At 38.7% G+C, this 63074-nt stretch overlaps 3 protein-coding genes across 3 annotated transcripts; all 3 read left to right on the top strand.

Moving 5' to 3' along the window:
- Window positions 1-8920: 8920 nt before the first annotated feature.
- Window positions 8921-9900, top strand: LOC112311091 (olfactory receptor 4F6-like). Its single transcript, XM_024567323.3, has one exon. The coding sequence runs from the start codon at window positions 8930-8932 to the stop codon at window positions 9878-9880; it is 951 nt and encodes a 316-aa protein (XP_024423091.2). The 5' UTR covers window positions 8921-8929; the 3' UTR covers window positions 9881-9900.
- Window positions 9901-15748: 5848 nt separating this feature from the next.
- On the top strand, window positions 15749-26585 carry LOC112311729 (olfactory receptor 4F3/4F16/4F29). Its single transcript, XM_024568157.3, has 3 exons — window positions 15749-15777; window positions 23545-23684; window positions 25604-26585. Exon 3 carries the CDS (start codon window positions 25641-25643, stop codon window positions 26577-26579), a length of 939 nt encoding a protein of 312 aa, XP_024423925.3. The 5' UTR covers window positions 15749-15777; window positions 23545-23684; window positions 25604-25640; the 3' UTR covers window positions 26580-26585.
- Window positions 26586-41710: 15125 nt separating this feature from the next.
- Window positions 41711-51608, top strand: LOC128779127 (olfactory receptor 4F3/4F16/4F29). The gene is made up of 2 exons (XM_024568023.3): window positions 41711-41844; window positions 50285-51608. Exon 2 carries the CDS (start codon window positions 50323-50325, stop codon window positions 51259-51261), a length of 939 nt encoding a protein of 312 aa, XP_024423791.2. The 5' UTR covers window positions 41711-41844; window positions 50285-50322; the 3' UTR covers window positions 51262-51608.
- Window positions 51609-63074: the final 11466 nt, after the last annotated feature.

The raw sequence follows: 63074 nt of genomic DNA, 5'->3' as shown, positions 1-63074 counted from the left end.
CAGCACCTGGTCACTATTCTCCAGTGCTATTAATTAATTGCTTTTTAAAATTCTTTAAACTTTTTATATAATAGTATTGGCACAAGCAGAAGCTCACTTATCAATGTATTTTAGTTCCCTGAAGATGCTGTCATCAGAGGACAGGTAGGTGGAATGATGGACAAAATAATAACAGGAAAAATATTGGACTTGATATATTCAATTTAGTTGCAGGAAAATAGTGGCAGAATCTTTGTAGATATCAATTACATTTGGGTTGTGGTTAGGTAGGTCATAATGTAGGGAAAAAAAACAAGATCACTTTAGGGAGTGTATAAGAATCTATAGATTGTGGAGAAAGGCAAATAACTGACTTTGACTTTTACTTGGTGTCAGAAATGTGTCTTAGATTTCCAGGGCAAAACTGAAAAGTCAGGGTCAGCAAAATGCGATGTCTTTAGCATAGGCAAGGGATTTGGCAATATAAATGATGATTTTAAAAAAGATTTATTTACTTTTTAATCTCAACATTTTTGATGGAGAGGATGTTTTTTACAAACAATTATAAATATATTTTCCCCTTTTACTGAATTTAGTGGGGTGACACAGTTAACAAAATTATACAGTGAAGAGAAATTGATAACCCACAGAAGTTAGAAGTCAAGACTACTTACTCTGTTTTATTTCTGTATTTACAGAATAGTTAAAAAAAGGAAAAAATCCATGTGAGACTAGTTCTCCATATTATTTCTCTGAACTAAAACCAAATGATGCACACATAATTTGGAGGAGGATTGACTAGTAAACTGTCTTCCTGAGAATGTACTTGACCTTACTGTGTGTCTAATAACACACCTACCATCATTTTTGACTGTTATATAGAAAAATAATCTTTATTTGTTGGGAATTTAGTTGTTTTTTTCCTCCATCCCTAATCTTGGGCACCACAATGTCAAATAAATGTAGATAAGGTTCAGAAAAATAACAAATTTAGGAATCAGGGATATGGAACCTGATCATGAGAGGAAAGGTGAAAGGAAGGGATAACTGAATTTGGTTACTTAATTCAATCAGGTATAGTAAGGATTCATTTAAAAGAGTTCTTTTTTAAATAGTTGGACAATTGTATTTTATTTAAAAAATTTTTATTGTATTTTTCCATCACCATTTAACCTCTTTATACCTGCCTCCCTAAAAGAGTTCTTCATAACATCTTTTTATAAAATAAAATTTTATTTTATTTTTGTTGACTTTTTTATTAATATATTTTTCCATTACCATTTATGTCCCTTATACCCCCCTACCCCCAATTACCACACTGTTGTCCATATACATGAGTCCTTTTTCCTTTTTGCTGGATCCTTCCACCCCCTAACCCCACCACCTCAGAGCTGTCATCCTGCTATTTGTGAGACTGTCTCTATTTTGCTTGTTAGTTAAATTTGTTCATTAATTTACACATATGTGTGAAATCATATGGTATTTGTCATTCTCTGATAACATCTTTATTTTACTTTCACAGAGCAACAGACAAGAGATATAGACAAAGAACTAGGAAGTTCAGTGGAAGAAAGAAAAAGTTTTGGACTGTCAAATTGATAAAGCATAGGAATGGCTAAACATAGATACTGAATTTTCAAGTAGTATGCCTTAGTTATGATTTAGATATGCCACTGATGTCTTCTGTGTGCCAAGCCAGAAATTCATTTACATACTTGCTGGCTTATTTCCATGGGTTTGTTAGTAGGACACTAATTCTCTCTATTTTCTTCAATTATAAAATAGATGAGAATCTCTTTTCAGAGACTGACCTAATCCGTGTAAATCCACAAAAGAAATGACAATGTTTAGAGCAAATGTTAGAGTCACTATAACTTGAATGGGCTTTAATTAGGAAAGTATGGTGGTAGATGAATGTCCTGGAGAACAAAACATTCAGTGTACTCTTGGAACATATTCAGTCTACTCAGAGCAAAAAATGGCTCTATTACTCCTTCAGGAGCAATTGGATGCCTTCATCTAGTTTTGTGTATTCAATTAGGAGCCACTTGGTTTTTGGAACCTTGAAGACACAAACCATATACATGTTAATGTGTTTTGGTATTCAGTTCCTTGCTTTTCCTTCTTTCATTTTTTAGGTTATTGGACCCATTTTCAGACTCCCTATTCTTCCTGTTTCTTTAGTCAATATTTTGATGTATCTCATTTAGGCTTATTATACTGTTCCAAATTTATTTGGCTTTTTATACTATCAAAAATTCCAGTGGCTTAAATACCTATATTTGTGTTAGCTGCTGCTCCCAAAAAGTGATCAGGAAAAAATATTACACAATGACATGAAAGACTTGTCATTTCTTATTGCTTAAACACTGGGGACATTAGTATATTACTCCCAAGATGTATCACTTGGGTGCCTAGAAAAAGTCTAATTCTATCTACCAAATAGGGAATATATTAGGAATATGGCCATTTTGTGTGGATGTGTGTGTGTAGATACTGAATTCTTCAACAAAGTTTACATTTTTAAGGAGTGTGGTTATTATTTGCTCCAAGTGTTTGTAAAAAGGACTAGTTATCAATTATTTAGAAGCCTTTCTTCCTTTGCTGTTTTTCATCCATCTCTTGTCTGTCCATTTATTTATCATCCTTACCTCTTTCATCCTAATTATCCATCCATCCATCCACTTACTCTTTACCCCTCCAACAAAGACTAATTAGAGGCACACTGTATGATGGTAATGGTGCGGGGGAACCTGGGAGAATAGAATAATATAAAAGACTTGACTTTTCCCCAGAGAAACTTAGAGTTTAATGCAGGGCTTCTCAGCCTAGGCACTATTGACCTTTGGAGTTTGGTTATTCTTTGTTCTTGGGGGCTATACTGTTATGCTGGGTTTGGAGAATGTTTGGTATCATCCCTGACCTCTACCCACTTGATGCCAGTAACAAGTCTGCTGCACCCCTCACCTCAGTTGTGACAACCAGAATGTTTCCAGACATTGCCAAATGTTCCCTGTGGAGAAGTGAAGCATCCTTGGTAAGAACACTGGTGTAATGAGAGAGACAGAAAAGGGCATATTTCCCTGCATTTGATAAGTTCTATAAGAAAAGTACATATATTAGGGATATATTTTGGATATAGTCTGTCTTTTCTTCCACTGTAATTATTGAAAAAGGAGATAATTCATTTCAGGAAATTATTAATCATAGCTCATGATTTTCTTCTATTGCACTGCAGTGAGTTGTGGTATTTTATGTGATAGATCCTCATCCTAGTATATTCAGCCAAATAGTTAATTAGAATTTATCATTGATTTTTCTACCATGTGGTTTCTGTTGAAATAACTGGTAGAGATGTATAATATAAATGCTCTTTTAAAGAAAGTAGTTATTAAATATTAAACTATTAAAAATGAGTGAATGTGTAGATCAGGATGTGAAGAACTGGAATTTGTAATCAACTCAATAAAAAAAATTTGGGGGGGGGCCTATGTGTGTTTTGTAAATAAAGAATAAGAAACATAATTGGTAGGCATAAAATAGATGGGGAGAGGTCAAAAATGTATAGGAAACAAAGAATTCAAAGAACTTATATGTACAATCCATGGACATGAACGAATGGAGGGGAATTCTGGAGGGCTGGGTGGTGCAGGGTAGAGGGGCGATAAAGGGTGGAAATTGGGAAAACTGTAATAGCATAATCAATAAAATATACTTTAAAAAACAAAAAAAAGAATTTTGATCACTTACTTGAGGTTATTATTGCTTCTATAGTAGTGTTTCAAGCAGAGACTTTGTTTGTGACTTATATATGTCACAAACAAAGTTTGGTAATAGTTATGTTAAATCTTACTGAGTATGAGACACTTGTGCTGATTTGCTCATATAGCAAATAATGTAGGTCCCCTATTTTTACACTTTCTTTGCTTATATTAATTCATGTATTGATGCTCCAGTGCTATTTTCTCTTAAATTCTAGATTGAAGCATCTTGCTTCAAGTTTGGGGGAGTGTTGATGGAATGTCATGGTTCACTATGCATTTTTAATTCTAGCATTCAAGGAATCCTTTGAATATTGCTTCAAATGCTTTCCTGCTCCTCACTTCGTCCTGTAAAACTTTGATTATAGGAATTCTTTACCTATTGACCTTTTATGGAAGTGGGAGGAATTTGCAATTTCCTTTTTGCTGAAGTTTTAATAATTAGTACATGTCAATTACAGCAGACTTTTACTGTGATGTTGACAATTATTAGCTCTCTATTTCTGGAGATAACTATTTCTCACTTTTAATTTACCTTGGTTACCCATATTTTGTTGTGTATAATGTGCACCCATGTTTTTGGCCCAAACTTTTAGGAAAAAAAATGTTCATTTTAATTTTTAATTCAATTATTTATTTATTTATATTTAGAAACAAAACTGGTCATTGTATTCCAGGGTATTATTTTGCATATGGTTATCATTATTGTTTTCTAGAGTTACAATTTTAATGCACAAGCATAAATAAAAGAATTGAAAACATTTATATAGGTATGGAAGTAGTACTACTCATGTATAATGTGCATACGTATTTTTACCTCAAAAATTTGGACAAAAAAGCGTGCAGTATACATGGCAAAATACAGTATATACCTATAAAGAGAAGTTAAGGAGGACTAACTTTTTCTCTGCCTTTTTATATTTTAAAGATTTCATTAATTTATTTTTAGAAAGAAGGGGAGGGAGGGAGAAAGAGAGGGAGAGAAACAGCAGTGTGTGGTTGCCTCTCACGCACCCCCTGTTGGGGACCTGGCCTGCAACCTAGGGCTGTGTCCTGACTGGGAATCGACCTGTGACCCTTTGATTTGCAGGCCAGTACTCAATCCACTGAGCCACACCAGCCAGGGCACTGACTAACTTTTTAGATATGCAGAGGAAACTTCTTAAATAGTGGTAAAACTGACACTTGGTTGTAATATTTTATGTTCAATTTTGGGGGTGTTCAGTTGAATACACACAGATTTCTGTCACAGTTCTAGATGTCTTGGTAGAATAAATGCACATCACACAGAAAGAGAATGGGTTTCTTGTACCATCTGCCATTCATTGTTGTAGAAGTGGCTAATATATTCATTAGAAGCTATATCTGCATCTTTGCTCAAAGGCAATCTGGTCTGACCTTGGTAAATAAGCCAGTGTTGCTAACCATAGCAGAGAGACATTTTGTCCTTTGTTACATGCAGGCCTGACAGTAACTGAGTTGAGATTTTTCTGGCTAAATGTAGAAACCAATATTTCTGTAGCTCTAGTAGTTTGCTTTTAATTTGCATTTTTGGATGTGTTTGGGGTTGATAATTTGGTCACATTGTATAGAGAGGTCAATGACTTAGCTTTAAAAAATTAAATAGAGAATATTTTGTTCTCTTCACTCAAAAATTTGTACTGGGTTATAATAACATTTCAGCTTGTACTACTGTCTGTGCTATTGAGTTCCATAGCTTTCTACTTGCTGTGTTAGAGATTACTTCTCTTTATTTTCCAGACTCTCTTAAAGCTTCAAATGCTCCCTTATTCTAGAGTCCTGTTTAAATTTGGTGACAAAATGTACACTTACTCTATTAGTACCTTTCATAATTTTTGTTTATTTTTTATGAAAATTCTTCAGTGATGTGAACTATTTTACAGTCTCCAAAAGGTGAGGGTTATTTATAGCCCTGGAAATTTCACCCTGTATTATCTCAATATATCCAGAATGTAACCACCTTTCACTATCTCTGCCTTCATTACCCTGCTCCAAATCATCATCATTTCTTGCTTGGATTATTGCCATAGCTTCTTTTTTTAAATATTGTATTTTATTGATTATGCTATTAGTTGTCCCATTTCCCCCCCTCTATTCCCCTCCACCCTGCACACCCCCTCCCACCCACATTTCCCCCCTTTAGTTCATGGCCATGGGTCATATAGATAAGTTCTTTGGCTTCTACATTTCCTACACTATTCTTAACCTCCCCCTGTCTATTTTCTACCTACCATTTATGCTACTTATTCTCTGTGCCTTTCCCCCCTCTCTCCCCCTCCCACTCCCTTATTGATAACCCTCCATGTGATCTCCATTTCTGTGATTCTTTCCTGTTCTAGTTGTTTGCTTAGTTTGCTTTTGTTTTTGTTTTAGGTGTGGTTGTTAATAACTGTGAGTTTGCTGTCATTTTTACTGTTCCTATTTTTTATCTCCTTTCTCTTAGATAAATCCCTTCAACATTTCATATAATAAGGGCTTGGTGATGATGAACTCCTTGAACTTCACCTTATCTGAGAAGCACTTTATCTGCCCTTTCATTCTAAATGATAGCTTTGCTGGATACAGTAATCTTGGATGTAGGTCCTTGCCTTTCATGGCTTGGAATACTTCTTGCCAGTCCCTTCTTGCCTATAAGGTCTCTTTTGAGAAATCAGCTGACAGTCTTATGGGAACCCCTTTGTAGGTAACTGTGTCCTTTTCTCTTGCTGCTTCTAAGATTCTCTCTTTCTCTTTCATCTTGGGTAATGTAATGATGATGTGCCTTGGTGTGTTCCTCCTTGGGTCTGACTTCTTTGGTAGTCTCTGAGCTTCCTGGGTTTCCTGGAAGTCTCTTTCCTTTGCCAGATTGGGGAAGCTCTCCTTTGTTATTTGTTCAAATATGTTTTCAATTTGTTGCTCTTCCTGTTCTCCTTATGGTACCTCTATGATGAGGATGTTGGAATGTTTAAAGATGTCCTGGAGGTTCCTAAGCCTCTTCTCATTTTTTTGAATTCTTGTTTCTTCATTCTTTTTTGGTTGAATGTTTCTTTCTTCCTTCTGGTCCACACCATTGATTTGAGTCCCAGTTTCCTTCCCATCATTGTTGGTTCCCTGTACATTTTCCTTCATTTCACTCAGCATAGCCTTCATTTTTTCATCTAATTTGTGACCAAATTCAACCAATTCTGTGAGCATCCTGATTACCAGTGTTTTGAACTGTGCATCTGATAGGTTGACTATCTCTTTGTTGCTTAGTTGTATTATTTCTGGAGCTTTGATCTGTTCTTTCATTTGGGCCATTATTTTTTTGACTTGGCATGCCTGAGCCACGAAAGGTTAAGTGCCTAAGGCAGGTTCTGCTGAAAGGACCAATGCACCCAACTGTCTCAGAATGTGCAGGTAAAAATGCTGGAAGAACTTGTCCCCATGTAAAGTCTACCCGCATCCACACAACTGCAGTTCCTCGGAAAAAAGCACATTCTTGGTGGAAGGGATCACTGCTCTTTTCTTTCCAAGTTTTCCGCCTACAGCATTCCTTCCCTCCAGCCACAATTGCTTCTAATACTCTCCCCGGTTCCATATTTGAGACTCTAAAGAGTATTCACAATGCAACAGTCAGAATAATCCTTTGACAACATACACCAGATATTGTTGTTTCCCCTGTTTAAACTCCAGTTGCTATGTCATTCAGTATAATAGCCAAAGTCCTGTGGCTTGTAAGGCCCTACTACATACACCATTCCCCTTGCCCTGTGCCCCCAAAATTCAGGTTCAGAGCAAGTGAACTCACACTTCAGAAATTTTATTCTCGCTACCTGGAATATCCCACTCCCAAATTTTCATGATTTGCTCCTTCACCTTTAGCTTTCTGTTCAGGCAACACATCAGCAAAAAGTTTCTTTTAAGTTCTATTTTATAAAATCACTCCCAGTACTGTCCTATTCCCCTTCCTTGCCTAGTTTTTCTCCATTGTGAAATCATCAGCTGACACCTATATATATTTTTGTATATTTATTTTTTAATTGTCTTTTTTTCCTGTCAAAATGTAAATCCTTGAGGATAGATAATGTTGTCTATTTTGTTCTTGGCTGTATTCCTAGTGCTTGGACTACTTCCTGGCACATAGTAGGTGCATAATAAATGTTTGTTAAAAGAAATTAATTAAGAGGTAGGAACTACTTCAGCCCAATCATTCATTTATTTAAAATATTTTTCACTACCTAATATTTGCAAGATACTGTACTGATGATTTATAACCTTGAGCAGTTTATAATCATATGGAGGAAATAAACATGTGACCACCCCTAAATATAATAAATAAATGTGGATTTATAGGTGGGTCATGAGGAAGGTTAGACAGTTGAGGTACCATTTGATTTGTATATTAATGAATTAATCATATTTGGAGAAGTATAAAATAGGATAATTTCTTACTTGAGGGGCAGAATCAGAGTCACAGAATCTTACGAGTCTCTGTTGTGGAATAATCTTCTGCTGTCTATCTAGTATATGGGATTTCTTATCACTCCTCCAGAGAGAGGATTGTTAACATTGATTAAACTGATAAAGTAATTCAATACTGAATGCTCTTTGTTTATGGCTGCATCAGGTGCACCCATGGGTACCAGTCCACCAGATCACTCATCATTCCTTGTGCTAGCAAAACCACCTGACAACTCAGTTCCTTCTTACATAATGAGAGCAGTAGTGACCAACAGGATGCTATTGATTTTTGTGAAATGCTTAGGTAATTATTTTATTATTATTATTTGGGTACAATTGTTTCTATTTTCACCCCATCAAGCCTCTCCTGCCCCACCCATCCTTCACTGTTGGTGGGAATGCAGACTTGTGAAGCCATTGTGGAAAACAGTATGGAATTTTCTCAGAAAACTAAAAATGGAGCTGCCTTTTGACCCAGCAATACCACTGTTGGGATTATATCTTAAGGAGCCTAAAACACTAATTCAAAAGGACCTATGCACCCCAATGTTCATAGCAGTGCATTTCACAATAGCCAAGTACTGGAAGCAACCTAAGTGCCCATCAGTAAATGAGTGGCCCAGGTAATATTTGACTTCCAAAATTTATATGCTTTTCCACAAAAGGTATTAATATAATAGTATTAATTTGAGTTGTGTTATTTTCTTCCTTTAGGTAACAAGAGAGTGCACCTACCAAACTAATCAATGAATAAAGCCAATCATTCTGTGGTGTCTGAGTTTGTGTTCCTGGGACTCTCCAACTCCTGGGAGATCCAGCTTCTTCTTTTTTGCTTTTCTTGTCTTTTCTATATGTCTAGTATGATGGGAAACCTCCTCATCATGGTCACTGTGATTTCTGATTCTTATTTACACTCCCCCATGTATTTTCTGTTAGCAAACCTCTCCATAATTGACATGATATTTTCCTCCATTGGAGCACCCAAGATGATTTGTGATCTTTTCAGGAAGCATAAAGTCATCTCCTTTGGGGGTTGTTTAGCTCAGATCTTCTTTAGCCATGCTGTTGGAGGTACTGAGATTGTGCTGCTCATTGCCATGGCCTTTGACAGATATGTGGCCATATGTAAGCCTCTCCACTACCTGACCATAATGAGCCCACAACTGTGCATTTTGGTTTTAGTGGTTGCCTGGACCATTGGTGTCATTCACTCTTTGGCCCAATTGGCATTTGTGGTAAATTTGCCCTTCTGTGGCCCTAATGTAATAGACAGCTTTTACTGTGACATACCTCGGCTCATCAAACTTGCTTGCACAGACACCTACAAACTGGAGTTCATAGTCACTGCTAATAGTGGGTTCATTTCCTTGGGTGCTTTCTTCTTGCTCATTCTCTCTTACATCTTCATCCTGGTCACTGTTCAGAAGCGCTCAAGTGGTTCATCCAAGGCTCTTTCCACCCTTTCGGCTCATGTTATTGTGGTGGTTTTATTCTTTGGTCCACTGATTTTTTTCTATATGTGGCCCTCTCCTTCAACACATCTGGATAAGTTTCTAGCTATATTTGATGCAGTTTTAACTCCACTCCTAAATCCAGTCATTTACACATTCAGGAACAGAGAGATGAAAATGGCAATAAGGAGAGTATTAAGTCAGGTTATAGGCTTTAGAAAAAAATCACTAAATGCATTTATTTAAACACAAAATTTCCAAGTGAGTATTCATAAATTTTCTGTTCCTAATAGCCAGTCTTTATGAAGAATGAACCATCTTCCTGAGGTCCTGTTCTTTTGTTTGAAACACATTCCTCTGATTCTTCATTTTGCTGACTACCTGTGGTGGTTTCTACACATTAGATAAAATAGCCGTCTCTCCTAGTCTTGAAGAAGTGGCTGCATACAGGAGATAAAACATATTGTTCAACCCTGTCCTAGCTCATGGTTGCCTCTCTCACTTTTGCAATTGTCCTAACAGCCAAATTTATTTTTAATGTCTCCTTGTAGTTGACGAGTGCCAAGAACTGTCAGTGTCCCAAGGGGAGGATCTCAGTCAGCACTAGCATTTAGGCTGATTAAAAGCCAGATCTTCTGGTAGCAGCTTTTAAAGTATGCAAATATATATAGTCTTGTGGGACCACAAGGATAAGCCCCTCTGACCATCAGCGTCAGACAATCCCCTGGGCACCAGTTGTAAAAATTGAGGCTTCAGATGACTATATAAGTTCCTGCTTGGGAGATAATGATCTGTTGCTTGAAGCAGAGGGAGACCACAAAGATGTTGTGGACCTGCCTCCATTCCCTGAGAGTAGGTCTATCCCTGTGCCCCTTCTGTCCCTGAAGCCTGGCCCTTAGGTTGAAGCTCTAGGACAGACAAATAAGCTATTTCACAGAAAGGCTGGGGGTTTGTTTCAGTCTGCTGTTTGTGCTGTGCTCTAGGGTGGTAGTCTACCAAGAATTGGCTCTGATTGTTACAGTCTGGTAGGACCAAGGAACCACAGCCACCTGGCCACCAGCACCAGGTGCTCAAGGGGCATCTCCTGGGTGGCAGCTGCAAAGAGCAGAGCATCACACACACATGTAAAAGCTCCCCTTGGAAAGATACTAATGCTCTAGAGCAGAGACTTTCAATGTTTTTCATCTCATGGCACATAAATGAATTACTAAAATACTGTGGAACACCAAAAAATGTATTTTTTTTTCTGATTTGACAAAAAATAGGTATAATTTTGGTTCATTCACAGTGATGTCTATTGTGTTGGCTGTTGTTATTTATTTTTTATCCTCACTCCAGGACATGCTTACTGATTTTAGAGAATGGAAGGGGATGAGGAGAGAGGGGCAGAGAAACATTGATGTGAGAGAGAAACATCAATAGGTTGCCTCTCCTATGTGCCCCACCTGGATGGAACCTGCAACCCAATCATGTGCCCTCACTAGTAATTGAACCTGTGACCTTTCAGTTTGTGAGATGATGCTCCAAACAACTTAACTGAGCCACACCAACCAAGGATGTTGTCATTTTTTTAACTTGATAGTCTAAGGAAAAAGAGGTCAATGTCCCAGATTAAATAAATAGTGAGGTATTGCATGTTTTAAAAATTCTTGCATAGCCAGATAGTGCCTGCCATAGGCCAAGGTTGTGACTTTGATTTCCAGTCAGGGCAAATGCAAGGAGCAACCAATGAATGCATAAGTGGAACAACAAATCTGTGTTTCTCTCTCTCTCTTTCTCTGCCTCTCCTCCTCTCCCCCTCTCTCTAAAGTCAGTTTAAAAATGTTAAAATTCTTGTGGTACACCAGGGTGCCCTTTGGGGCACAGGTTGAAAATCATTGTTCACAGTATAGGGAGAGCAAGAAGATGGCGTCTGCCAGTCTCTGTCTGGCTAGCTCTCTAGTGGGCCCTCACATATGTGTCAAGTCAGAGGCCTGCCCCTCAGGCTAATGCTCCAAGACAAGCAAAAATCCAAGGAGCATCTCACACACAAAGTCCAGATAGCCCTTGATCACTGTCACCACACTGGGCCCTGGAGTGAGTGAGTCCAAGCCCTTGAACCCTTGAAAAGCAGTTTCTCAGATCATTACAGCCTTGATGTCTTGTGGATGAAAGCCCTGTAGGTTTTCAAGCTTGATGTCTTGGGGGCTTATCTCTGAGATGCAAGCGTTAAGAATTGGGGTGCCAGTTGTGGGGTTCAAACCCTTTGTTCCTCAGGGAGAAGCTCCAGGTTTTGAGTTCCCTCTAAACTGTGGGTCACTGTGCTGTGTGTGCGATTTATGGGGAGGTTGTGTTCCAGCCCCTCCTGCCTGCTCAGCTGTGGGCCTTCTCACCTTGACTCAATGTGTAGGAGTCACTTAACCAGCTTTTAGGGTTTTTTTTTTAGAGGTATTTGTTCCATATGTAACTGTAAATTCGGTATGTTTATGGGAAAAATGAATTTAGGGCCCCCTTGGGTTGCTATCTTGAACAGGACCATCTTTCTGCTATATGTCACTGGGGGTTCAAGGATCTTCACTGAGAGGACATTCTTTCCCGATAAGAAAATGGAACTTTTATATTAAAGGTATGGAAATCAAAGTTTATATTAACCTTATGTTTCAGTTCCCAAATACCTGTTGCTAAAATACCTTCCACACATATTAAATAATGATGTAAATAAGTATTTTTCTGGAGAACCTATAATCAATACATTTGTTAAAACCATGCTTCATTATCCGTTTTCATTCCATATCCCCCTTTTCACTTGTTCTGCTTTGTTATATCAGCCTTTGGTTATGGATAAAAAGTAGCAATCATCTTTAGGATTTGTGGTTACTTACACATACCAATTCACATATCTTGTTTTCATACTTTGTTCCATATATTGAAGAATGTTCTTGACTTTATTTTTAGTTAAGTAAATCAGATGTTTGCAAGTCTTTTCTGTAAAGAGCCAGATTGTTTTGGGTTTGTTAGCTATGTGATCTCTGTGGCAACCACTCAATTCTGCTGTTGTAGCATTGAAATAGCCGTAGACAACACATAAATGAATAGACATTGCTGACTCCCAATAAAAATTTATTTACAAAAATAATAGGCAGGCCATATTTGGGGTACCCAACATATAGATTTCCTTATTCTCCCAAATATCATAGTCTTTGTCTTAAAAACAGAAATCTAAAATAAAAGGCAATAAAGCATTACACAAAACTTGCAGTTAAAATTCAGAGATTCTGGTCCCAACAGCACAAACTTACTTGCTATGTTATCTTACCTAAGTTACTTAACCTCTCTGAATTTCAATTTCTTCAAAAGCTGTACTACAACTCGCAGATTATAGTTATGACTAACTCATATGATATTTGAACAGGTTTTCCCCATTTAAAAATTAGCCTCGTTTCCTTCCTGGACTATTACCATTTGCTTGGAGTTTGTCAGTTTAAAAATAAAATTTGATTTTTATTCTAACACATATTAAACTTATCTTCTACTTTGTACTCCACCCACCCCACAAAAACATCTATGATATATTCCTATTATCTTGTCTTTTCATAGTATTGTGGTATGCACTTTCATTGCTTTGTGTCATCTGCCAAACTGAAGATCTAATACCTTACTTCCTTCTTCATTTCATTGGTAAAAATAATAATGGCAAATATTTACAGAGTACATACTATGTGTCAGGCCCTCCTATTAGCTCTACCTGTATTAACTTACTTAATATCAATAGCAATCTGGGAGATATACATGATTATCATCCCATTTTATGGATTGGGAGATGGAGCACACAAGTGTTAAATAACTTGTCTAATGTAAGTAAGTGGTATGAGGGGAGACTCCCCAAACCCCGGAATTATCTTCTGGAGGGTGGGCCCCTTGTAGAACAGACTTCTCCCACTGGGTGAGTGTTCTAGGAACCCATCTGTCTCAGTGTGACAGCTGGCATTGTTGTGAGAGGCTGCATTTGGGTTCAGTGAATTTTTTTGAAGACTCTTTCAATGCATTTTCCCATTTCATGCTGGGTGATTTACCAGTGCACCTGCCCACACCATGCTGAGTGTTCAGTAGTTTTTTTTTTTTTAATAGAAATGTTGACACTTTCAATTTTTACTTCCCAAAGTCTCTGTTCAGCAGTTTTTGACCAAAAACGGCATAACCCCTGTGCCCTGCCCTCCCTATTCACCTGGTCTCTCCCCAAGAGACTGTTTTTGTTGTTTCCCTGGATGAAATTGTCCTCAAAGGAAAACATTTTGCTGACGTGGAAGAGGTGAAACAAAAAATGTCAGAAGCACTAAAAAGCATCAAAACTGAGGAGTTCAAAAACTGTTTTTTCTTTTTTTATTGTTGTGCAATTACAGTTGTCCCATTTTCTGTCCATTATTTCCCCCCACACCCACTGTTGTCTTTGTCCATGGGCCCTTTAAACATGTTCCTTGATGACCCTTCCCCTTTGTTGTTCCATTATCCCCTTTCCCCCCTCCCTTCTGGTTACAAAAACTGTTCTGAGCAGTGGAAAAAAGTCTCGATAGGTATATTGCATCATATGGAGAGTACTTGGAAGGTGACTGAAGTTTAAACATGTAAGAATAAATACACAATTAAAAAAAATAAATTCTGTGTTTTTTTGGGTCCCCCCTCATATACTTGAGTTTAAACCTAGGCAGTCTAGTACCAGAAGCTGGATTTTTAATCATTATGTTATTTTTCTTCTTATAAAATTGGTTCAATATTGATCTCTGGAGAGACCAACCTTAACTTTCTTTTTTAAAATTTTTTATGTATCTTTATTTTTAAAAATTATTTTATTGTTGTTTAAGTATGTTTGCCTGCATTTACCCCCCACCACTCCCCCCTACCCCAGCTATCCCCACTCCCCCCACCCCCACTTCCACCCAGCCTTGGTTTTGTCTCTGTGTCCTTTATAGTTGTTCCTGAAAACCCTTCCCCTCTCCCCCACATTATCCCCTCCCACCTCTCCTCTGGTTACTGTCAGATTGTTCTTAATTTTAATGTCTCTTGTTATATTTTTAATGAATGCTTAAGAGTGGAGTGAATTAAGAACATTCTCCTAGATAATACTTGGGAGACCTTTACCTTCATATAATGTAGAAAAGATATACTCCAAACTTTTTACATCAAAGTTTTGTACTTTTTATATATTTACTGAACATTTAATTTTCTTCCTTTATGAATTGTCAAATTTTTCTATTTTTTGATTTGTACTATCTCTATATTTGAATTACTAGTGTAGGATAAGGTTTATGTCTATAATTATTAATTTATACTCTATTATTTAAAATGTATTTTATCTTATTTTATTATTTTCATCATTAAAATGGAGTAAAATTGTATTTTGGGCCTCAGTTTGAATTAAATAACCTTATCACACTTTTTAACTATATGTCTTTGTGCTAACCATATTTTGGTGAATTATCTTATGTTTTCCAAGTTTGCTGCACTCTAGCAATTGTTTTGATGATTTTCAGTGATTTCTCCAGGAAGTAGAGTGTTTGTGAACACATCTCTCCATCTTCGTCTCTGTTTTCCACCTTGTGTCTCTTCTCCTAACCTGTTTCTGCTCTGAGTTATTATTATTCTAAGTTTTTCATTTTGACTCATGGCTGCTTCTCTTGCTTGTTGTTTGGTCCCTTGAACACACAAGAAGACTTAGCTAAGTGTGTCAATATTTCTAAGTTCTACAACTATTTTTTTAGGAAAGTTTTAGGCTTTTTCTATTTAAAAATAAGAAAATACTTTTTTCCTTTTTGTTAGACATTCCCCTGGGTCATATCATAAAATAAAGATAAATAATATGTAAAATATAAAATTGCAAATCTTTATTTTTTACAAAAACATTATAGATGCCCCCCCTCCCCAGCCCCCAATCCTATGAGACTATTTCCTTGGCCTCATGATCTCATTCTGAGAATCCCAGAACTCTAATGCATCACTTGGTCACCACCTTCTACTATAGCTAATTAGTCACCTCTCTCAAAATAGCAGTGTTTTATATAGCTTCTTGTCTTAGGGAGGGTGGGTGAAAGAATGTGGGCAATGCTTATGCACAGGAGAAAATTTGGGCTGTGGAACTTCTCTGACTCCCTGACCATGTTGCCAGTTAGGTAGGTGGTGGTGATGAAGAGGGGCGGAGGGCTGTTGGACTATGCTCTATCCCAAGAAGAATCTTCTAGGTTCCTTGCTTCAGAGAGGAAAAGTGTAACAAAATGAGTGGAAGCAGAAATTATATAGGAATGAAGTTTCAGGGCAAATGTGTAGAGAAAAGCACATGAAAGAAAGTGCAATTGATTTTTAAAATGGGAATCCAGGTAGAAGAATAAAGGTATGGGAGAAAGAGTGGTTCCCATAGGCTTACTTTTATGGTCCCTGCTTTTAAAATCTCTGATCCATATTCCACTTTCTCTGCATGTCAGCTCATCTTTGACTTCACTGGCTGCATTGGCTAGAATGTAATTTGGCCAAACAATTTCAATGTGACCTTTAGCAGCCATGGATTTCTGTCTCTTTTGATATTCAATTCTGCTCATATGTCAAACAAATGTACTTTTCTGAAATTCTTAATAAGTTCCTAAGCATACCTGAATGGTGTCACAAATGTATTCCAGCTAGCATTTGTCCAAGTTTATGATGCTCACCTTCAAAAAGTTTCTTACAGTTACTTGGAAGCTTTATTTATCTCAACTGTTTATAAATTTCTGCCACTCTACACATTTTCTACATGTAGCTATTGCCCTATTTTCCCACTGTTTCCTTCAAAACCTCCTTGTCTGTATTACTGAAACTGTTTGTCATTTGTAATTTTGTTTTCTCTGCTTTGTCATTATTCTTTACCTCCCTACAATCTTGATTCTCTCTTTACTATTTGACTTCACCTGCTCCCTTTAATGCCGCCAATAATAGGTATCCCAGCCCTAAGTCCCTGCCTTTTTCTTAGTCTCTACCTTTTCGATCACTTTGTTAATATGAGAGTGACAGCAATTACTTCTTTGATATTTCTTTTCCCCTTATTTCTCATTGTTGTGCACAGAAACAGGGCTTTTTAAAGGTAGATGATATGTAAAAATAGATATAATAGAAAGAGAGACGTGGATGATATAGATGGAATAGAGAGGGCAAAACTGTAGTGGTTCTTGAGTGCACAGGAGGGAAGAGTTATAATGAAAGAGGTAAGGATTTGGCTACATCTTTGTTACTTTGGCTTTAGAAGGGAAAGGAAACATTTTCTCTTCTGCCCTCTTAAGCTAGAATTCTGTATCTTTTGTTGTTGTTGTTAACAAGTGATATGGCGGTCAGTTTTCTTTATTGTTGTTCTTGCCTAATATTTTGTTTTGGCTTATAAAATAAATGGACATGGGCACTATTGTACCTTTATTCTGTACTTTGACACAGAGGTGTGCTGTAGAGAAGAACAAGAAAGAATTTTTAAATTCTGGGTTCAAAGACAATATTTACTTTTATTAGCTATATAATTTGGTTTAATATTATACATATATTGAAATTATGCAGTGATAACAATACTTACTCTTCATTGCCGTTCTGAGGATTCAGTAAAATATAATATGCAAAATGACTGATTTCCAAAATCACTTTATTTTCACCACTTTAAAATACTTTTTATTTTTAAAGAAAACTTGAAAATTCTGTCCACAAGGTTTTAAAAATATTTTTCTGTATTTTCAAATGGTGAATATGTACTATTGAAGTCATCATAAAATGATTTAAAAATTACTTTAAATTTTGCTGTGGAATGCATATTCAGTCACTATATAATAAAAATAGTTCTAGAATGTGGCAGAAAGCCTCTTTGTCAAGAGAAAATTACAAACCTCTTATTTCCTCTCAATAACAGCCTCCCTGCTTTGTTACACTGGGAAAACTGGAATGGTCTTAGGCAATGACTCTGCAGGCCAAGTATTCTCAGTCTGGCAATCGCAGATCTCTGGAGAATCACTTGGTCATTGCCCCCAGGGACTGTAATTAACTTCCTTTCTTACTGTGACACTGTTTTACAGAGCTATTTGTGTGTGTGTCTGTAATGATCCTGAGTAGGATCTGGTTGATTTTTGGGGGGACTAATACTGAATCTTAGCAACAATGATGTCTTAGTCCCCGTGGCAAACCAGGCAGGTGAGGGGAATGGAAATAGTGAGAACATCAGAAAGCAGTTTCTCTGTTCTAAGGATAGAGATGGTTTTTGTAATGTGGTAAAGAGTTTCTCTAGTCAGATCCACTCCATTACAACTGTCTCTCAATGGGGCTTCTCTTTTTTGTCCCTTCTTTCCAGTTTATTCATCACACTGAAATAAGTCACATTCCTTAAGCACAGTTTTCATTGATTCCTTGCTCCCAAGTCTTTGCTTCCTTTTTTAGAAACAATGCTCAAGTTAAGCATTAATCTTAAATTAGAGGCATTAATCTTAAGTTAGAGACTGAGGTCAGGTTTAAAAAAAAATGAGCCTCAGCTTTCTTTCTCATAGTATTTTCCACTGTTCTTTTAAACAATTTCCATTCTCCAGGCAACTTGTACTTCTCACCATTATCCCAGAGTATCTTGGACTTACTTGTCATTTTCCATATTGTCATCTGCTTGATATGATTCTTCAAAATTTATCTTTAAATATTATAATACTCTTCTCAGTGCCACATTTACCACTCTGTCTTCTCTGATCACCAGAGTTGTAGTTTTCTTCTTCCACTTTGCTCAGGTATTCCTGTCTGTGGCGCTCATTTTACTTTGCCTGTTGCATATTTATGGACCATATTAGATACACAATGTCTTTCTAAGCAACTAACACAGAAGAGATACTCAGTAAATACATTTTAATTAATAAAATAAATAAGAAGGCATGGTAGAACAGGAATAAACAGAACTAAGACTACATTGGCCTGAGTTACCAGCTGTCTCCATAATTGACTGTTTGAGATGCATAAACAGTCTATGTGTTTTACATTTGTCCAGGGTTAGCAAGAGTTATGGCTAAAGAATGTTAAGTGGATCTTGAAACAAGATGGTAGTTTGGAAGTGAATTTTTTTTTGGCAAAAATCTTATTTACTGAGAGGCAAGTATTTGAGAATTTGCCTCCTTTGGAAATTCCATGAGTGACTCCCCGCCCCCAGCAAAAGTTGCAAATGACCAGTGTTACTGAGTTGGTCAGGAAAGGCATCAAAATAGTTTTTGTGAGAATTTATCTATGGCTTTGGCTGTAGGGAGAGAAGTAGTTGGGTAAATGACACAGTATAACTATGTGTCAGAGCACAAACTTCTTACAAAGCAAGCAAGCCCTGAATAGCATCTTCACTGAGGAGCAAAATAATTCTATGGAAAATATTCCTAATGAAGACTTTTAAGCCACTGAGCACCAGCACAGACATGAAAACCTAACTGAAAACGAGCTCCACTTAATTATATCAGAATAATGGATTCAGAATTAAGAATCTTTTAATACTTGGAATTGAAAACTGGGACATACAGCTAGCTGGTCCTTCCCATGTACCAGGTACCATTTATTGTGTTCCACAGTGTGGTAGATACTGCATTAGGTATGTGTTACATTTATCATATCACTTAGTTCCCACCACACCCTGCAAGGGAGGTGTTATCTCCTTTTGCAAATGAGGAAACTGAGGCTCTGAGAGGTTCAGGAACTTTCTCATGTTCATATAGAAAGTGAGTAGTAGAGCCTGGATTTTAAAACAGGCCTGATATACTTCAAAGCCCAAGCTACTCACAGCTCTACTGTAGGCTTCTCAAATCAGAGTAGCAGCAATAATGTATTTTCCTTTACATTTGTACTCCATTTTGAAAAGCAATTTTTCCATTCATTATCCATAGAAATTGTGTGAGCCTGGCTGGGCAGTTACTGAAGGAGTTTACCTTTTTGAACCAAATCACTAGAGGTGGGAGCTGGATCCTCCTTCTTACTTTTATCTGAACCCTTCTGAACTTTGTTCTTCTGTCCTTGTATGCTTCCTTTTTCACTCTTCTTTTTAGTGTCACAGTGCATATCTCTTCTAATTTTTCTTTTCATAGGGTCTTTTTTCTTTTCATATTTTCTTTTTACTTTTTCTCTTCCTTATTCCTTTCTACCTCAGAATATTGACAAGCTTCATGAAAATGAGTTGAGTGTTGGATGTAGTTTTGCAGAGGAAAGTGTCCTTCTATCTCTAAGCAAGATGTTTGTTATGGAGGGTGGGGTGCCTCTGGATAGAGATTATTAGTTATGATTACTATCAATTTTGAGATGAGAAATATTCTTCTCTGCATGTGGAATCTACTTGAAAAGCTGCTGCTGAGAGGAGAGCATTGGCATCTCCTCTCATTCTGAAAGTATTTACTAACTTTCACACCTAGTTATAAACTCTGGATGATATACAAATGAAAATTTTCAATCATTATGTTAATAACAGAAGACTATTCATTACAGATCAAGGTGTTTACCATTCATATTTAAAAGAACAGATCTCATTCCATCCTCTTCTTGAAATCCTTGACCCTCTAGAGGATACTGGTCCTTTCTTTGAACATCTATTGCTTTTTTCTCACACATTCAACAAATAATTTTTTCTATTGTTTGTATGGCATATATTGTATACTTCCCTTTTACTGTAGCTATTATGTGTGCATTTTATGTCTTTAAATGATTTATTGAGTTTGTGACTTACAGAAGTTAGACAAAAAGCCTACTGACCATTATGAACTGAAAATGTCAAAAAAGCTTTATAACATAATTGAGAACTTTTATTGACTATTGAGGATAGTAAAATACAGAAAAGCAGAAATGATGGTGCACTAACAAATAGTCCTTCATATTTTCCCATTGTTATATCCTTCCAAATGAGCACCAAAATAAGAGGAGTGAACATTCAAAGTATGGCAGCAATGTATATTCTTATTTCTGTGTACAGTTTACAGTTTTCTAACATTTAATTGCTCATTTGCTTGTTGTTGTATTTAGTTATTGTTGTCATGCAAAATAATTTAGTGCTAATAATGTGTGGTTTGTATAAATTATGGTATTTGGTGTCAGTTTTAACAAATTGAAACTGGAAAAATCGGCATTTGTGCTCCCTGTCACTACCAGAACCAGTAAGTAGAGACAGATATTGAATCTTTATAGGTGCTTTATTCAGATGTTGGCAGTGTAAGAAGATGGTGGGTTATGTACCCTCAAAAAGCATCTTAACATCTCATCTCAAGCTGTCCATTTCAAAAGAAGAAAGGGTAGGCAAAGAGTTTGGGAAAACCGTTAATTGGATAAGAGTTGCAGCACAGCCATGATTTTCCTAGTACTTCTTTATCTGTTTTTTTTTTTTTAAATATATTTATTGATTATGCTCTTACAGTTGTCCCATTCCCCCCCCCCACTCCACTCCATCCTGCCCTCCCCCCTCCCCCTCCCACTCCCTTAATGACAACCCTCATGTTCTAGTTGTTTGCCTAGTTTGCTCTCGTTTTTGTTTTATGTGTGGCCGTTAATAACTGTGAGTTTGCTATCATTTTTACTGTTCCTATTTTTGATCTTCTTTTTCTTAGGTAACTCCCTTTAACATTTCATATAATAAGGGCTTGGTGATGATGAACTTCTTTAACTTGACCTTATCTGAGAAGCACTTTATCTTCCCTTCCATTCTAAGTGATAGCTTTGCTGGATACAGTAATCTTGGATGTAGGTCCTTGCGTTTAATCTTGGGTAATGTAATGATGATGTGCCTTGGCGTGTTCCTCCTTGGGTCCAGCTTCTTTGGGACTCTCTGAGCTTCCTGGACTTCCCGGAAGTCTATTTCCCTTGCCAGATTAGGGAAGTTCTCCTTCATTATTTGATCAAATAAGTTTTCAATTTTTTGTTCTTCCTCTTCTCCTTCTGGCACCCCTATAATTCGGATGTTGGAACGTTTCAAGGTGTCCGGGAGGTTCCTAAGCCTCTCCTCATTTTTCCAAGTTCTTGTTTCTTCATTCTTTTCTGGTTGGATATTTGTTTCTTCCTTCTGGTCCACACCGTTGATTTGAGTCCCAGTTTCCTTCTCATCACTATTGGTTCCCTGTACATTTTCCTTTGTTTCTCTTAGCATAGGCTTCATTTTTTCATCTGTTTTTCGAATAGATTCAACCAAGTCTGTGAGCATATTGATAACCAGTGTTTTGAACTGTGCATCCGATAGGTTGGCTATCTCTTCGTCGCTTAGTTGTATTTTTTCTGGAGCTTTGAAGTGTTCTGTCATTTGGGCCATTTTTTTTTTTTTTTTTTGTCTTGGCGCGTCTGTTACTTTAAGGGGCGGAGCCTTAGGTGTTCACCGGGGCAGGGTAATGCTGGTCGCAGCGCTGTGAGGCTGTACGTGGGGGAGGGGCTGAGTGGGAGCAATGGCGCCCGCTTCACTCTCCTCCGGCTTTCAATCTTTCACTCCGCTACCCACAATCAAACTGGGCCACTCTGGTGCTGGTTCCCAAGTAAGTGGGCCTGTGCACACTCTAGGCCCCTGTGGGTCTCTCCAACAACCTCTCCTGTGAGGCTGGGAGTCTCTCCTGCTGCCGCCCCAACCCCCACGGGCGTTTTCAATCAGAGGTTTGAGGCTTTATTTCCCTGAGCTAGAGCCCTGGGTTACGTGGTCTGCTTTGCTCCCCGCCGTTCGGTTTATCTGTGGGCGAATGTGGTGCTGCGGGGTGCTACCCGCTGCTCTGCCTGCCCCTTTCTCCGCCACTCTGAGTCCGGCCCTCTGGGTTTATCTGTGCAAATGTGGGGCCGCAGGGTCTGCTAGTGCTCAGACTGCCTGCGCCATTTGTCCCACACTCCGCCAGTCTCAGTCCCGCCACAGCCACGCGAGTCCTCTCCACCCCGGTGCCCGTCTCCGCCCCTCCTACCAGTCTGGATGAATGTTTATTTTCTATTTCCTTGGTGTTGGTCCCCCTTGCTGTTCGATTCTCTGTCAGTTCTGGTTGTGCGAGGAGGCGCAGTGTGTCTACCTACGCCGCCATCTTGGTTCTCTTCTCTCTTTATCTGTTGATCAACAATTCTTTATGCGCATCACTGGGGTTCCCTCCCTGATGCAATGGCTCTGATACCATGTCCACAGCTTGAAGAACCCCTGGGGCACAAAGGCTGAATTGCTTGTGGACCTCCTGGAGTCACGTGGTCATCCATTCCAGTTCCTGGAAAAACAGCTTTCCAGTGCATTAATCACTTAAGCCTATCAACTGTGACTGAAGCTAAAATCTTTAACTCTTGAGTTCTCCTAACAAAAATCACATTTTTAGTTTTGAATTTTACTCTTCTTTCTTAAGTTATTTTCTACAAGATCTGTAATTTGTGGATCAGGAATCCAGAGACCTGGGCTCTGGTCTCCAGTTCTGGAACTAGTGTGACTATATGCAATTCAGCTTACATTTTTGAATGTCAGATTTTTCATCTGAGTAATGGTCAATTTGCACCAGGCCATTCTTAGATTGAAGTGTTCATACGATTCTATTGGGTGCTTATTTCCCCTGAGAAATGTTTCCATGTTTTTCATCAGTTGCTGGATGTCTCTCCCAGTGACCTCTCCCAGTGCCGCCAGTCATTCACCCATGCATTTTTACCCTCCCAGTCCTCTTCAGCATATCTGTGCCTCCCACAACTAAGAGCATAGGTGATTCCCTGTTCCCCAGCCCAGACTTACAGATTTCTGATGACTGAAGAACATGAGACTAAAGAGGATTGTAGCCTGAGAAGTTGACAGTAAAGTCATTTGATTTAGTTAAGTGTGGAGAGACTCAGCTCAGTAGTGGTGAGGCAGAACTGGGGTCAGGTCATAGTGAGAACTTCTGGAAGTTTGGGGGCAGAAGGTTGTTTTAGGATACATGAGAACATCAATTTGACATGCATTTTTTGGTGAAAAGATTTTTCAGTTTTCTGGAGCTGCCTTTGCAGAAGGAGAAGAATGTTAGTAAACCTGTTCTTCTGCATCCCAGCACCTTCTAAGGGAATAAAACTTCAGGAGCTGTGTTCAGGGTTCACCCTCTACTTGGAATTGACTATGGTGGGTATTTGGACACAGAGCAGTGGAATCATCTCCACCCCATTATCTGCTCCCCTTCCATACACTAACATACTCCAAACTAAAAAGGCAACAACCCTTCAGTATCGGCTTTAGGTGCATGTGGTCAAGCTAAGGAGAAAGTTCTGTTTTGCTCCCTTATATTGTTATTTGACATTCTTTTCATTTCAAAATGGGCTACAGCTTAAAAGTACAAGTGATCTTGAAGGTACAACATACATGCATGAATTTCAGACCAGTAAGCATGGTGGTATCAAATATCAGAGCAGGTTACAGTAAAGGGAAGAACTGAATACCTTAAAAGGATGAAGGCACCACTGAACTGGAAAAGGGAGTAGGTGGGTGAGGCTGAGGCCTGGTGAAGAAAAACTTAATATTCCAATGTTTCCAAGTGCTGGTCATAGGCACCTTAATGTATGTGAATGCATAGATACTGTTTGCAGATGTATTTAACATTCTTTGTGGTAATATAGGCATATGCTTTCGCAGAAAGTAGGGTAAAATCCCAAATATTTATATATACCCTAGGCTTGTATACAAGCCTTTCAGGGCCAAGTGTAGTCTCCAAAGAGTTATTGAATAGTGTGGCCAGTAGACAGCTCTGTATAATTTTGACAGAACTTTAAAAAATGTGAAGATTCAGTGGGTGAACATTAAGGATATTGAACATAAGGTAAGTGAAATAAGCAAGTCACGGAAAGACAAATACAGTATGATTCCACTTATATGAGGTATCTAAAGTACCGTATTTTTCAGACTATAAGACACACTCCACCCTCCCCCCAATTTGGGAAGAAAATGGGGGTGCGTTTTATAATCTGAGTGTAGCTTACCTAGCTTGCTGGGAGTGGCGGGGGGCAACACAGAGGTGGAGTGGGGTTTTTTTTCCCCTATTTTTATCCTCTAAAACCTAGGTGCATCTTATGGTCCAGTGTCTCTTATAGTCTGAAAAATATGGTAGTCAAATTTATAGAAACAAAGTAGACTGGTGATTACCAGGGGCTGGGGGAGAGGGAGGATGTTGTTGTTTAAAGGGTACAGAGTAAGTGCTGCAAGATGGAAACGTTCTGAAGATCTTTCCACAACAATGTCAATATACTTCATACTATTTAACTAGATGCTTAAAAAATGGTTAATATAGTAAATTTTATGTGGTGTATTTTTTCCACAATAAAAAAATGGGAAGATTCGGGAGAGAAGTGAACCTAATCTGACTTGAAAAAGAATGAAATTCTATCTTTGATAAGGCCCATATACTGCCTCTTTTACTACACCTGCCTAGCTCTGATGTTAATATTGCCTACTTTCATTGATCTCAAGCTCAGTCTGCAACCTATCCTATTGTTTGTTTCTTCTTAATTCAGTCCCATCTCATGTTTCAGAAATTCTTATTCCTAGATAATGATCCAATGAATGACAACAGTTTTCCCCTAACCCTTTGATATAAGTATAAATTGTATGGAGAGAAGAATATAAAAAATGGCCATGAAAAGGAGATGAAAATTTTTTATATGGGAAAGCAGGGTAAGATATAATATGTGTAACTATCTAATTTCCCTTTGGAGGTAATGAAATAAATTTATTTCTCCTAACTGTCTCTCTGCCTTTGCAAGTAGGTATACTTTCTTGCTTGTATATCCTGTTTCTTGCTGCAGGTACTTACCTAATTCCCCTATAATTTTAGTCTGTAAGAGATTATGCTGCTAGTTGCAATCATGATATGATCTCTTGACTTATGTTTATATCACCACCACCACCACCACCACCACCATCATCATCATCTTGCAAGTATGATGAATTGGATAACAAGATAGTTTTCATTTTTAGGGTGAACAGTGCAACACAAATAATTAATACCACTATCATCCAGAATAATCAACATTTCTTTCTTATTTTCTTAGTTCCCATAATTTCAGCCACAGCCACTTGGGTGGATAAATGGAAGGGGGAAATCACTCAGCTGTGTCTGAGTTTGTGCTTTTGGGACTCACCCCTTCGTGGGAGATCCAGCTTCTCCTCCTGGTGTTTTCCTCTGTGCTCTATGTGGCAAGCATGACTGGAAACATTCTTATTATGTTTTCTGTAACCACTGATCCTCATTTACACTCCCCCATGTACCTTCTGCTGGCCAGTCTCTCCTTCATTGACTTGGGAGTCTGCTCCCTTTGTGGCCCCAAGATGATTCATGACCTCTTCAGAAGGCGTAAAGTCATCTCTTTTGGAGGCTGCATTGCTCAGATCTTCTTCATCCACTTCCTTGGTGTCGCAGAGATAATGCTGCTCATCGCCATGGCCTTTGACAGATATGTGGCCATATGCAAGCCTCTCCACTACCTGACCATCATGAGCCCACAGATGTGCATTTTGTTTATAGCTGCTGCCTGGGCATTTGGCATCACTCACTCACTGTTCCAACTAGCACTTATCATTAACTTGCCCTTCTGTGGTCCTAATATATTGGACAGCTTTTACTGTGACCTTCCTCGGCTCCTCAAATTGGCCTGTACAGACACCTACACATTGCAGTTCATAGTCATTGCCAACAATGGGTTAATTTGTGTCGTCTCTTTCTTTGCACTCCTCATTGGCTACATTTTCATCCTGTTTACTGTTTGGAAACATTCCTCAGGTGGTTCACCCAAGGCCCTCTCCACTTTGTCAGCTCATATCACTGTGGTCCTTTTGTTCTTTACCCCAATCATGTTTATCTATACTTGGCCACACCCCAATTCACAGATGGACAAGTTTCTTGCACTCTCTGATGCTGTGCTCACTCCTTTTTTAAATCCAGTCATCTACACATTTAGGAATAAAGAGATGAAGGCAGCAATAACGAGATCTTTCAGACGATTAGTGATTTTTAGAAAGATTTTATAAATAATGTTATAAGGTCATTATCATGTAGCCCTTATCTGGAATTTTAGAGTTTGTTTTTTTTTAATGTATCAGTAATTGATTTGTGTCACCTCACTCTTTAAGAATGCTCTTATTCCCTAAGAAGAATGAATATTTAGAGAAATAAAACTTTAATTCAAAACTTCTGTTGATGCATATGGGGTTGCCCATATATGTACTAATTATAGTAATTTCTTCCTGGTCAGTTTCTTTGCCTAGAGGAGTAGTATTCTCTTGTTTCATTCTGTTCTGCCTTTCTGCTCCCTTTCTTGCTATTCTTTCTCTTATATAAGTGACCATGATCACTCAGTATTGTTTTTCTATTTGTGATGTAAACCCTTCTGGTAAGAATTTTGAAAAGCTAAAACTAATGACACCCAGTGGTTTCCTTTACATACGTATGCATATTCAGGATCTAGTGTTTCATTCTTTCATTCACCTGTCCCCCAAATTATTACTTTTCTCTTCTATATATGTGGAATTGTGCTTACTCTATATCTGAAATTGTTTTTAGGACTACATGGAGGCATCCCAAAATGTGTGGCCAGGAACAATTATAATTGGAGAGAGATATGAATCAAATACTTGCAGTAAAAAATTACAGAAACTTTTGTAGTGCTTTGTGAAAAATCAAGTGTGAGATTTCCAGTCCTGACCAAATGTCATAAGCCCGATATAGTCTGTTTCCCCCTTTAATTACATCTAAACCATCTTGAAAAAACATATATTAGTAAAAACTACCCAAATCAAGAAAAATAAAAGTAACAAAAACACTGGCATATTGTAGAAGGGAATCAAAACTTGAAGAAACAATGCATAATAAGCAGGTGATGGTTGTTTTTCAAGGAAATCTTTTCTCTTTTTTTCTCTCATGGTCTTTACCTAAGAATGGATCCCAAATGCAAAGCTATGGTTGCCATGATACTGGCAGAAAAAAATTCTAAGAGACAACCAGGACTTCTGTCCATAGAACTGGGAAAAGTGTTCCCAGAAAGCTGGAGAGTGTGAAATATATATATTATATAAAAATATATATAACAAATATCATTTTCTTTTACCTTTTTCCTCTCTCTGCCAAATCCTAGGGTAGCTATTGTGGCAAAGCTATGGCAGTGGAGCAGGTAGCTAAAACTCTTTTGGGGATCCCATTATTTTTGGAGAAAGGACCTGAGAGAGGGCCCCTATGGTCTGAAGAGTGTGAAGGAAATTCCCATATATTTTTTCTGCCTCTTTTTTCTTGCCACATCACTGTAGGTATGGAGCCCTTTTATGGAGCTGCAACTCAGCATAATTCAGGCAGCTAAAACTCCAAAAGAAATCACATATTTCCAGGTGAATGATGATGAAAAAGGGCCCTGCAAGATGAAGAGTGAATGAAGATTCTTAGAGAGGAGAGACCTGGAGAAAAAGATCACCTAGTCTGGTGGATACACCATCATCACACACCCATCAGGGCTGGTTCCTGAGCTGTTCATGCATGGGACAGACCCAGAGCAACATAACAACACCTTCAAAAACTTATCTACCAATGAGTGTCACATGTGGGGTAGACTCAAAGCAACATAGAAAAGGCTGTAAAAACAGAACTGACATTGAAACTACTATCAACAGAATCTGCAACAGAACTTATGTGAACCTAAATTATTGCCTGTTTGAAAAGAGAACAACACAATTTTCCAGAGAATTTTAACATTAGATATTTTTTAAACCTAGAGTTTCACAAAATAATTTTCAAAATGTCCAAGATAAAATCTAAAATTAATTGACATAAAAGAATCAGAAAAATGTGACAAATTCCCAAAGGAAAAGATAATCAACAGGTGCCAAGTGTAAGATTACCAAGATGCTAGAATTTGCAGAAAAATACTTTTATTTATTTATTTGTTTGTTCATTTATTTAATTGTTGTTCCATTAGAGTTGCCTCCATTTACCCCCATTGCTTTTCTCTGCCCTGCTCACCCTCCTCCCACATTCAATCCTCCCCTCTCCCCTATTGCCTTTGTCCCTAGGTCCTTTATAAATGTCCCTTGGCTTGAGCCTTCCCCTTCTTTCCCCTTATATCCCTTTCCCCTCACCCCTCTGGTCACTGTCAGTTTGTTCTTTATTTCCAAGTCTCTGGCTCTATTTTGCTTATTTGCTTGTATTGTTGACAAGGTTTCACTTGTAGATGTGATCATATAGTATATGTCTTTCACTGCCTGGCTTATTTCAGTTAGCATAATGCTTTCCACTTCCATCTATGCTGTTGCAAAGAGGAGGACCTCCTTTCTTTCTGCTGCATAGTACTCCATTGTGTAAATGTACCACAGCTTTTTGATTCAGTTACTCATGGGCACTTGGGCTATTATTTCCAGCACTTGGCTATTGTAAATAATGCTGCCATACATTGAGGTGCATAGATTCTTACAATGACTCACTCCCTGCTGGTTTTTGCAGCCAGAAATTATGGGGATTTATCTTTCTGAAACTGGTACCCTTGGCTGATGGGCCGTTGTGGTGCTTTGGGCTCCTGGCTCCCAAGCTGCCTCCTGAATTTTTATGTACCACATGTGTATGTAGGATGAGCCCGTTCCACATCTGCACCCCTGATGGATGTGGTTTTTTAAATCCCATAGCTGTCAGACTTCCATTCAACAAGATTTCTGCCATTTCTGAGTGCTGGTTGTTCTATTATTGAGTTTTAATTTTTTTATGGTTGTGCAAGGAGGCAAACCATGTTTACTTACACTGCCATTTTGACAGGTGTAGTTCTATTCAATTCTTTGTTCTTTTTCTTTCTTAGATGAGGTTCAGTTATACTATAAAATGAAATCTTGCAATTTGTGATGATAACATGGATGAACCTTAAGAGTACAGTGCTAAGTAAAATAAGTCAAAAGGAGAACAACAAATACCATATGGTACCATTTACATGTGGAAGAAAAAAGACCTGAAGAAACAAAATTAAACATGCTGTTTGATTTTCTATTTTATTTTGCTCAGGATATTTAAGACCCCAAATTTTCTACTTTTAGTAATCTTCATTTCTATCATATTTTAATTTTTCTATTTACCTCTTGAAATTTTCCAGTTTATTTTTACTACTTTATATTTTCTATCATTTATTTAGTTTTTTAAGAGTTTATTTGCAAACTTTTATTTTGTATTGGTTTATTTTACTGTTGTTCAAGTAGAGCTGTCTCCATTTTCACCCCACCATAGCCCCCCACCCCATCCACCCCCACTTCCCACTCTCGAATCTACCTCCTTTTGGCTTTGTCCATGTGTTCTTCATATGTGTTCCTTGATGGACCTTCCCCTATTTTGCCCCATTACCCCTCTCCCTCCTCCCCTGTGGTTACTGTCAGTTTGTTCTTTATTTCAATGTTTCTGGTTATATTTTGCTTGATTGATTGTTTTGTTGATTAGGTTCCACTTATAGGTGAGATCATGTGGTATTTGTCTTTCACCACCTGGCTTATTTCACTTAGCATAATGGTCTCGTTTCATCCAGGCTGTTGTGAAGGGTATTTCTTTTTTTTTTTTAACACTTACAAAACAATGTAACTTCTATTTTTATGTTTTATTTTTTTATGTGTTTCTTGTTTACACCTTTCTTTTTTTATTTTTATGTTTTTCAGTTGTTCCAATTATTTCCCCCTTTGCCCCTCTCTGCCCAGCCTGCCCCCTACTTCCAAAGTCAATCCCCACCTCATTGTCCATTTCCATGGGTTCTTTGACTAATCCCTTCACTTTGTTTCAAACAGTCTCCTCTCCCCTCTCCCCTTACCACCGTCACTCCATTCTGCAAATCTATGCCTGTGGTTCTATTTTTGCACTAGTTTATTTTGTTCATTAGAATCCTCTTAAAAGTGAGATCATATGGTATTTGTTTTTCACCAACTGGCTTATTTTACTCAGCATGATAGTCTCCAGGTCCATCCATGCTATTGCAAAAGGTAGGAATTCCTTCTTTCTTTCTTCTGTGTACTATTCCATTGTGTAAATGTACCACAGTTTTTAAATCCATGAATCTACTGATTTTTTAAAATTTTATTTTTCAGAGACGATTTCAAGATGGCAGCGAGATAGGTGGGAGCAGAGTCCACTTCCCCTCAACACCAGTGAAATACCTAGCTGATCTGAGGAGCAGAGTGAACAGCCAATGGTATTCCAGCATATATGAAGATCAGAGACCAAAGATAGAGGACATTGAAAGATTTGACTGTAAGAAGAGTGCTTAAGGACAATAAGGTCCATGGGACCTGCGCGGGGACCAGGGCGGCTAAAGCCCCGGCCAGGGCACCGGGTCTGCTGCAGGATTCTTGGGAGAGAGCCAAGCTGAGCTGTGTGAGCAGATAGGTGCTTCTTTGGACCAGGGGGGCTTGAATAGGAAGAATTTCTCAAAAAGAAAAAGAAAATAGAGGCACTCAGAGGCTAGTTAGAGAAATCTCTGCAGCAGCCGGGGCCTCTGGTGCCCCTCTCCCCTCAGCCCCTGGACTGTGAATGCGGGATAAGCAGCCCCAGTGCTCACCTGAAGCCCGGTTGCGTGCTCCCAGAAGAGCAGACTGGGGGCCCACAGCTAAAACCCCGGCGGGGCGTCCACACCTGAAACCCCGGGTGGGTTCGCACCAGGAGCAGAGGCTAGCTGCCCCACCCACAGGCCCAAAGCCTCTGACTCGAGAGCTGTGCAACTCAGGCCCAAAGCAGCCATGCTGTCCCTGCTCTACTCAGGCCCAAAGCCGCTGGATCGGCCAGCAGCCTGTGACTCAGTCCCAGAGCTTCAGACCAGCCAGCCCGCTGCGACCCAGGCCCAAAGCAGCAGACCTGCCTGGCTGCCTGCGAGGGACCACACATACGACTCCTCCCTAGCCCCTGCACACAGAGCCCTGCAGGGCCTACTGGCTCTCTAGGACTAAGGCAGAACACCCAGCAAAGGAGAGCTGCAGGCCTAGGGGAGACTGCATTCCCGGGAAAGACTCGACACAGTAGAGGGCTGAACTACCCCATAGCAGCACCGAGAGCCCCTAGCATCTAAGACAGCAAAGAGCAAGAAGGTAGAGTGTGAGTTGCCCCTAATTGGTGCAACACAAGGACAGCACAACTGATGAACTAAAGGCTTAGTGGGGAGCAGAAGGACCCTGAGGAACTGGACTGGAGGCTGAACAACAGCGAAGAGTGTGGCTTAGCAAGGGAGAAAAGTGAAACCAATCCTTCCAACCACCCCCTCCCATTCCACAGACAGGAAGACCAGCAGAACTAAGCAGAAGACTTTTTTTTTTTTCCTCCTTTCCCCCTGAATTCCTTTTTCCTTTCTGTCCTTCTGTCTTTTTTTAATTCCTTCTTCCTTCCACCCTCTACCATTTTTACTCCTTCTTCCTGCCTTCTTTTATTTATTCTTTTGTTTTAACTTTTGTTAAAATTCCTTCTTATCTTGCCTCTGATCTTTCTTTATTCCTTCTTCCTTCCTTCCTCTCCTTTTCTATTCCCTTTTTCCCTCCTTCCCTTCTTTGTTTTTCTCCCCCCCACCTTTCTCTTTTTCCCACAGTTGAGACAACAAAACCTGGAGTGCTAAAAGACCAGAGTTAGACCGTGTTACACCAATAAATGTCAGCTCAAGACCACTGAGCGCAGGAGATTAAGAAGACAGCACCACTGAAACCCATTGGCATTCTACCATAGAAGTTCATACCATACACCCAGGGAGTCAGAATAGATCAATTTAAGAAGCAGAGGCTAACAAGAAGAGTCTCACAAACAATGGGAAAACAAAGAAACAATCCCCAAATGGAAGGAAAGGAGGAAGCCTCAGAAAGAAGGCTAACTGAAAAAGAGGCAAGGCAACTATCAGATACTGAGTTCAAAGCAATGGCTATCAGGAAGCTCACTGAGCTCTCCGAGCTCAAAGAGAACTATGAGAAACTACAGGGAAACTACCACGAACTCACTGCAAACAATATAAACATGAAAAAGGAAATAGAAACTATCAATAACGGCCAAGAGGAAATGAAGAATACAATTTCTGAATTGAAGAACACAGTAGAAGGAATGAAAAGCAGACTTGATGAAGCAGAGGATCAGATCAGCGAGCTGGAGGACAAAGTAGAAAAAAATCCCCAGAAAGAACAAGAAAAGGAAAAGAGGCTCAGAAAGAATGAAGAGGGATTAAGGGAAATGCAGGACAACATGAAATGTAACAATACCCGTATAATTGGAATACCAGAAGGAGAAGAAGAAGAGCAAGGGATAGAAAACCTGTTTGAAAAAGTAATGATGGTAAATTTCACTAATCTGATGAAAGAAAAAGTCACACAAATCCAGGATACACAGAGAGTCCCAAGTAAGAGGAACCCAAAGACACCCACTGCAAGACACATCATAATTAAAATGGCAAATTTCCAAGACAAAGAGAGGATCTTAAAGTCAGCAAGGGAGAAACAGGAAGTAATATACAAGGGAGGCTGAATAAGGTTAACAACTGACTTCTCAATGGAAACGCTCCAAGTCAGAAGAGAATGGCAAAAAATATTCCAAGTAATGAGAAACAGAGGCCTGCAACCAAGACTACTTTAACCAGCAAGGCTCTCAATCAAGATAGAAGGCCAAATAAAGAGTTTCCCAGACAAAAGAAGTCTAAAAGAATACACTTCCACTAAACCAGCTCTAGAAGAGATGCTAAAGGGACTGCTTTAAGGAAAGGAAGGAAAAGAGAAAGAGAGAGGAACACAGGCAGGAAAAAATGGCAATGAATAACTACCTATAGATAATAACCTTAAATGTAAGTGGATTAAATGCTCCAATCAAAAGACATAGAATAGCTGAATGGATAAGAAAACATGACCCACACATATGCTGCCTACAAGGGACCCATCTCAGGACAAAAGACTTGCACGGACTGAAAGTGAAGGCCTGGAAACAAATTTCCCAAGCAAACAGATAGGAAAAAAAAGCAGGGGTAGCAATACTCATATCACACAAAATAGACTTGCAAAGAAGGGCCCTAAAGAGAGACCCAGAAGGTCACTTCATAATACTCAAAGGAAGAATCCACCAAGAAGACAAAAACATTGTAAATATATATGCACCCAACATAGGAGCACCCAAATACATAAAGAACATCTTGGAGGACTTCAAGGAAGATATTGACAGCAACACAATTATAGTAGGGGACTTTAACACCCCACTGTCAAAAATGGACAGGTCTTCAAACAAAACATCAAGAAGGATATTGTGTCACTTAACAATACTCTAGATGAAGTGGACTTAACTGATATATGTAGAGAGCTTTTCATCCCAAAGAAGCAAACTACACATTCTTTTCAAGTGTCCATGGAACTTTTTCAAAGATAGACCACATGATAGGACACAAAGCAAGCCTCAACAAATTCAAGAAATGGCAATCATATCAAGCATTTTCTCTGACCACAAGGGGCTGAAACTAGAAACCAACCCCAAAGGAAAAAAACCCAAACACTCAAAATCAAGGAGACTGAATAGCATGCTATTAAAAAATGAATGGGTCAAGAACGAGATTAGGGAAGAAATCAAAAACTTTCTGGAAACAAATGAAAATGAACTCACAACAACCGAAAACCTATGGGATACAGCAAAAGCAGTCCTGAGAGGGAAGTTCATAGTGATACAGGCCTACCTTAAGAAGTTAGAAACAGTTCAAACAAACAACCTAACCCTACGCCTACAAGAACTGGAGGAACAACAACAAAGACAGCCAAGAGCAATCAGAAGGAAGGAAATAACCAAGATCAGAGCAGAACTAAATGACATAGAGACTAAAAGCACAATTTTAAGAATCAATGAATCCAGGAGCTGGTTCTTTGAAAAGATAAACAAAATGGACAAGCCTCTAAGTAGGCTCATTAAGAAAAAAAGAGAGAGGATCCAAATAAACACAATTAGAAATGAAAGAGGAGAGATTACAACTGATACCACAGAAATACAAAGGATTGTAAGAAATTACTACAAAGAACTGTATGCCAAGAAATTTGAAAACCTAGGTGAAATGGACACATTTCTAGAAAAATATAATCTTCCAAAACTGAATGAAGAAGAAGCAGAAAGCCTGAACAGACCAATAACAGCAGACGAAATTGAAGCAGTCATCCCAAAACTCCCAGCACACAAAAGCCCTAGACCAGATGGTTTCACAGGAGAATTCTACAAAGCATTTATGGAAGAGCTAACCCCTATCCTTCACAGACTATTCTAAAAAATCCAAACTGATGGAAGACTCCCACACTCTTTTTATGAAGCCAGCATCATCCTAATCCCCAAACCAAATAAAGACTCAACAGAGAAAGAAAACTTCAGGCCAATATCGCTGATGAACATAGACGCTAAAATTCTCAACAAAATATTGGCAATCCGCATCCAGCAATACATTAAAAAGATCATACACCATGACCAAGTGGATTCATCCAAGGGATGCAAAGATGGTACAATATTCGCAAATCAATAAACATAATACATCACATCAACAACAGCAAAGACAAAAATCACATGATCATATCAATAGATGCAGAAAAAGCGTTCGATAAGATACAGCACCTATTTCTGATAAAAACACTCAGCAAAGTGGGAATAAAGGGAGCAGTCCTTAACATAATAAAGGCCATATATGAGAGACCTACAGCCAACATCATACTCAATGGACAAAAACTTAGAGCTTTCCCACTAAGATCAGGAATAAGACAAGGATGCCCTCTCTCACCACTCCTATTCAACATAGTATTGGAAGTCCTAGCCCCAGCAATCAGACAAGAAAAAGCAATAAAAGACATCCAATGGAAAGGAAGAAATGAAACTGTCGCTGTTTGTAGATGACATGATAGTGTACATGGAAAATCCTATAGACTCCACCAAAAAACTACTCGACCTAATAAATGAATTTGGCAAAACAGCTGGATACAAAGTCAATACTCAGAAATCAAGGGCATTCCTGTACACCAACAACGAAACTGCAGAAACGGAAATCAGGAAAAAAATCCCATTCGATATAGCAACAAGAAAAATAAAGTACCTAGGAATAAACCTAACCAAGGAGGTAAAAGACCTGTACTCAGAAAACTACACAACACTGAAGAAAGAAATTAAGGAAGACACAAACAAATGGAAGCATGTACCATGCTCATGGGTTGGAAGAATTAACATCATCAAAATGGCCATACTACCCAAAGCGATTTATAGGTTCAATGCAATCCCTATTAGAGTACCCATGACATATTTCACAGATATAGAGCAAACATTTCATAAATTTATATGGAACCATAAGTGACCCCGAATAGCTGCAGCAATTTTGAGAAAGAAGAACAAAGCAGGAGGGATCACAATACCTGATATCAAACTGTATTACAAGGCCACTGTAATCATAACAGCCTGGTACTGGCATCAAAACTGGCACATAGACCAATGGAACAGAACAGAGAGCCCAGAAATAAACTCAAGCCTTTATGGTCAATTAATATTTGACAAAGGAGGCAGGAGCATAAAATGGAGCAAAAACAGTCTCTTCAACTGATGGTGTTGGGAGATCTGGACAGGTACGTGCAAAAAAATGAAACTCGATCACCAACTTATGCCATACACAAAAATAAACTCAAGATGGATAGAAGACTTAAATATAAGTTGTAACACCATAAAAGTCCTTGAGGGAAACATTGGCAGGAAAATCTCAGACATTCCATGCATCAACATCCTCACAGACATGTCCCCTAAAGCAATGGACATAAAGGAAAGAATAAACAAATGGGACCTCATCAAAATAAAAAACCTCTGCATGGCTAAAGAAAACAGCACCAAATTACAAAGAGAACCAACAGTATGGGAAAACATATTTGCCAATGATACCTCAGACAAGGGCCTGATCTCCAAAATATATCAGGAACTCACAGGACTCCACTCCAGGAAGACAAACAACCCAATTAAAGAATGGGCAAAGGACTTGAACAGACACTTCTCCAAGGACGACATACAGAGGGCCCAGAGACATATGAAAAGATGCTCAGCATCACTAGCCATCAGAGAGATGCAAATTAAAACCACAATGAGGTACCATCTCACACCAGTCAGAGTGGCCAACATAAACAAATCCACAAACAAATGTTGGAGAGGATGTGGAGAAAAGGGAAGCCTAGTGCACTGTTGGTGGGAATGCAGACTGGTGAGGCCACTGTGGAAAACAATATGGAATTTCCTCAGAAAACTAAAAATGGAACTGCCCTTTGGCCCAGCAATTCCGCTGCTGAGATTATACCCTGACAATGCTGAAACACCAATCGAAAAGAACCTGTGCACCCAATGTTCATAGCAGCACAATTTACAATAGCCAAGTACTGGAAGCAACCTAAGTGCTCATCAGCAAATGAGTGGATCCAAAAACTGTGGTATATTTACACAATGGAATTCTATGCAGCAGAGAGAAAGAAGGTGCTTATACCCTTTGCAACACCATGAATGGAACTGGAGAGCATTATGTTAAGTGAAATAAGCCAGGTGGTGAGGGACAAATACCATGTGATCTCACCTTTAACTGGAACATAATAAATAGGAAAAAAAAGTAAAGAAAATAGAACCAGAGACATTGAAGCTAAGAACAATCTAAGAATGGACAGGGGGGAGTGGGGAGGGGACAGTGAGGAGAGGGGATTACAGGAACTACTATAAAGGACACATGGACAAAATCAAGGGGGAGGGTGGAGGTGGGGGAGGGAGGTGGGTTCAGCTGTGGTGGGGTGGAGGGATGGGGACAAAAGGCACAGAATTTTAATTGAATCACAATAAAAAATTAAAATTATAAAAAAATCCTTAATTACAGTCCACATTAAAAAAAAATAGCTGTCCCATACATTTGTAAATACTACACAGAACCCCTCCCAGATCTCAGCCCACTTCACTGTTTCCTGAATTGTATTAATGTGTGGTTAACTCTATTCTCTCAAACCCTAAGCCTATTTTCTACCCTTTACTCTCACTTTACCTCATAATCTGACCTCTCACAAACTCACAGCTTTCTAGATCCAACTCACCCCCTTGCCCCAACAGGAGTCTTATCTTCTTTCCACCATTTCTAAAAAGTGGCTAGGTGAGTGAATTACCACGGTAAACACTATACATATCCAAAGGATCTCCTATCTCTTCTCTAGGGCTGGTACTTTAAATACCATATAATACACTCCTGCTGTCTTAAACCATTTCGCTTTCCCGCTCCATTCTACCACAAAAAGAGTAGGTGGAAGCTTTGAACACCAGGATACCTCCTGGAAGAGGAAACCTACCAACAAAGGAACCACCAAGAGATAACAACAGAAGAAGGTGAAGGAGGGAGTGGAAGTCACACTAACCCAACCCAGGACCTATCTGGAAATATAACTAAGTAGTGAACAAACAACTCAGAACAAACAACTGAACAAGTGCAAGAGAAAAGCCTCAAAACCTTGTACACATGGAAGAACGAGCTCCAACACAACCAGCTCAAAATTGCACAACAGAAAACAAGAGGTGGGGGTGTTATTAATCTGTTCAGGCTTTCTGCTTCTTCTTCACTGAGTTTTGGAAGGTTATATTTTTCTAGAAATGTGTCCATTTTTTCTAGGTTTTCACATTTCTCAGCATACAGCTCTTCATAGTAACACCTGATGAAATTGAAGCAGTAATCAAAAAGCTTCCAACATACAAAAGTCCTGGACCAGAAGATTTCACAAGAGAATTCTGCAGAGTATTTAAGGGAGACCTAACACCCATCCTTCACAGATTATTTCAAAAAAGTCAAGAAGATGGAAGACTCCCAAACTCGTTTTATGAATCCAATATATTCCTCATCCCAAAACAAGATAAAGACATAACAAAGAAGGAAAACTTCAGCCCAATATCACTGATGAACATAGACGTGAAAATCCTCAACAAAAATTGGCAAACCACATCCAGCAAAACAGTAAAGAGATTATACACCCTGATGAAGTGGGATTGATCCTAGGGATGCAATCATGGTACAATATTAGGAATCAATAAACATAATACACCACATAAACAAAAGCAAAGACAAAAATCACATGATCATATCAATAGATGCAGAAAAAGCATTTCAAAAGGTAAAGCAGACATTTATGATAAAAACACTCAGCAAAGTGGGAATAGAGGGAACATTCCTCAACATAATAAAGGCCATATATGAGAGTCCTACAGCCAACATCATACTCAATGGACAAAAACTTAGAGCTTTCCCACTAAGGTCAGGAACAAGACAAAGATGCCCTCTCTCACCACTCCAATTCAACATAGTATTGGAAGTCCTAACCACAGCAATCAGACAAGAAAAAGCAGTAAAAGGCATCCAAATTGGAAAGGAGGAAACGAAATTGTCACTATTTGCAGATAACATGATAGTGTACGTGGAAAATCCTACAGACTCCACTGAAAAACTACTTGACCTAATAAATGAATTTGGCAAAACAGCTGGATACAAAGTCAATCCTCAGAAATCAAAGGCATTACTGTATACCAACAATGAAACTGCAGAGACAGAAATCAGGAAAAAAAAATCCCATTTGAGATAGCAACAAGAAAAATCCAGTACCTAGGAATAAACCTAACCAAGGAGGTAAAAGACCTGTACTCAGAAAACTACACAACACTGAAGAAAGAAATTAAAGACGACACAAACAAATGGAAGCATGTACCATGCTCATGGATTGGAAGAATTAGCATCATCAAAATGGCCATACTACCCAAAGCGATTTATAGGTTCAATGCAATCCGTATTAAAATACCAATGACATATTTCACAGATATAGGACAAACAGTTCAGAAATTTATATGGAACCATAAATGACCCTGTATAGCTGCAGGAATTTTGAGAAAGAACAACAAAGCAGGAGGGATTACAATAACTGATATCAAACTGTATTACAAGGCCACTGTAATCAAAACAACCTGGTACTGGCATAAAAACAGACATATAGACCAAGGGAACAGAACAGAGAGCCCAGAAATAAACCCAAGTCTTTATGCTCAATTAATATTTGACAAAGGGGGCAGGAGCATAAAATCGAGCAAAAATAGCCTCTTCAACAAATGGTATTGGGAGATCTGGACAGCTACATGCAAAAAAATGAAACTCGATCACCAACTTACACCATACACAAAAATAAATTCAGGATGGATAAAAGACTTAAATATAAGTCGTAACACCATAAATGTCCTAGAGGAAAACATTGGCAGGAAGATCTCAGACATTCCATGCATCAACATCTTCACAGACACGTCCCCTAAGGCAAGGGAAATAGAGGAAAGAATAAACAAATGGGACCTCATCAAAATAAAAGGCTTCTGCAGGGCTAAAGAAAACAGCATTAAAATACAAAGAGAACCAACAGTATGGGAAAACATATTTGCCAATGATACCTCAGACAAGGGCCTGATCTCCAAAATATATAAAGAACTCACAGGACTCCACTCCAGGAAGACAAACAACCCAATTAAAGAATGGGCAAAGGACTTGAACAGACACTTCTCCAAGGACGACATACAGAGGGCCCAGAGACATATGAAAAGATGCTCAGCATCACTAGCCATCAGAGAGATGCAAATTAAAACCACAATGAGGTACCATCTCACACCAGTCAGAGTGGCCAACATAAACAAATCCACAAACAAATGTTGGAGAGGATGTGGAGAAAAGGGAAGCCTAGTGCACTGTTGATGGGAATGCAGACTGGTGAGGGCACTGTGGAAAACAGTATGGAATTTCCTCAGAAAACTAAAAATGGAAGTGCCCTTTGACCCAGCAATTCCCCTGCTGGGATTATACCCTAAGAACCCTGAAACACCAATCCAAAAGAGCCCATGCACCCCAATGTACATAGCAGCACAATTTACAATAGTCAAGTACTGGAAGCAACCTAAGTGTCCATCAGCAAATGAGTGGATCAAAAAACTGGTACATTTACACAGTGGAATTCTACGCAGCAGAGAGAAAGACGGAGCTTTTATCCTTTGCAACAGCATGAATGGAACTGGAGAGCATTATGCTAAGTGAAGTAAACCAGGTGGTGAGGGACAAATACCATGTGGTCTCACCTTTAACTGGAACATAATCAACAGAAGAAAAAAGCAAACAAAACATAACCAGAGACATTAAAGTCAAGAACAATCTAATAATAGAGAAATGGGAGGGGCAAATGAATAGTGGGGAGAAGAGTTTTCAGGAACTACTACAAAGGACACATGGGCAAAACCAAGGGGCAGAGTGCAAGCAGGGGAGGGAGGTGGGTTTGACTGGTTTGGGGTGGAGAGGTGGGGAGAAAATGCAGACAAGTGTAATTGAACAATAATGAAATAATTTAAAAATTAAAAAAAGAACAAGATAGATTTAATGTTACATTAAAAAAGAAATATTTTATGTTTAAGTTGAATACTATTGTGATAATCATAGGAATGATTGATTAAATTTTTTTAACAATTTTTTATTTTTAGTTTTTAATGGCTCATTTTTATTTTTTTTTGATTAACATTTATACCTCCATACCCTCTCCATCTCTATCACTCCTTCCCCCCACAATTACCAATCTGTTTTCCATGTCCATAAAAAGACAATATTTAATGGCATTCTGGAATTCACTTTTAGTCATCATAAAGCAAAGATTTACAATAGCATATTTTATTGCTATTGCATTGTGTGCCTAGCACTATATCATAGAAATGTACACTTGAAATCTGTATAATTTTATTAACTAATGTCACTCCAATAAATTTCATTAAAAATAGTTCTAAAAATTCTTCTCTTTTTCCTCATTAAAAGCTTCTCTGCTTAGATACACTAGGAAACCTAAATGACCATAAGACATGATTCCCCAGGTCAATGATCTCACAATCCCAGATCTCTGGAGCATCACTGGGTCATTACCCGCTGGGGCTACAATTAGCTGCTACTCTGTTGTATAGTCATTTGTGTGTGTCTTTAATGATCCTTCATTGGATTCCATTAATTTTGGAAGAACTGTATATTTCTGAAACTTTAATGATGCTGTTTTCTTGGTTCCCTTGGCAAAATAGGTAGGTGGGAGGGACAGAAATAAAATCTACAGTGATCAAATCAGCTATCTAAGGTCTCTATGTTCCAGTCATGCAAAAATTAAGCTTTCCTTAACTCACTGTGATGTCAGCTTTCTATGTGGCCAGTTGCTGCTGGTAATAGGGAAGGATGGAGCAGGAATCAGGCCCATGAATGAGAGCCACTTGTGTGATCAGTTGAAGGTATGAGGCAATGTGTAAGAGAACCTGTACATCTTACCCTCAAAGAATGAGAATAAAATTGTGAAGGATATCAGGGCAGACTCAGAGTTTAGCCTATAACTATTCATCTTCCTTACCAAGTTTCCCAAATGTTTGAACTCTTTTTTTTTTTTTTTTTTGATTTCATGTGCCCTCCTTTCTGGCCTGGGTTTTATGGTTAGCCTTGACAGTTGGTAGGTCTATCCAATGCCTAGAAACCTTTTGTCATTTTTTTCTCTTTTTTCAGTTTTTAAATTATTTTATTGTTGTTCAGTTACAGTTGTCTGCATTTTCTCCCCACCTCTCTACCCCACCCCAGCCAAACCCACCTCCCTCCCCTGCTTCCACCCTGCCCCTTGGTTTTGTCCATATGTCCTTTATAGTAGTTCCTGAAAACCCTTCTCCCCAAACCTTCTGCCTCACCTTCCATTCCACTTTTCAGCCTCCATCATCCTAATAGTTACAGCTCTTTTTGACTGATTGTAAGCTGTTGAGCATTGTTGGTGTGTTACAACGGAGTGGCATGTAGTGTCTCTGAAAACTATCATCCACCCTTTAATGGGAACTTTTCATTAATTCATTCTTTGACAGCTCTATCACATTTATTATATTACTCATTTATTAATTAACACAGTTGATATTAGTTATATTGTGTATCCATGATAACCACGTCCAAATTTCCCATTTATAAGGTGGAAAACTTATGTGAATTGCTGTCTCAACTTCTGTTTCTTCTCTTTTATCATCCCACTTTCTTCACTCATGAAATTACTCTGTTTCTTCCTTCTCTACTTTGTTTTCCTACTTTATTATTTTTAAAAATCTAATGAGTGAACTTTATTGTTTAGAGCAGTTTTTATTTCACAGCAGAACTGAACAAAAGCTACAGAAAGTTCTCATATACCCTTGTTTTTGCACACACACCCTCCCCTTCCATTAATGTCCTTCTCCAGAGTAGTACATTTTTTATAACTGATGAACCTACACTGACACATCATTATCACTTTGGTATTGTACATCGTATAGGTTTTGACAAATGTATAATGAATTATATCTGTCACTGTAGTATCATATGGAATAGTTTCACTTCCTTACAAATCTTCCATGATCTCTTTGTTCATCCCTCCAGCTCCTCTAATGCCCTGGCAACCACTAATGTTTTAACTATCTCCACAGTTTTGCCTTTTCCTAAACATCATATAGTTGGAATCAATCATATAGTATGTAGCTTTTCAGATTGGCTTCTTTCATTTAGTAACATGCATTTGTTTCCTCCAGGTCTTTTCATGGCTTGAGAGCTCATTTCTTTTTAGCACTGAATTATATTCATTGTCTGGATATGCCAGTTTATTTATCCACTCACCTATTAAAGAACACTTTGTTTGCTTTCAAGTTTTGGCAATTATGAATAAAGCTGATATAAACATCCACATGTGTGGACATACATTTTCAATCCATTTGAGTAAATACTAAGGAACATGGTGGCTGACTCTTGTGTTAAGAGTATGTTTAGTTTTGTAAAAAACTGTCAAACTGTTTTCCAAAGTGGCTGTACCATTTTTTTCACCTTCACTAGCTTTCTGTTCCTGTAGGCCCACATTCTGGCTAGCATTTGGTGTTGTCAGTATTTTGAATTTTGGCTTCATCATTAATTCCTTGTGCCCACTTCTTTATTGGATCCCTGTATTTATTTAATAATCCTATTTTTTAGTACAAGCTTTCTTTCTTTTTTTTCACATTTTTTATTGTTGTTTGAAACAAACAAGCAAGCAAAATATAACCAGAGACACTGACTTAAAAACAAACTGACAATAACCAGAGGGCAGGTGGGAGGGGATAATGGGTGAAAAAGGAGGAAGGCTTTTCAGGAACATGTATTTAATAATTCTTTTTTTTTCAATTATTTTATTGTTTGATTACAGTTGTCTGCATTTTCTCCCCACCTCTCCCCCCCACCCCATCCAATCCCACCTCCTTCCCTTGCTTCCACCCTCCGCCTTGGTTTTGTCCATGTGTCCTTTATAGTAGTTCCTGAAAACCCTTCTCCCCACTGTCCCCTCCCCCTTCCCCCCTCCCCTCTGGCTATTCTTCGATTGTTCTTAATTTCAATGTCTCTTGTTATATTTTGTTTACTTTTTTCTTTTGTTGATTATGTTCCAGTTAAAGGTGAGATAATATGGTATTTGTCCCTCACCTCTTGCCTTATTTCACTTAGCATTAGTTTCCAATGTTAGGCACAAACTAATCTCTACCATCTTTCTCACCTTATTTTCTTCTGTCCTCCAAAAACAATATCTATGCTTTAGACATTCTGTATGCTTTGTTATTAATCCAGTGAATACTAAATTTACCTATTTTTCATAGTTACCACCTGGTTAAAGTGACTTCTTTAGACATTGTATTTATGTGGTATAATACTTATTATCTCTTAAATTTCTACACAACTGCCACATCACTTATGCTTCCTTTTCTCATCACTATAGTTATTTATCTCCACACTTCTCATATGTTAGAGGGTCTATTCCACTTCTATGATATGCATCACCTAATACCTGGTGTATATTTATATAAATATTAGATATGGATTGTCTTTGTACAACATGATCTATCTTGCGGTCTGACATGTAGTAAGTAAATCTATTTTATTATTTTTATTTATTTTTTTAAGTATAGTCCCTACACAATCTTATATTGGTTATAGTAGTTTAAGGTGTACCACATAGTGATTAAACATTTTTACTCCTTACAGTGTGATCATCCCACTAAGTCTTATTTGCTGACTTTTTGATAATTGTCATTCTGAGTGGTGTGAATTGATATCTTATTGTGGTTTTGATTTGCATTGCCCTGATGAGTAGCGATGTTGAGCATTTTTTCATGTTTGTTGGCTATCTGTATGTGTTCTTTGGAGGAATGTTTTTTCATGTCCTCTGTTTTTTCCATAGGATTGTTTGTTCTTTATTATTAAGTTGTATGAGTTCCTTATAATTTTGGGTATAACCCCTTATCAGAAATATCATTTGAAAAAATATTTTCACAGTCCGTAGGTTGCCATTTTGTTTTGTTGGTTTCCTTCACTGTGAGGGAGCTTTTTAGTTTGGTGCTGTCCCATTTGTTTATTTTTTTCTTTTGTTTATCTTGCTCAAGGGGATGTGTCCAAAAAGATATCACTCAGACTGATGTCTGGTACTTTACTTCCCATGTTTTCTTCTAGGACTTTTATGGTTTAAGGCCTTATAAGTAAATTCATTTTAAATTAAAGTGAATAAGTGAGAAGTTAAGACTGGGAATAGAACTTTGGTCTTGAGTAACCATCTGATTTCATAAGGTGCCTAAAATACCTCTTTTTTTCCACTTACACAATTAAAGTGACAATAAAAACTAAAGAATTTATACACCTCATGAAAAAAGCAATTTGGGAGAAAAGTCTATTAACCTGAGCAGCTGGTATTGTATGGTTTGGCTTCCTTGCCTTGGCAGATGGCCACAAATGTGCACCTTCAGAAATCTCTCGAAGTACCTGCCTTGGCCCTTTCTTCTTTTTCTCCTCCCATTTATCCCGAATGACAAGGGAAATAGCCACTGTTATCTGATGTGGTCAGAAATAATTTAATGTTTTAAATATGGAGAATTGAAGTTTATGGCATTAGATTGTTGGGGATAGCAGTGGTGGAAGGCACACAGTCTCATTAGAGCATAAAACTTCTTCCTGCAGCAGTCAGGCAGTCTTTGATCGATATGTCCACTAAGGAGCAAGATTGTTATTGGGAAATATACTTAAATGATTGGATGCAAGTGTACACATGAAGGCTTTACCTCAAACTAGGTCTAATTTCAATAATTAAGAATAATGGCAGAATCTGAATTTGAGGAATGATTTTCTATACTTGAAAGTCACTCATACAGATAGTCTTCAATATATAATAAATGCCATTTATTGTTCCATACTATGTGCTAGTATGTCATTTATTTATGTATTATGTCATTTATTTCTCAAACATGCTGAAAGTGAGGTAGTATTATCTCCATGTTATTAATGAGAAACTGAAGCTCAGCGAGGTCAAGTAACTTTGTCATGCTCACATAGCAAATTGTGGTGGAGCCTGGGTTCAAGAACAAGCTTGGCTGATGTCAAAGTCCAAGATTTTAACCACTCTGCCATAATGTATGAAAGTCAATCTGTGATTTTTGTATTTTTAAGATTGAAAAAGATAGAAATGAAAATTTGGAAATGATTTCTGGACTTTTGAATGTTATCATAAAGCTGCGTGATAACACTACCATGTAGAAAAGCCACATATTTTTGGAAATAACTGTACTGTGACCCTCAGTAACAGAAGCTAACTGGAAAGAGAATACTTCTGGAATGGTAGAGCACACAGAAAACATGAACCTGGGAGAATTCCATGTGCTTGTTGTCTGTTGTTCTGTGTACCTCCTTCTCCTGCTAGGTGGTATTTCTAAACTCCTCAAATCATATTAACAATTCACATCTTTACGGTGAATCACATATGTATATCATTGTGCAGCATAAAAGGAAGTCTTTCTGTTCTTTACCATGTGTGATTTTCATAGAAACTATGTGAGTCTGAGAGGGTAAGTAACAGAAGCAACTGCCTTTGCTCTTCTTCCTTAAATGCAACCCAATGTCAAAGACAAGAGCAGCACTGAATCAATGAATTAAAGGTGAGAGATTGATGTTCTCTTTAACTTACCTGGGTTCTCAGAAACAGAGGCTACCATATTTCATCATCTGAACTGTATTCAGCTCTTTCTGTTTTCTCCTGAATTCAGTTTTTATATTGTACATGTCATTCCTAATTTCCCCTTTCCCCATCTTTCCCATATTTTAAATCTTCGTTTTTATCCTTTCTGTGTACCAGATTATTCCATAGATTTTAGAAAAAGAAGTTGAGTGCTGGTTCTAGGTTTGGAGTTGAAATGCTGCCTAATCCCCAGCAAGAAATCTCTTGTGAAGCTTTAGGAGCCTTCTTACTGAGAGATGGATTCTCTCTCACTAAGAGTCATAGATTCTATAAATTTTTAAATGAGGAATTTTCCCTTATGCCTGTTAAAACTATTGGAAAAGGTGACCAAGAGAAAACAGAATCAAGAATAATACAGATCACTGACCTGAAGGCATGGCCTTACTACAGGCTGGGGTTATTAATATAATCTCTCAATCAAGAACAATCTAGTTCCATCCATGTTGTCACAAAGGGAGGAGCTCCTTCTTTCTTTCTGATGCATAGTCCATTGTGTAAATGTACCATAGTTTATTGATCCACTCATTTACCTGGAAAGTATTTTGCTAAGTGAAGTAAGCCAGGCAGTGAATTGGATAAGACAAATACCATATTATCTCACCTATAAGTGGAACCTAATTAACAAAACAAACTGGCAAGCAAAATATAGCCAGAGACATTGAAATCGACAACAAACTGACAGTAACCAGAGGGGACGGGAGAGGGAAATAACATGGGAAAGAAGGGAAAGGGATGTAAATGAACATGTATAAGGGACCCATGGACAGAGCCAAGGAGAGTAGGATTGAGGGTGGGAGATGGGTGCGGGTAGGGCGGGAGAAAGTAGTGGTGGGAAAATGGAGACAACTGTATTCAAACATCAATAAAAAAAAGTAAAAAAAAAAAAAAAGGACAACCTACTGGCTTTCTATAGGTACCTAAGTATATAATATGGGCTATATGCATATGAATAATGACAGTTAATTTTAATGGGTAACTTCATATTATATAATTCAAGGTATTTTCCTCACATTGTATGTATCTTCCTTCTTTTTCCTATTCAGTTCTCTCTAATTCCTAAAGAGCTGGATCAATATCTATGCCCTGGTATAGCCTTCCCTACCTGCTGTTGCTGATATGAATTACTTTGTCCCCCCAGCCCCCCAAAACCCTTACCAAATATTCATCTTACTATTCACTTTACATGTATTGTATACCACATTAGATTGTATTTGGTATGTATGCAATTCATGTGTTTTCAAGTTCTTTGACTTACAGGAGTTAGCAAAAGAACAAATCAGTATGAAATAAATTTTCAATAAAAGCTACAGGAAGTAATTGGGATTTTAATTGAAGTTTTAGGACAATAAAATTTATAAAGACCAAGAGAATGGGCTTATTAGCAACATCACCGTAAGTTTTTTAACTTAAGTTGTAGAGACCAGTTACAGAACCAGCAAAATAAGAACCTTTACACAAATCATAATAGCAGGAAAAGTAATCACTTTCCCAAATACAATTAACTATTTATTGTACTAGTCAAATGATCTTTAACTAGGCACACATTTCATATTTACTTGTTGTTAGCCTATTATATAATTTAGTATTAATAATGGACACTTTGTGAATGTCACTAGTTTTAGTTTTAACCAGGAAAAAAAATCACTGTTTTCAATTTTTTAAACTTAATTACTTTCTCTAATATTTGTCTTTTTGGAATAAAATCAAGGGATTTAACTTTTGGTGTCCAGTTCTGACAAATGTGTGAATCTGGGAAACTCAGTTTATTTTGCTGGGTCTCATGTTTTCCGTCTGATTGATGAACAAATGCAAAATGACTTTTATATAATTCCATTAAAGTTTTCTTCTCAACACAATGTGGACATGTGCCTTTTCTCACTAAGGCCTTGGATAATTTTCAACAGCTACTGAGTATCCTGGGTCCTTCCCCGGTACCTCCATCACCTCCTCTCCATGCCTACTCTTCCCATCAGTCCTCTCCTGCCCTGATGAGCAGCATATGTGGTTGTCCCTTGCACCCCAACCCCCACTTCAAGCTCCAAGTTTCTGATAATAGAAAGTGTGCGCTTTGAGATTGTGGACTATTGGCTCAGTAGGTGACAGTATAATTACCATGTGTAAGTGAGAATATAGTGGCATTCGTGCCAGTGATGGTGATCCAGAATTGGGATCAAGACACGACAGCCTCTGTGAATTTTGTGATCTGGGATGAGTGAGGGCATCAGTCATAGGGTTCTTTGTGTGAGAAGGTCTGGAGTTGTAGCTGCAAAAATGAAGGATGTCAATATTCCTGTTCTACTGTATTTCATCAACTCCTAAAATGATTAACTTGTATTAAGTGTTTTCAGGACCTACTCTCTACTATCAGGAATGATTGAGGTGGGCATTGGAAATGAAGAAACAACACTGTTCTCTGATCACCCTTCATATCACATATAAATACAACACACATTAAAGGACTAAATCTCCAATATTACATTTTGTATTTTATGGGTCAAGATCAAGAAGACAGCTTGTGTGCCCAATAAAGTATGTCTTATTAATGTTTGATATTCCTCATATTTTATATTGATAGATCAAAAGCATAAAATAAAAATTTTCTTGACATAAAATACCTGAATGTATTTCAAAGTAAGCAAGGTAATATGAAATTTTAGAATTGGTTACCGTGCAGGCAGCACTCAGTACTGTAACAGGTAGGGGGATGGCAGTGGACAGAAAAGGTGTGACCAAAGATAGGCTGAGACACTGATGAACTAAAATTTAATATCTCAAGTGTTCCAAGTGCTGGTCCTTAATACCTCCATGTGTATGGACTGAAAAAATCTGTTTGCAGAGCAACTTTATATTTTTAGTGGCTATGTTAGGCATGTGCCCCAGCTAAATTTTGATGAAATCTTCCAAATACATATTTATTAGGCCTGGAGAAAACCTTGTATCACTAGGACACACAGATTCCTTATGGAATCCTTGCAGAGGGTTGAGGCCAGCTTATGGCTTTGTAGTTATGAAAAATTGTGTGGGAATTAGAGGCACCCAGGATAGAAGTGGACATAAAGTGTGATGAAAAATAGTGCTGGTTTGATTTTTTTTTTATTAGAGTCCACATAATTCTCTTGTCCTACTATATTTCGGGACTCTTCAATTTCACATACCCCAGTTTCTTTGTTCAGTTTCAAGCTTCAGCCTGTCCTAATTCGGTCTTGACTCAGGTCAAGAACTTTTCACTCCAGGTGATATAGCCCATCAGTTAATCATATTTTCTTCTTATCATTGCTTCTGTGAGTTGTGAGAGCAAAATGGAAAAAGAAAAGGATTATGAGAATATGCATAAAAACAAGATGGAATCTGTTGAAAATGATGAACCATCAATATCAGAAGTGGTTTAAACAGGTGATGAATATCATGAACACTCATGAATCTTTTGTTCTTGCTTTATCTGTTAATTTAAGAACTGAACATTGCAGTGAGAGTTTTAGTGATAGGTTTAAAATATGTTACAGTTTATATGTTGTAATATTACATTGACTTTTGTGTTTTGTTTTTGTATATTTAGGGAACTTTATAACTATATACTTTTTATTTGTAATGAGAACATTGAAATTTTTTGAGGTATTGTCATCTCTGTAATCACAATTTCCTATTCATTTTCTTAGTTTTCATCATTGCAGCCACAGCCCTGTTGGGTGGATCAATGGATGCAGGGAATCATTCAGTTGTGTCTGAGTTTGTGTTTCTGGGACTCACCCATTCATGGGAGACCCAGTTTGTCCTCCTGGTGATTTCCTCTGTGCTGTATGTGGCAAGCGTGACTGGAAACATCCTCATTGTGTTTTCTGTGACCATTGATCCTCACTTACACTCCCCCATGTACTTTTTCTTAGCCAACCTCTCCTTCATTGACTTAGGAGTCTGCTCTGTCACCTCACCAAAGATGATTTATGACCTTTACAGAAAACATAAAGTCATCTCTTTTGGAGGATGCATTGCTCAGATCTTCTTCATCCACATGATCGGTGGGGTAGAGATGGTGCTGCTCATCGCCATGGCCTTTGACAGATATGTGGCCATATGCAAGCCTCTCCACTACCTGACCATCATGAGCCCGAAAGTGTGCATTTTGTTTACAGCTGCTGCTTGGGCTCTTGGCATCACTCACTCACTGTTCCAACTAGCATTTATTTTTAATTTGCCCTTCTGTGGTCCTAATATATTGGACAGCTTTTACTGTGACCTTCCTAGGCTCCTCAGACTGGCTTGTACAGATACCTACAGACTGCAGTTCATGGTCACTGCCAACAGTGGGTTTCTCTGTGTTGGTTCCTTCTTAACACTCCTCATCTTCTATGTCTTCATCGTGTTTACTGTTTGGAAACACTCCTCAGGTGGTTCATCCAAGGCTCTCTCCACTTTGTCAGCTCATATCACCGTGGTCCTTTTGTTCTTTGGCCCAACCATATTTGTGTATACATGGCCACACCCCAGTTCACAGATGGACAAGTTTCTTGCACTCTCTGATGCTGTGTTCACTCCTTTTTTAAATCCAGTCATCTACACATTTAGGAATAAAGAGATGAAGGTAGCAATGAAAAGAATATGCAAAAACGTAGTTGCTTACAGAAAGCTCTCTTAAGTGATAGGGTAAGTCCTTTTCACTAGCCATGGTGTAGTCTTTGGTTTCTATCTTTGATATTTCAGATTCAGGAAGTTTGAGGCATCACATACTGACTTGTATGTTATCAAATCTTTAACATAATTTTTAACTAATGAATGTATTTAGTCCAGGGGAAGAGTGAGTCATGAAAACAGTATGTCCATCTATGTAAGTCTCACTAAAATTTTTTCAGATACATTATGTAACTTTCAGTGAACGGGACTTACATATCTTTTTTGAGATTTATCCTTAAGTATTTATATTTTTGATACTGTTGTACATAGTATATTTTATTTATAATTATTTATTGCTAATATACATAAATATGGCAAATGTTGTGTTTATTTACATTATATCATGAAGCCTTGTAAAACCTCTTACTTCTACTAGATTGTTTATAGATTAAGATTTTCTTCATTGGTGATCATGTTGTCACTGAATAAAGACATTTTACTCCTTTTACTCTAGTGTAGGTTATTTTATTCATTTTTGCTGCTGTATTGCAATTGCTAGATCAAATGGTACAATGCTGAATAGAAGTGGTTAGAGTGAATATCCTTGGCTCTCCCAGTTTTTCCCCTTTGCCCCACTCCACCCAGTAATCCCATTCCCTTCAGCAATTCTCTCCCTTTGTTCATGTCCATGGATTATGCATGTAAATTCTTTGGCTACTTCAATTCCTGTGCTGTTCTTATCCCCCTATCTATTTTGCACCTATCAATTTGTGCTTCTTAATCCCTGCACCTTTGCCCCCATTTTCCCCTATCACCCTCCCAACTGATAGCCTTCCAAATGATCTCCATATCTATGAGTTTATTCCTCTTCTGCTTGTTTGCTTAGTTTGTTATTTGGATTCCATTATTGAGAGTTGTGGATTTATTGCCTTTTTAATGTTCATCATTTTGATCTTCTTCTTTTTCTTGTATAATTCCCTTTAGCACTTCATATAATAATGGCTTCGTGATTAAGAACTCCTTCAGCTTTACCTTGTCTGGGAAGCACTTTATAGTCCTTCAATTCTAAATGATAGCTTTGTTGGATGGAGTAATATAGGTTATAGGTCCTTGCTTTTCATCACTTTGAGTACTTCTTGCCAGTTTGCAGCCTGCAAAGTTTCTTTTGAGAAATCAACTGACAGTCTTATGGGAACTCCTCTGTAGGTAACTATCTGCTTTTCTCTTGCTGCTTTTAAGATCCTCTTTTTATCTTTAACCTTTGGCATTTTAATCATGATGTGTCTTGGTGTGGTCCTGTTTGGGTCCATTTTGTTTGGGACTCTCTGAGCTTCCTGGATTTGTATGTCTATTTCCTTCACCAAATTAAGGAATTTTTCATTCATTATTTTTTCAAAGAAATGTTCAATTTCTTATGCTTCCTCTTTTCCGTGAAGCACCCTTATGATTTGGGTGTTGGTACATTTAAAGATGTCCTAGGGGCTCCTTAGCCTACCCTCAATTCTGAATTCCTTTTTCTTCTTGCTTTGCTGATCAAATGCTTTTTTCTTCCTCATGTTCCAAATCATTGATTTGAATCTCATCTTCATCCCCTGCACTGTCGGTTCCCTGTAGATTTTTCTTTATTTCACTTAGGAACTTTCATTTCTGCCTGGGTCCTTTTATGCTGTTACACTACCCAATGAGTTCCTAGAGCATCCTGATAACTAGTGCTTTGAACTGTGCATCTGATAGGTCGCTTATATCCATTTTGTTTAGTTCTCTTTCTGGGGTTTTGTTCTGTTCTTTCATGTGGGCCATATTTCTTTGTATCTTCATTTTGGCAGCCTCACTGTTTTTGTTTCTGTATATTAGGTATGGCTGCTTTGACTCCCTTAGTGGCATGGTCTATTGTAGAAAAATGCACCTGTAAAATGTATGGGGTGGAACCTTAGGTAATCGCCAGGGCCAGGCAACCCATATCACCACTGTGTTGCTCTGTGTAGGGGAGGGCTCACAGAGGTGACAGTGCCACTGCCTGGCCTCAGAAGTTTTGCCCTGGAGGAAGTTGTCTCCTGGTACTTGCCCTGTTGCCTGTGGCTTCACTTTCTCCCCATATGCCACAGTGCCCTTCCAGCTGTTGCCTTGTTGCTGAATCCCAGAGGGGTGGGTCTGAGTGAGTTGTAAGTCTGTTGCAGGTCCTTTAAGGGGAGTCTTTTGAGAATCCCACAGTTTCTTTCACCACCTCAATGCTCACTGGTTTTTACAGCCAGAGTTGTGGGGCCTTATCTTCCTGGTGCTGGAACCCTTGGCTACATGGTCTGATCTGGGGCTGGGATCCCTCACTCCTGAGGTACTCTTCATGATTTTTATCCACCACATGTGGATATGGGACTGCCCGTTCCATATTACCTCACCTCTCTGCAGCACTGCACATCTCCTCATCTCTCATTGCCTCTCCACGTCTCTGAGCCGCTCTGTGCCACTCTACATATCTCCACGTCTTCACCCTTCCTACCCATGTAGATGAATGTGGCTTCTTTAAATCTTTGGTTGTCGTACTTCCATACAGCTTGATATTCTGAAAATCTGGGTGATATTTGTTTTGTAGTTTAGTTGTGATTTTTTCTCTAGCTGTGTAAGAAGGCAAAGCATGCTTACCTTTGCCTCCATCTTGCCCAGAAGACCTGTTGAATGTTTTTAAAATCAGGAATGAATGTTGGATTTTGTAAAATGCCATTTCTGGTTTAGTATCAGGGTAATGCTGGTCTTTTTTAAAAATTAAATTTATCAGGGTGACATTGGTAAATAATATTATATCACTTGTACACTGTACTGTGTGTTAACCACCCCAAGTCAAGTCTCTGTCCATCACCAGTTATCTCCCCTGTGCCCTCCTCCCACTCTCCTGCCTCCAACCCTTGGCAATCCCCACAATGTCTGTGTCCCCAAGTGTTTCATCTCTTTTTTCCCTTTTTGTTCTATACCTCCACCCACATAGGCCCCCTTGCCCCTGACAGCTGTGAGCCTGCTTTCTATCTGAGAGTCTGTCTGTATTTTGCTTGTTAGTTCATTTTATTCATTAGAATCTACATATGAACAAAGTCATATGGTACTTGTCTTTCTCAGACTTGCTTATTTCACTCAGCATAATATTTTCCAGGTCCATCCATACTGTTGCAAAATGTAAGATTTTCTTCTTTTTTATTGCTGAGAATACATTTCTAACACGTGACCTGTATATTGCATTGTATGCCCACCACCCAAAGTCAAATCATCTTCCATCACCATATATTGACCCCCTTTACCTTTACTACCTTCCCATCCCTTTTCCTTTTGTCTATGAGTATTTTTTGCTTGTTTTTCTTGTTTATTCAGTTGTTGCTTTCAGTTTTAAAATGTATCTCCTCTTTTTAAATTTACTGAAAGAGTTTTGTAGAATTTATATGATTTCTTTCTAAAATGTTAGGTAAAATTTACCAGTGAAGTCTTCGAGGTCTGGAGTTTTCTCTGTGGGGAAGTTCTCAAGTATAAATTCAATTTTTGGTAGTTTTTATATCCCAAGAAATTTGTACATTGATCTATATTGTCAAATTTATTGGAATAAGTTGTTTCCAATATTCCCTTATAATCTTTTGAAATATCTGTAAGATGTGCAATATTTCCCTGTCTCTCATTTTGAATATTAGGAGTTTGTGTCTCCTCTTTTTTTTTTTTTTATCTTACCATATTGACTAGAAATTTTTCAACTTCTTGATTTTTCTCAGGGAACCAAGTTTTCATTTCATTTATTTTTCTCTATTTCTGTTTTTTTTAAATATAATTTCTACTTTTAGAAGAGAGAGAAGATGGCGGTGAGATAGGTGGGAGCAGAGTTAACTTCCTCCTGCAACTGGATAAAACACCTACCCACTCTACTGAGAAACAAAGCGAACAGCCCAAAGCAGCCCAGCGTTTAAGAAGATAGGAGACCAAAAAGTAGAGAGGACACTGAGAAAACAGAAGGTAAGGGGATTGCTTCAAGACAAAAAGGTCCCTGGGACCAACGCGGGGACCAGGGTGGCTGCAGCCCCAGGCCCGCCCGTGTGGGGCCTGCTGCAGGACTCCTGGGAGAGAGCTGGGTTAACGGCCCCCTCCCCTGCCAAACAAGGCCTGAGCAGCACTGTGAGAGACCTGGTTGCCTAAAGTCGCAGGGAGGGGAATAAGGACGAAGTGGAAAACCCAGGGAGACACATGGCACTGGCTGAGGAGAGTTGAAAGTTTGGCCGCGTGCGATCCTGACCTGGACAGCCCCCACTGAGCTGGAGAGGTGGGTTGTGTGAGAGGTCAGGCCCTTCCTTGTATGGTGGGAGCCACAGGATTGAGCAGGAGGATTTTTCCCAAAAAGAAAAAGACCCTCTGGGGCACTTTGGGGAATTCCCCTGCAGCAACAGCTCCAGTCTCCTCTGCACCCCGCCACCCTTCGGGGGACTGTGCGCACCTCATCTAGGAGGGAGCTGAGACTACAAGAACCACCTGGGGGAGGGTGTCCAGTGAATTGGAGTGTCTGCACCTCATCTCGGAGGGAACTGAGACCACAGGAACCAGGGAGAGTGCTAATCAAGGAATGCTCTGCACGCACACCCATAGCCCAGAGAAGGCCTAACATAAAAAAAGATTGGGTAGAAGCTGGGAACACCAGGATACCTCCTGGAAGAGGAAACCCACCAACAAAGGAATCACCAACAGATAACAACAGAAGAAGGTGAAAGAGGGAGTGCAAGTCACACTAACTCAAACAGGACCTATGTGGAGATACAACTAAATAGTGAGAACAAACAACTGAACAAGAGCAAGAGAAAAGCCTCCAAACCTTGTAAACATGGAAGAACCAGCTCCAACAAAACCTGCCCACACCTGCACAATACAAGACAAGAGGTGGGGGACAGACTGACCCTCAGATAACCAGCAGGTGGGAAAGACCCACCAAAGAAAGACCCAAAAAGAACCAAAAACGAAAGACATACACAGAGCCAAAAGAAACCATAGCCCAAGATCAGTAAGATGAGGAGATCAAGAAGACTGTACACAAAATCTCACAGGTATTCTACCACAGAAGTCTACACCAAAAACTCAGAGGGTCAGAACAGAGCAACTTAAGAAGCAGAGGCTAACAGGAAGAATCTCACAAACAATGGGAAGACAAAGAAACAATCCCCAAATGAAAGGAAAGGGGGAAGTCTCAGAAACAATGCTAAACGAAAAAGAGGCAAGTCAACTATCAGATTCTGAGTTCCAGGAATTGGTTATGAGGAAGCCTAATGAGCTGATACAGAATTACTAAAAACTACAGGGAAACTACAATGAACTCACTGCAAACTATATCAACATGAAAAAGGAAATAGAAACTATCAACAAAGGCCAAGAGGAAAAAAAGAATACAATTTCTGAACTGAAGAACACAGTAGAAGGAAGCAAAAGCAGGCTTGATGAAGTGGAGGACCGGATCAGTGAACTGGAGGACAAGGTAGAAAAAAACACCCAGAAAGAGAAAGAAAAGGAAAAGATGCTCAGAAAGAATGAAGAGGGGTTAAGGGTAATGCAGGACAACATGAAATGCAATAATATCCATATAATAGGGATACCAGAAGGAGAAGAGGAAGAGCAAGGGATAGAAAAGCTGTTTGAAAAAGTAATGATGGGGAGAACCAAGATGGCGGCATAGGTAGACACACTGTGCCTCCTCGCACAACCAGAACTAACAGAAAATCGAACGGCAAGGAAGTCTGACACCAAGGAAATAAAAAATAAACATTCATCCAGACCGGTAGAGGCGCAGAGACCAGCAGATGGGGTGGAGAGGACTCGTGTTGCTGTGGCGGGACCAAGACTGGTGGAGTGTGGGACCAACAGAGCAGGCAGTCTGACCACTAGCAGTCCCTGGAGCCCCATATTCACGCAGATAAGCCGAGAGGGCCGGACTCAGAGTGGCGGAGAACGGGGCAGGCAGAGCAGTGGGTAGCACCCCGCAGCCCTACATTCACGCACAGATAAACTGGACGAATGGCGTGGAGCAAAAAGACTGTGCAGCCCAAGGGCTCCAGCGATGTGAAATAAAGCCTCAAACCTCTGATTGAAAATGCCTGTGGGGGTTGGGGCGGCAGCAGGAGAGACTCCTAGCCTCACAGGAGAGGTCGTTGGAGAGACCACAGGGGCCTAGGGCATGCACAAGCCCACCAATTCAGGAACCAGCACCAGAGCGTCCCAGTTTCATTGTGGGTAGCAGAGTGAAAGACTGAAATCTGGTGGAGAGGGGAACGGCGCCATTGCTCCCTCTCGGCCCCACCCCCATGTACAGTGTCAGAGCGCAGTGACCAGTGTTACCCTGCCCCGCCCTGGGAACACCTAAGGCTCCGCCCCTTTAAGTAATAGAGACACTAAGACAAAAAAAAAACAAAACCAAAAACGGCCCAAATGACAGAACACTTCAAAGCTCCAGAAAAAATACAACTAAGCGAAGAAGAGGTAGCCAACCTATCGGATGCACAGTTCAAAACACTGGTTCTCAAGACACACACAAAATTGGTTGAATCTGTTCAAAAACCAGATGAAAAAATGAAGCCTATGCCAAGAGAAACAAAGGAAAATGTACAGGGAACCAATAGTGATGTGAAAGAAACTGGGACTCAAATCAACGGTGTGGACCAGAAGGAAGAAAGAAACATCTAACCAGAAAAGAATGAAGAAACAAGAATTCAGAAAAATGAGGAGAGGCTTAGGAACCCCCAGGACATCTTGAATCGTTCCAACATCCGAATTACAGGGGTGCCAGAAGGAGAAGAGGAAGAACAAAAAATTGAAAACTTATTTGAACAAATAATGGAGAACTTCCCTAATCTGGCAAAGGAAATAACTTCCTGTAAGTCCAGGAAGCTCAGAGGGTCCCCAAGAAGCTGGACCCAAGGAGGAACACACCAAGGCACATCATAATTACATTACCTAAGATGAAAGAGAAGGAGAGAATCTTAGAAGCATCAAGAGAAAAGGTGACAGTTACCTACAAAGGACTTCCCATAAGACTGTCAGCTGATTTCTCAAAAGAGACCTTAGAGGTAAGAAGGGACTGGCAAGAAGTATTCCAAGTCATGAAAGGCAAGGACCTACATCCAAGATTGCTCTATCCAGCAAAGCTTTCATTTAGAATGGAAGGGAAGATAAAGTGCTTCTCAGATAAGGTCAAGTTAAAGAAGTGCATCATCACCAAGCCCTTATTATATGAAATGTAAAAGTGACTTACCTAAGAAAAAGAAGATAAAAAATAGGAACAGTAAAAATGACAGCAAAATCACAGTTATTAACGAGCACCCCTGAAACAAAAAGAAGAGCAAACTAGGCAAACAACTAGAACAGGAACAGAACAATAGAGATGGAGATGACATGGAGGGTTGTCAATAGGGGAGTGGGAGCGGAAGAGGGGGGGAAAGGTACAGAGAATAAGTAGCATAGATGATAGGTGGAAAATATACAGGGGGAGGGTAAGAATAGTGTAGGAAATGTAGAAGCCAAAGAACCTATAAGTATGACCCATGAACATGAACTATAGGGGAGGAATGTGGGAGGGATGAGGTGGGCAGGATGGAGTGGAGTGAGGGTGGGGGGAATGGGACAACTGTAATAGCATAATCAATAAATGTATTTTTAAAAAAAGAAAAAGTAATGATGGAAAATTTCCCTAATTTGATGAGAGAAAAAGTCACAGAAATCCGGAAGACACAGACAGTCCCAATCAAGAGGAACCCAAAAAGACTCACTGCAAGACACATCATAATTTAAAAGGCAAAATTCCAAGACAAAGAAGAATCTTGAAGGCAGCAAGGGAAAAAAAGGAACTAATATACAAGGAGCCCCACAACGATTAGCAACTGAATTATCAATGGAAATGCTCCAAGCCAGAAGAGCATGGCAAAAAATATTCCATGTAATGAGAACCAGAGGCCTGCAACCAAGAATACCTTACCTAGCAAGGCTCTCAATCAAGATAGAAGGCCAAATAAAGAGCTTCCCAGACTAAAGAAGTCTAAAAGAATATAATTCCACCAAACCAGCTCTGCAAGAGATGGTAAAGGGACTGCTTTAAGGAAAGGAAGGCAAAGAGAAAGAGAGAGGAACACAGGTAGGAAAAAATGGCAATGAATAACTACCTATCGATAATAACCTTAAGTGTAAATGGATTAAAAGCTCCAATCAAAAGACATAGAATAGCTGAATGGATAAGAAAACATGACCCACACAAATGCTGCCTACAAGAGACCCACCTCAGGACAATGGCCTACAGAGACTGAAAGTGAATGGCTGGAAAGAAATATTCCAAGCAAAGAGACTGGAAAAAAGAGCAGGGGTAGGAATACTCAAATCAGACAAAATAGACTTCCAAAGAAGGGCCATAAAGAGAGACCCAGAAGGTCACTTCATAATCCTCAAAGGAAGAATCCACCAAGAAGACATAAACATTGTAAATATATATGCACACAACATACGTGCACCCTAATACATAAAGAAATTCTTGGAGGACTACAAGAAAGATATTGACAGCAACACAATTATAGTAGGGAATTTTAATACCCCACTGTTAAAGATGGACAGATCTTCTAAACAAAATATCAACAAAGATACTGTGGCATTTAACAATACCCTGGATGAAATGGACTTAACTGATATATATTAGAGCCTTTCATCCCAAAGAAGCAAAACACGCATTCTTTTCAAATGCACATGGAACATTTTCAAAGATAGACCACATGATAGGACACAAAACAAGCCTCAACAAATTCAAGAAAATTGAAATCATATCAAGCATTTTCTCTGACCATAAGGGACTGATACTAGAAACAAATCTCAAGGAAAAAACCCCAAAACACTCAAAAACATGGAGATTGAATAGCATACTATTAAAAAATGAATGGCTGAAAAATGAGATCAGAGAAGAAACCAAAAGGTTCTGGAAACAAACGAAAATGAACTCACAACAATCCAAAACCTATGGGACCCAGCAAAGGCAGTCCTGAGAGGGAAGTAGCAATACAGGCCTACCTAAAAAGAATAGAAATAGCTCAAATAAACAACCTAACCATACACCTACAAGAACTCGAGGAACAGCAACTGAGACAACGCAGAGCAAGTAGAAGGAAGGAAAAAAACAATTTCAGAACAGAATTAAATGACATAGAGACTAAAAGCACAATTGTAAAGATCAGCCAATCCCAGAGCTGGTTCTTTGAAAAGATGAACAAAATCGACAAGTCCATAAGCAGGCTCATCAAGAAAAAAAGAGAGAGGACCCATATAAACATAATCAGAAATGAAAGAGGAGAGACTACAATGGATACCACCAAGATAAAAAGGATAATAAAAAATTACTATGAAGAACTGTGTGCCAGAAAATTTGAAATCCTAGATAAAATGGACAAATATACAGAAAAATATAACCTTCCAAAACTCAATGAGGAAGAAGCGCAAAGCCTGAACATACCAGTAATGCCCTATGAAATTGAAAGAGTATTAAAAAAGTTTCCAACACACAAAAACCCTGTACCAGAAGGTATCACAGGAGAATTCTACAGAGCATTTAAGGGGGAGCTAACCCACATCTTCCACAGATTATTTCAAAAAATTCAAGAAGATGGAGGACTCCCGAACTCGTTTTACAAATCCAACATCATCCTAATACCAAAACCAGATAAACACACAACGAAGAAAGAAAACTTCAGGCCAATATCACCGATGAACATAGATGCTAAACTCCTCAACAATATATTGGAAAACCGCATCCATCAATACATTTAAAAGATCATACACCATGAACAACTGGGATTCACCCCAGGGATGCACAGATGGAACAATATTCACAAATCAATAAACATAATGCATCACATCAACAACAGCAAAGACAAAAATCACATGATCATATCAATAGATGCAGAAAAACCATTTCATAAGATACAGCACCCATTTCTGATAAAAACACTCAGCAAAGTGGGAATAAAGGGAGCATTCCTCAACATAATAAAGGCCATATATGAGACACCTACAGCCAACATCATACTCAATGGACAAAAACTTAGAGCTTTCCCACTAAGATCAGGAACAAGACAAGGATGCCGTCTCTCACCACTCCTATTCAACATAGTATTGGAAGTCCTAGCCACAGCAATCAGACAAGAAAAAGTAATAAAGGGCATCCAAATTGGAAAGGAGGAAATGAAACTGTCACTGTTTGCAGATGACATGATAGTATACATGGAAAATCCTACAGACTCCACTGAAAAACTACTTGACCTAATAAATGAATTTGGCAAAACAGCTGGATACAAAGTCAATACTCAGAAATCAAAGCCATTCCTGTATACCAACAATGAAACATCAGAAATAGAAATCAGGAAAAATATCCCATTTGATATAGCAACAAGAAAAAGCACCTAGGAAAAACCTACCCAAGGACATAAAAGACCTATACTCAGAAAACTACACAACACTGAAGAAAGAAATTAAACAAGCCGCAAACAAATGGAAGCATGTACCATGCTCATCGATTGGAAGAATTAACATCATCAAAATGGCCATTCTACCCAAGCAATGTATAGATTCAATGAAATCCCTATTGGAGTACCCATGACATATTTCACAGATATACAACAAACATTTCAGAAATTTATATGGAACCATAAATGACCCCCAAAAGCTATAGCAATTTTGAGAAAGAAGAACAAAGCAGGAGGGATCACAATACCTGACAGCCAACTATATTACAAGGCCACTGTAATCATAACAGCCTGGTACTGGCATCAAAACAGGCACATAGACCAATGGAACAGAACAGAGAGCCCAGAAATAAACCCAAGTCTTTATGGTCAATTAATATTTGACAAAGGAGGTAGGAGCATAAAATGGAGCAAAAATACCCTCTTCAACACTTGGTGTTGGGAGATCTGGACAGCTACATGCAAAAAAATGAAACTCGATCACCAACTTATGCCATACACAAAAATAACATCAAGATTGATAAAAACTTAAATATAAGTCATAAAACCATAAAAGTCCTACAGGAAAACATTATCATGAAGATCTCAGACATTCCACGCAGCAACATCCTCACAGACATGTCCCCTAAAGCAAGGGACATAAAGGAAAGAATAAACAAATGGGACCTCATCAAAATGAAAAGCTTCTGCATGACTATAGAAAACAGCACCAAATTACAAAGAGAACCAACGGCAGGGGAAAACATACTTGCCAATGAAACCTCAGACAAGGGTCTGATCTCCGAAATGTATAAAGACCTCATATGACTCCACTCCAGGAAAACAAACAACCCAATTAAAAAATGGGCAAAGGACTTGAACAGACACTTTTCCAAGGAAGACATACAGAGGGCAAAGAGACATATGAAAAGATGCTCAGCATCACTAGCCATAAGACAGATGCAAATTAAAACAACAATGAGTTACCGTCTCACACTAGTCACAGTGGCCAACATAAATAAATCTACAACAAATGTTGGAGAGGATGCGGAGAAAAGGGAAGCCTAGTGCACTGTTGGTGGGAATTCAGACTGGTGAGGGCACTGTGGAAAACAGTATGGAATTTCCTCAGAAAACTAAAAATGGAAGTGCCCTTTGACCCAGCAATTCCACTGCTGGGATTATACCCTAAGAACCCTGAAACACCAATCCAAAAGAGCCCATGCACCCCAATGTTCATAGCAGCACAATTTACAATAGCCAAGTGCTGGAAGCAACCTCAGTGCCCATCAGCAAATGGTGGATCCAAAAACTATGGTATATTTACACAATGGAATTCTATTCAGCAGAGAGAAAGAAGGAG

The sequence above is a fragment of the Desmodus rotundus genome, chromosome 7 (genome assembly GCF_022682495.2).
Source record: "Desmodus rotundus isolate HL8 chromosome 7, HLdesRot8A.1, whole genome shotgun sequence".
NCBI classification, from domain to species: Eukaryota; Metazoa; Chordata; class Mammalia; order Chiroptera; family Phyllostomidae; genus Desmodus; species Desmodus rotundus.
This window is presented reverse-complemented; position numbering and strand designations above follow the sequence as displayed.

Coding starts and splice junctions, on each gene's coding strand:
- LOC112311091 (XM_024567323.3), top strand. CDS start 8,930: ATGAATAAAGCCAATCATTCTGTGGTGTCTGAGTTTGTGTTCCTGGGA.
- LOC112311729 (XM_024568157.3), top strand. CDS start 25,641: ATGGAAGGGGGAAATCACTCAGCTGTGTCTGAGTTTGTGCTTTTGGGA.
- LOC128779127 (XM_024568023.3), top strand. CDS start 50,323: ATGGATGCAGGGAATCATTCAGTTGTGTCTGAGTTTGTGTTTCTGGGA.